General features: G+C 45.7%; 3 protein-coding genes and 2 pseudogenes across 9 annotated transcripts in view; 2 read left to right on the top strand and 3 right to left on the bottom strand.

Annotated features, from left to right (window-relative positions):
* Positions 1-4,501: 4,501 nt before the first annotated feature.
* Positions 4,502-8,872, top strand: LOC130401816 (ubiquitin-conjugating enzyme E2 J2-like; annotated as a pseudogene).
* A 4,462-nt stretch (positions 8,873-13,334) lies between these two features.
* LOC130402425 (homeodomain-interacting protein kinase 1-like) lies at positions 13,335-20,673 on the bottom strand (annotated as a pseudogene).
* Positions 20,674-21,426: 753 nt separating this feature from the next.
* On the top strand, positions 21,427-32,572 carry LOC130402426 (homeodomain-interacting protein kinase 1-like; the record flags this gene model as incomplete). The annotated part of the gene is made up of 12 exons (XM_056606580.1): positions 21,427-21,525; positions 21,670-21,854; positions 22,232-22,385; positions 22,802-22,988; positions 23,163-23,281; positions 24,151-24,285; positions 25,429-25,589; positions 25,674-25,745; positions 26,402-26,560; positions 26,905-27,131; positions 27,662-27,774; positions 28,236-32,572. Coding segments are annotated over 12 exons (2,106 nt in total), but the record flags the coding sequence as incomplete, so codon positions are not given.
* On the bottom strand, positions 32,076-37,648 carry LOC130401640 (ubiquitin-conjugating enzyme E2 J2-like). The gene is made up of 7 exons (XM_056605544.1): positions 37,194-37,648; positions 35,666-35,796; positions 35,329-35,369; positions 34,958-35,060; positions 34,718-34,856; positions 34,542-34,622; positions 32,076-34,417 (listed from the first exon to the last, which is right to left on the bottom strand). Exons 2-7 carry the CDS (start codon positions 35,794-35,796, stop codon positions 34,127-34,129), a joined length of 786 nt encoding a protein of 261 aa, XP_056461519.1. The 5' UTR covers positions 37,194-37,648; the 3' UTR covers positions 32,076-34,126.
* An 8,310-nt stretch (positions 37,649-45,958) lies between these two features.
* Positions 45,959-71,558, bottom strand: part of LOC130401483 (arf-GAP with coiled-coil, ANK repeat and PH domain-containing protein 3-like) — a 58,839-nt gene continuing 33,239 nt past the window's right edge. The window contains exons 7-26 of one of the 7 annotated variants that reach the window (XM_056605286.1): positions 70,808-70,852; positions 70,542-70,637; positions 70,351-70,425; positions 69,135-69,146; positions 62,881-62,993; positions 62,462-62,513; positions 62,273-62,373; positions 61,831-61,942; positions 61,054-61,295; positions 59,284-59,353; positions 59,026-59,120; positions 57,919-58,139; positions 56,917-57,022; positions 56,383-56,480; positions 55,502-55,725; positions 54,464-54,573; positions 53,912-54,022; positions 52,904-52,965; positions 49,329-49,378; positions 45,959-48,851 (exon numbers count right to left, since the gene is read on the bottom strand). In XM_056605286.1, coding sequence (XP_056461261.1) covers positions 48,720-48,851; positions 49,329-49,378; positions 52,904-52,965; positions 53,912-54,022; positions 54,464-54,573; positions 55,502-55,725; positions 56,383-56,480; positions 56,917-57,022; positions 57,919-58,139; positions 59,026-59,120; positions 59,284-59,353; positions 61,054-61,295; positions 61,831-61,942; positions 62,273-62,373; positions 62,462-62,513; positions 62,881-62,993; positions 69,135-69,146; positions 70,351-70,425; positions 70,542-70,637; positions 70,808-70,852 — 2,127 coding nt within the window. In that variant the 3' untranslated portion in view covers positions 45,959-48,719. Of the gene's footprint in view, positions 48,852-49,310; positions 52,966-53,911; positions 54,023-54,463; positions 54,574-55,501; positions 55,726-56,382; positions 56,481-56,916; positions 57,023-57,918; positions 58,140-59,025; positions 59,121-59,283; positions 59,354-61,053; positions 61,296-61,830; positions 61,943-62,272; positions 62,374-62,461; positions 62,514-62,880; positions 62,994-69,134; positions 69,147-70,350; positions 70,426-70,541; positions 70,638-70,807; positions 70,853-71,558 lie in introns of those variants that run through there. The other 6 variants (XM_056605287.1, XM_056605291.1, XM_056605289.1 and 3 more) reach the window with 6 other exon arrangements.

Raw genomic sequence — 71,558 nt, forward strand, 5'->3', positions numbered from 1 at the left:
CCTGCAGTGCAGCAAATTCGGTGAACCGCTGCAAATTCGCCTGACAAAACTTGCACAGCGACAATTTATGATTTGTCGCGCGACAAAACTTGGGCGACAACGCGAATGGGCGACAAATGTGTCTTTTTGTCTTTTTCGCTGGAAATTATGGGGATAACATTTTCACGACGTCTGAAAGTACACGTGAACGACACCTGACGCTGTTATGATTCTACTTTCGTTCGGCAATTCGGGCCGAATTTTTATAACAAAGTTGCCAAGTTGGTGACGTATGGTTTACTAGTGTTGTGTTCTTGAAGAACGTAGTCCAAACCGGGTCGCTTTTAACTTGCTTTATTTGTTAAAGTATTTCGGTATGGTAACTATGAAGCAGAAGAGGGGAATTGTATTTAACAAGAGTGTGGAGCGATACATAGCAGGCCTATCTATTAGCTCGGGGCTGCCATATGTTTCTGACCTGATCTGACTCCAGCTCCGTGCTTGTATCAAGTAGGCGTGGAATATGTGACGCATTAGCTCCGGCTTCCTCATATGTGATAAAGATGCAGCCTTCTGTGGTTGGAGTAGTTATTACAGCTTGTATGTTTGGTCCTGCTCCCCTAGTGGCTATGTTTAGTTATCACAGCTTATATGTTTGATCCTGCTCCCTTGTGGCTATGTGGGGGTAATGCAGCTTATGTGCTTAAATTGCATAACACTAGGGACACGCATAATCATGGCGAACATGAACGTTTTACTCCATATAAAATAATCAACCATCAAATCACATACTTTACTAATGATTGACGTTGTAACCATCGGTTGGCATCGACTTTGCTCAGTTGTAAACGTTGTGTAGTGGTAAACCAGCTCTAGATAAGGGGAAGAGTGGCCTTTCATACTGTGGCAGTAGAATAAAAGCAAAAGGATAGTAGGTGACAGGCATCAAGGAAATAAAAGGCATGCAAACTTGAAACTGAGTTTCTGTTTAGATCTGACTTTTTTATTGGATAAAAAAACCCTGTTGTGAAGAACTTTTTGATTTCCAACGCAGCGCACATGAACGTTCGCTGTCGGGAACACGTGTGAGCGTCATCCCTGGAGAGCCTTGTCGATATCGGCAGGAAGATGAACGCGCCTTAAAAACCACACGGCGGCTTCCGTTGATCTGATTGGTTGATTTGTCCCGTCTATCACCAACATAGGTGGTGAATTGTGATAGACAGATGTTTTTTCCAATCAGTTAACCAGTATTTTCGCCCCGTCTATCACCAACATAGGTGGTGATAGACAGATGTTTTTTCCAATCAGTTAACCCGTATTTTCGCCCTTTCCAAAAGTTTGATGCAGCCTTAGATAGTGTTCTAAGTAGTTTAGAACGCAAGTTCTAAACTACTATTTTTGAAAAAATAGCAACTTTCGGCATTAAACTCTTTCATTACCCAGAAGGATGTCTTTGCCCTGCTAACAACAGGCTTCGATTATCTATGAGCTACGTACAGACTCATATGATAGACATTCGTAATGCCCAATAAATATAATAATATATAATATATAATAAACGGCTCCGGGCAATCGTAAACCACGCCTCAAATACGAGAAAATGAATGTGTGGTTCCCAGACCTCATCTCAATGTAGATTGAGATGAGGTCTGGCGTTAGCCAGGCTAACACGCGCCCGCATTCATTCATTCTTTTTAACTAGGGGTGGGAAAAATAATCGATTCTTCGATGCATCGCGATTCTCGCTAGAACGATTCTGTCTCTATGCAGATAAATTAATAATGTGAATTAAAAAATAAAAAAATTATTATTATTATTTATTTTTTTTGCCTGCTGCAACATTCTGTTCGCCAGAGAGGGATAATTTTTGTCATTTTAAAATCATTTAATTTATCTTCAGTGTGTATTGGCCATCTGATTTGTCTTGACACGATTGCGATTCAGCCTACGCATAGCATGCGTGCAAACTCACAGCCAGACACAAGAACTCCTTCTAATTCAAGAGCAGCTTTTCCTTTAATGACATGGAAAAGAAAGATTAGAAAGAAAATAAATCTGAAACCTATTTTTTGCATGCTTCCATATTGTGTTATAATGCAAGCTGCATTGATTATTGCATTGTTCATAGAAAGTCATATTTGTGACAAAGCTTTCTCTCTTATGGACTATTCGATAAGTTAATTCATCTGTTGATGTCTTTAATGATCATCACAAAAGTAGGAAGTGATTAGCAAACTCTGAGTAGCAAACCCAGATGTAGATATTTTTTTGAAAATCACGCATGGAAATGTACATAAAAAAAATTGTTGCATCGAGATGCATCGATAATCGCTTCAGAATCGAATCGTTGACCTCATAATCGGAATCGAATCGTGAGGTGCCAAGAGATTCCCACCCCTATTTTTAACGCGGTAAAACAATGTTTTCTCACGATCAAATACTCATCAATGATTCATTACTGTGTTGTACGGAAACTATGTTTAGTGTTTGACGTTTAGATTATCTGCAGGCCTGCAACGCAAATATTATTATTTATTTGATTGCTATTTCATTATTTCTTAAATTGCCCAATGGAACTGCAGCTTAATTGAGTAACAATAAAAGTACTTTTCTGGACAAAAAGGGTGGGACATAATATATTCTAATGTTTTCTCAGTTTCACCTCATTGACCGCATCACTTAGCTGCCCTGCACTAATTCCCAGTTAGTGCTCTAGTTACATTTGGCGTATACGTACAGGACGTATCCTTGTGCATTATTCACCGTGATTTTTTTTTCTTTTCTCTAGACTTCTCATTAACTTCAGTGTGTGAGTGAGCATAGCTCAGGGAAGTAAATATGGCGGAGAAGGAAGAAATGGATGAGTTGCGTAGGCAATTTGAAGCGCTTCATGGGAAGTTTACTGAACAGTCGGCCCATATGAAGGAGCAAGCAGCACTGCTCGAACAGGCTAGGAAAGATCAAAGAGAGGCAACAGCTATGGCAAAAATTGTCCTTGAGCACAAAAACCAAGCGCCTGTTTACATACAGAGGGACGGAAAGCGTTCTGTTTTCACTGGCAGTACAACTAGCGATGATCAGTGTAGCCTACTGAAGAGTGGGTGGCTTCAATGAAGTCATACTTAAAAGTTTGTAAAATCCAAGAAGAATACCAAGTTGAGCTTCTTAAACAGCACTTGAAAGGAGAAGCCAAGCTTACGGTACGGCTCATGCTAGACGATGCTAAGGACGCTGTGTCGGTTTTTTTGTCGGTTGTTTATGGAGACAGAGCCCCAGTGGCCACAAGATTAAGAGAGTTCTATGATCGCAAACAGACTGCAGGTGAAAAGATTAGAGCTTTTGCCTATGACCTTCAGGAAAAGCTTCGCAGGCTGAAGCGGCGTGACCCAGATCGTTTCAGTGATCCAGATACAGCGCTAAGGGAACAGTTTGTGTTGGGCTTGTATGATAACTCTACGCAGAGAGATAAAACGACAAGCAAAGACATTGCCTACCCAAACATGTAATGCTCTAATGCAGGCCGCGATTGATTGGTCAGAGGAAGAAGAAATTCTCTCAGTGGCCCGAGGTAAGGATCCCAGCCAGGGTGCGGCCACAGCGGAGAATGCTCCTGCTGTACTGTCATTACAGTCGCTGCATGAATCTATACAGAAACTTGCAGCAAGACAGGATGAGCTGTTTGTTGCTTTGCAAAGGACAGAGTGGCGGGTCGGCCCACAGGGCGAGGCTATAAGGCCCCCGTTATCACAGTAGGACATCCCCAAGCTCAGGATAGGTCCAAACGTAATTGTCTTCGTTCCGCATGCGAATTAACCGTTGCCTGTGACTGTGTTCGAACAACCGCCACCTGTTCAAGGAGATATGGACTAAATATCATGGTTCAATTTGATTTGTTTTATGGAGATATCTGCGGCTACTGTTGATTCATTACTGTGTTGTATGGAAACTATGGTTAGTGTTTGACGTTTAGATTATCTGCAGACCTGAAACGCAAATAAAATAAATATTATTTATTTGATTGCTATTTCATTATTTCTTAAATTGCCCAATGGAACTGCAGCTTAATTGAGTAACAATAAATGTATTGTGTTTCTTTAGGATATTCAGTCAGTTTTTCTGGACAAAAAGGGTGGGATATATTCTAATGTTACCTCACAGTTTCACTACATTGACTGCATCACTTAGTTGCCCCGCAGTAATTCCCATTTAGTGCTCGCGTTACACATGCGCCCTTAAAATAGCATCTGAACAACATGCAACTGACTTTAAACAGGTATTTCCTGGTTTGTGTCGGAATTGTTTTCTGAAACTGCTAAATAGCACCAGGGAACGTTTGCGCCAGCACACGTCTCCTCCTTTCGCTGAACCGCCCCTTGGGGCGCAAGATCATTCCCTAATTTAGCTACGCGTAAATTGTAAACTAGCAACGACACGTGCATCGGTGTAGAAATGCAAGATAGGATGCGCTGGATGCAAGATAGGGCCCTGTGTCATTTGACGTATCATTCGACGTCACGAAATGAAAGCCACCAGCGTGCGCAGCAGAGTCGAACGTTCCAGTGTTTTTGGGGGACTGGCCAGAACATAGGATATTACCTATTTTTTCTAAATTGGGAACTTATTTCAGTAACTAGTACCATGGGATATATTACTTGTTGACTATCATATAAGACAAATAACCACGCTTAAAACAAAATAAACTGATACGAAAATATTTGGACGATTGGTTCATAATTATGGATAAGTGAGCGTTATCCATACAGACCTACCTGCGATGACATGCTGTGTATAGCTTCCACGCACAGACTCTCGATTGTCTCAACTAGTCAGCTGTTCGGAGACTGAGAGGAGAACATCCGGAAGTGGCCTGCTTCCTTTTCCGGGGGACGGTGTTATTCCAGCTACGTCGTTGTTATCGGCGACGGTGTATCACTCTTCAGGATTTAACGAGAAACGGCAGCTTCACAACGGACGGCAGCATTCAATATTCTCCTAAATCGGGGTCTCTGGAGAGGTGGGTCTTTGTTGAATGTCACGAGTGGTCATCGTACCGGACACCTCCGTGGTGGTCGTTTACAGTGCTGTCGTCAACAGCTAGCTCCTCGGAGGCTAACGTAGCCGCGGCCTAGGTGGTTGATCAGCCGCTCTAGCACAGAGCCCTCAACCGCGGTCAATGCGTAGGCACTGGGCAGTGTAGAATCTTACTACCATGCTAATAAAGTAACTCGTTTTTACTATTTAAGAACCGTGTAAGCGTGTTTGTGATGTATATAAACGACCTTCCTGTTATGTTCGTTGTTATTTGGTAAGTTAGCCGCAAGCGACTATGAGGAAGTTGTTATTACGAGTAATTTAATGTCGAAGAACTCGCCTGTCAATGCGTAAGTGAGGCGGTCAATCACTTCAGAGCTCTTTGAAAAATGCAACCCATCACAGGCGTATGACCAAGCGTTCCTCATACTCGATAAAGGTGGATTTTTGTGAAACCAAAGCCATGCCGGTACAGAGAGGATGACCCTGGCCCCCTGTAGAGGTGCGATATTGGTTTAACCTTTTCACCCAGAAGTGACCCGTATCCGGGTAAAGCTACTAATACTAGTAAAGATATGTATTAACAAATTGGACCAGGGCATTGTTTCCCCTGGAATATGGAACTACTAGCACCAATCGATACATTATTTAATTTATTGAAACATACGTTCTTTCTTCTGAAACTCAAAGTTTATTCAGAGGGATGCGTTTGGCAATGCCCCCCCCCCCCTCACTTTGTATTGGAATCTTTATTGTGTGAGGCAAGGGATTGTAGGAACGCTCTCGGGCAGGCATGGGATCGAGGTGCTGTACTGCCTGCTCGTTGCATAAAGCTAACTGGAATTCAACCCTTGACCCCCCCCCTCTCAACGCTGCGCAATCCCTGAACGTATGCAGGCCGTCACAACAATCCCTGCCCACGTTAACCGCCAGATACGAATGGAATGGGAGGCATTGCCAACGCAACGTTTGGAGGGGCATGGTTTTGGGTTGGAGCGCGTCTGGTGCACCGGGTTCTTGCGTGCCCGGTCTAGCAAAGGGGTAAAAGGCCCTAATGCCATCGTAGTGGCCTGCGGGGGCTTCTTGGCTAGCTGCTTTATCAATGAGTGAATCAACGTCGACTAGTGTTGTACATAGTGTCCATCCTTAGACATACTGCCTTGCCTTACCTTTATGAGGTTGTGACTGAGCCAGCTTCCTCTAGCTATGGCCAAGAGCATCTCCGTTGGATGACATTATGTAAGCCATAGATCCACGGAAACTGCGCTTTCCGTGGATCTATCCAACATTTGTAATTGAAAAAAATATACATTTGGCCTTGCTTATATTGACAGTGAATGGAATCTTACTTGCTCTATCCATTTCTAGATGACCAGTAACGGGAACAAGAGAGCCCCAACAACAGCCACTCAGCGACTTAAACAAGATTACCTCAGAATAAAGAAAGACCCTGTGCCTTACATCTGTGCGGAACCTCTCCCCTCTAATATCCTTGAATGGTAAGACCGCTCATCAAAATCTCTAGGAAGGTTCAAGTGAAATACATTTGGTATTCATTTGCATTAGAGTCAAAAGGATGTTTAATCAAGTTGACTTGCATGGAACAGATGCATGAATGTACGGGAATGTGAGTTTGTGATTGCACAATCGTGTTTGATTTGATTTATGTGATAAGAAAATGTGCGATTATTTAATTCTGTGCCACCCACTGTGACCTCTATTCAGATTTCTCTAATTCATGCAAACATACAAATTGGGTTGATTTAATACATTTGATTTACTCCTTTTAGGCACTATCTTGTTAGAGGTCCTGAAAAAAAACCATATGAGGGTAAGTGACAATTGAGACTGGGATGAAGTATGAGCCGGACTCAACCCCATTTGAGTAATATTCATAGTACTGCAAATGCAAGGGCTTTCATCAGCGGGCCACGGGCTCACTCACTACTGTATCACCTCATTCACGATAGTGACGTCACTGACCATTTATTCAAATTAAAAACGTTGGAGTTCTTTGAGATTGCCGCCTAAACAAAAGAAATATTCTAGCTTTGTTCTATATTTCTGAGCTGACCTTTGCGATCTGTGATCCCCAGGAGGTTATTACCATGGAAAACTCATATTCCCACGGGAATTCCCATTCAAGCCTCCTAGTATCTACATGATCACACCAAATGGACGATTCAAGTGCAATACAAGGTAATGCATCAGAGGATTATGGTTGCGTGGCTGTTTTTCTCGAGGATCTGTGTTAATTTGCAACAGCGTGTCCCCAGCCTCACCGTCTCGTTCTTCTGCAGGCTATGTCTCTCCATCACAGACTTCCACCCGGACACGTGGAACCCGGCCTGGTCGGTGTCCACCATCCTCACGGGTCTGCTCAGCTCATGGTGGAGAAAGGTCCCACTCTGGGCTCCATCGGACCTCTGACTACACAGTGAGGACCCACACCCTGAGGTCATCCCGTCAAAAGCATGTGTCGAATGGGAATGAAGTTCTCATCTTGTCTTTGTTGTTTTTTGTGGTTTTTAGAAAGACAGCTGTCTGCCCAAAGTCTGACCTTCAATCTCAAGGACAAAGTCTTCTGAACTCTTTCCTGATGTAGTGGATGTAAGTTTTATAACTCAGTCATTGTCATGCTCCCCGCCTGCTCCTCTACTCTCCGACTCTTCAATGTGGCTGGTGTTTCCCTTTGCTGCTCTGACGTTCCCCTCCTCTTCCTCCTGCTGTGTAGGAGATGAAGCAGAAGCAAAGGTCCAGGAGGAGCTGAACGCCCGCACCCAGCCTCCCCTTGCCCGACGTGGTCCCCGACGGCGACCCCCAGCACGCCCACTATGGCCACCCCGCCCTCAACGGCGGGCCGGCCCCCCTAGCGGCGCTAACCCCGCCCCCGGCATGCAGCATGCCAATCGGAACCACGGACTGCTGGGCGGGCCCTGGCCAACCTGTTTGTGATCGTGGGCTTCGCGGCCTTCGCCTACACGGTCCAAGTACGTGCTGAGGAGCATAGCCCAGGAGTGAGGGCGGCGGGGGGACTCCGCGCGTCTCAGGCTAGCGTCGAAGCGGGCTAGTGGACTACAAGTGAGATAGACACACACCAAGGCCAGGTGGGAGGATCGGCCCAGGCTGACATGCTGACGGACCCCCCTACCACACCTGCCCCCCTCCCTCCTTCCTTCCTTTATACCACCTCGCCATGACGACCACTTCCACCAACAACAACAACAACAACAACGCAGACTTTGGAAGGTCGGGCCTGAAGGTGACCCCACCCCAGGACGGAGCGAAGGTTCGAAGGGGCAGTAGGACCCGGAGACTGAGAGGAGTTGATGACATTTGTGATCCACTCTTTAGTTTTCAGAAGGCCATCCCAGCAGCAGGAGAAGGGCTTGGCTCATGGGTTCATCAAGGGGTCCATATTGTAATATTTTGACTCTGCTTGGGGCTGTAATGTTTATCTTCTTCATACATGTGTTGTTTATTCCAGGAAGTACCATAACTAGCTGAGTAAATGTATCCTACCCTTGTACTTTTTCCTCTAAAAATAAAAAATTGGTTAGACCTCAACCTTAATGTAGAGTAACGCCATTGTTTGCACTTTTCTTTAAATCATTGATTTTTAATTGATTTTTAAAAAATGCTGTTCTGTATCTAAAATTTCCAATGGATAACTATTTGACAGATTATACCGTATGCTTTATGACCATAATATACACAGTCTAATCTATAAAAATAATCATACCGGACCCGCACTTCATAATCTCGATGAGGTCATGCTCTACATTTTGGCTGTAAGTCAGGGTTCTTTCTGTAGCTTTGTATTTAGGCGATACATAATTGAGGTTACTCTTATCTTCATTTAAACAAATGTACATTCATATGTTCAATATAAACCAAATGTCTTGCAACTGAGTGTGTTTGCACACAATGCAATGCTGGCCAACTTCAATACTGCTGTGTTTTAAAAAGGTAAGCTCCTTCACGACCATAGCATGTTCTGAAGGAGCCTCGTGTTTTGGGGCAAATACAACATACATCTTATACTGGAGACCAAATGTACAATATTCTCCGGATCAACGACCATCCAATCAGTATGATAGTCTCGTCTCCACTCGCCTCTCTTGATCAACCCATGAGCCACGACAGTCCCTGTCTGTCTGCACAGATGGTATTAGAAAGGAATACCTTTTTAATTGGCTTAGCTGACCGGTATAGAGACTTAGCGTCTTATCTGGGTCGAAATTAGAAGACACACATGACCCAACATGTTCTGGAGTATGTTCTGTTTAATCTTTATTTTATTTTAATTTATAAGACCTAGCTTTAGCTAGTAGTCTTGTTATTTTCTGATAACATGTCCGGTTGTTGCCGTGCCTGAACTGAATGCGGAACACAGGGACAGACCGGCGCGTAGGCTTGTGTCACTGCTTACGAATGACTGTTTTTGTGTTGCATTTAGTACAGATGGCTTTTACCGTTTATCAACTACTTTTAAAAGTTAAGAATTGTACACAAGAAGACTGGCCTTTCTATAGAATAAGACACACTGTACGTGTGTGTCTGTTTGTTTTTCTTAAACAAATTTCCATTATTCAATTAACTGTGAAAATGTAAGATTTCATAGTGACGAATAAATAACCCTGCTCGGCAGGACCCTTACAGAATTCTCTAAACTCATTTGGTGGTTCCGATGGATGCGCATTTGACTTTTGGAATGTACCGTGAACACGTTATGCGTTTCTCTCTAATTGTAGAAAATCACCTTGACAGAATCAAAAAGGTTTTCATTAAATAATTTACTTGGGGGGGTCTTCATTGACTGAATTGTGTGTAATTGTGTGTGTGCGTTAACTGAACATCACGTTGCTTGTACCTGAAGGTCTATAAATTAAAGTCATTCGTCAGGTGTTCACGGTAAGTGGTTAGGGAGATCAGCGAGTGATAGCAATCCCTTTAGGGCCCTCATAAAATGGGAACACAAGAGCTGCATGACGCAGACAATAGCTACAAGGGTAGTCCTGGTTAGATTAGATTATTGATCCCAGCAAAAAATATATATTTTCAATCCCCAATAGAATACCTGTTTGTTGTATTTTTAAGGTGCAGGTAAAAAAAACCACTTTAAATAATTTTCCTTATATTATAAAATGTCCTACCTACATCAGTTAGTGTGTAAACGCAGTGAAATAGTAAAGTAATAAGGCCAAGCAATTTGACGTTACAAAACAATCTACTATACGACTCAAACAGTTTGTAAATAAACCAAACACTGGACTTGAGGTTATTTTATTGAAAAACAGTGACGATAGTTTGAACTGAAACCTTATCCCTGAATTAGTCTACCAGATAACTTCTTAACAATGCCATGGAAGGATGGGATATAAACAGCCAAAAATACATTTAACAGCAAGACATATGAAAACAAATGGGGATGAGATCAAATCCAAAAGCCTTTCGTTTCAGGATTCCAGGAGAAACTTGCTTGACCACAGACGGAGGGAGAAAGTCTGCCACACTGTTACAAAACTTAAAGCCATGTGTACTTCCAACAGAGAGCTTATGACAAGTGTGCATCCGTAAGGTTAAGCGTACAGACAACCCATCAATAATCACGAGCGATACCATATTATGCAGGATGCAGTTGTGGTTTACATTCACCACAATACATCCGAGTAAGACTTAAAAATCCCACTTGCAAACTTTGCATGTATATTCAAATATGGTACTACTCATTGGGAATGGTTAAATAAATACAAGATTACAACAAATGAAATTAGTTTCTGATTAAAAATACTAGTTTGTGTTAGTACGTGTTCTTTGCATGTTACTTGCCGCGCTTACTGCGTCCCATTCTGGACAGTGTAAGCCAGCAGAGCATCATTTACGTATGTGTAGCACGCGAGTGGGTCGGTACAAATCAGAGATGACGCCGTTATAGCCTCTTAAACATCACGCTACAATTAAATCCATTAGTACTGTTGGATCAAAGAATGGGATATCTAGCTAAAGTATATTGATTAATATAATGAGCTAGTTTCTAAAACATGGAAAATAGTAAGAATCTAGTCATATTTTTTTATATAAATGTAATCTAGAAAATACCCAAAAAGCAATTCTCTGGCTAATGATCAGCAGGTATTTCCAGGAAGTTTTGGTAATCTCGGAGTGTCGGGTAGAGGAGGGGATACAGTAATCTTTCCCAAGTCCATTTTCGTTACATGTTAAAACTTGAGGATTCCTTTGTTCCTGAAGATGGGCACGCAATCCATCACTATACGTTTAACTTGATAAATACATTCAGCACTCACAGTTGATGAAGTTCAAATGTTTCTATTGCATAAGGTCCATATGCGCCCTTCCTAAAACACTTAGTACATTAATTGTGACACTATCACATGTGCATTTTTTTTAAATTAAAAAACAACCATCACGGTCCCATCCATGCCTTTCTCAGCAGATGGACTTCTCTCGGGTAGTGAATAAATCTTCAACGACCTCACACTGACAAAAAACATAATTTATGCATTATAAAATAAGTACTATTTGTGATGAATGTAGTGATACAGCCAAACACATGAGCCAAAACACAGGAAATATCATGGGATTAGTGCCTCACATAAAACTTACTAACTTAACTCATGGGACAGGGGCTGGCCCGAATGTCATTTTTCAGGCTTCGAATACTCGTTGATTTTTCGAGCGAATATTCGAATAACTCGTTCCAGAAAAACACCATCAAAAACAACATTAATAATACCTATATACTCCTGGAACCGATTTTGACAGTATCTGCATATTTTTTGAAGATTTAATATCTTTTGAACGTTAATTAGAAGGCCTAAGTAAGTTGGAGTTTTTAGTTTTCCCCCGTGGAAGCGAACAGCTGTTGTTCCGTTCCAAATCAGCTGTCCTCTACCATCTCAGCCCTTACGGGAGATTTTCAATTCATCCTTGAACGTGCATCTTTTCAGGACTTTGTACATTAAATCCATAACAAATACCGAATATTGATTGTCGTATGTGTCCCATATTATATCCAATATATTGACCGGGTATTGCCAAGACGCTCACGCTCTGCAGCAGCCAGTCACAGTTGATTGGCACGGCGCTGTACAGTGAACGTAAACAACCAACTAAGCTAAGGTTAGCATTTCGCTAGGCATTACTTTTCCTCCCGAGATCCCGCTGATGTTGTGTTATAAAGTAAAGGAAACAAGATATATAATCTTCCTCACCTCTCTCGCTTCTCTGCTTGGTGCCGCTTATAGTTTGCCTCCCTCGATCTGTCACGTACGTGGAAAAAAAACGAAGCTCCGAATACTGATTTAAGCTTCGAATACTAATTTTCAGAACGAGTATTCGAATATTCGAATAATTCGGGCCAGCCTTGTTTTGTTTTTTTGCCAGCGATCAACAAGCCTTTGTGCAAGGCTTCAGGGCATAGGCAAAGTGTCATGTTACAGGAAGTATTCCTCTTATCACAGAAAGCCCTATAGCTTGAACAAAACGGGTGTCAAACATATATCACAACGCCAAATCCCACTTCTGAATAAAATGGGGAGGGACAAAATAGAGAGGGTGTTAAAAACTAACACCATCCTAAATGATAATTAAACCGATACAAGGTCAAATAATGCAAAATGTTGGATAAAACATTAAAAATGAGTTTAAAGGAGCATTTAAACTAGACATGGTGAAAAGGGGTTTCTTATAGTGAACTGCAGCAGTTTAATAGTTGATATAACCCCTGTGCTTCCACCCTGACCACTGCCCTGCACTAGAGACCAGCCTTCTGGGCTCCCTTAGCGACCGAGGGAGGGAGTTAGGCCATCCTCCGAGGCCTAGGACTGGGTACTGGGAGAGCTCTGGGGGGCTAGGAGTACGAGGACAGAGGCCTCTGCCGAGGCGAGGCGGGTGACCCTCTTTATGGGTGGGCGCGCTTTGAGAACCCTTCTGTGGGTAAGGGCACAGACCTGGTGCACACAGGTAAGAAAGGGTACTCAGTGTTTCCCACAGACCAGGTAGCAATATGTGGCGGGGGGGGGGGGGGGGGGTAAGACGTGGAGTCCTAACAGCCACACATTGGTCTATGTATGGGAAACACTGTTACTGCCTGGGAGAAGCTCTCTATGTGTCAGGTACAGCCAGGGAGAACCCCTCTATAGTAGGGGTACAGCCAGGGAGAACCCCTCTATAGGTAGGGGTACAGCCAGGGAGAACCCCTCTATAGGTAGGGTACAGCCAGGGGGACCCCCTCTATAGGTAGGGGTACAGCCAGGGGGACCCCCTCTATAGTAGGGGTACAGCCAGGGGGACCCCCTCTATAGGTAGGGTACAGCCAGGGGACCCCCTCTATAGGTAGGGGTACAGCCAGGGGGACCCCCTCTATAGGTAGGGTACTGGGGCAGGCGACGGGGGCTGAGCGGTAAGCTCCGTAGGCCTCGGCGCGGGCGTCACGCTGACGTAGGGCGAGGCGGTGGCGAAGGGGTGCTGGTAGGCGGCCGGGAGCGCGTGCAGCAGGCCGGCCGCCACCTGGTCCTTGCGGGCCGCGGCGTCCCGGCGGGCCGAGGAGGCGCTGGCGTAGGAGGCCGCCGTGGCGTAGCCGGCCGGGGAGTGTCCTGGCCGCCGGCGGCGTGCACGTGGCCCAGGAGCTGCTCCATGGCCTGGGAGGCCGAGGAGAGCGCCGCCGACGCCGGGTAGGTGTAGAGGCCGGCGCCCGGGGCCGCGGTCAGGGCCGACGCGTCCGGGAAGCTGAAGTGGGTCGCGGGGAGGAAGGTCTGCTGCCGGCGGGCGGAGGAGCCGGCAGAGTGGTGGTGGTGGTGGTGGTGGTGGGACGCCCGGAGGCGCTCCTGGGAGGAGGACACCACGGGCTGCACCTGCACACACACCCAGAGAGAGACGGGGTTCAGGTGAGGCTTCACAGGCCTGGAGCCCCAAGCGGCCCAATGGAGACCTCCCGAGAACAACAAGCACAAACACATCCTGTGGCAGTGTACAGCGCTATCGTATTGGATATACAGCTCACACCGCACATCCTGCCCTGCTGGAGGTACCGTGTAGGCTGGTACAGAGGGTCTTAGAGGGTCTAGGCTGGTACAGAGGGTCTTAGAGGGTCTAGACTGGTACAGAGGGTCTTAGAGGGTCTAGGCTGGTACAGAGGGTCTTAGAGGGTCTAGGCTGGTACAGAGGGTCTTAGAGGGTCTAGGCTGGTACAGAGGGTCTTGGAGGGTCTAGACTGGTACAGAGGGTCTTAGAGGCCCTAGGCTGGTACAGAGGTCTTGGAGGCCCTAGGCTGGTACACGGAGGGGCTTTTGGCTGGGCTGGAGGGTCCTGACCTGGCTGAGGTTCAGGGGGTGTGACTGGCTGGGTGCGGGCCCCTGGCGCTCAGCATCGTCCCGGGAGCCGCAGGTCTGGCGGTTGGCAGACCTCTTGGGCTTCATGTAGTTCACTGGAGGGGAATCAGACGGGTCAGCACAACGCTGGGGCAGAGCCACGCTCACTCTTAGACACACACGCGAAGCAGGGATCAAGAGATTAGAACAACTAGTATTAATCTAACATAAACACTAAATAAGTTATTTAATTGATTCAGATTAAAAAAATTATTTGATAATCGTCGCTATAGAAACATTATATTGGCCTTACATCTGGGTTACATAAACCTGACTTGGTCTTGTGTATGTCAATGTATTGGTAGTGGATTACTGCTTAAATAACAATGGAGATCGATGCAGACACCTAAGAACACATGAGAAGACATGAAACACGAGAAGACATGAGAAGACACGAGAAGACACGAGAAGACATGAGAACACGAGAAGACACGAGAACACGAGAAGACACGAGAAGACACGAGAAGACACGAGAACACGAGAAGACATGAGAACACGAGAAGACACGAGAAGACACGAGTACACATTAGAAGACATGAGTACACATTAGAAGACATGAGTACATATGAGAACATGCTCACTCACCAGTATCGGTGCGGGAGCGGGGGCCGGCGCCCCGGTCCGACGCCGGGGCCTTGACGGAGGCGCCACCACGGCCGGACCTGGCGTGCTGGCGGGAGGACAGCACGCTGGAGGGCAGGTGGCCGCGGCCCAGCGGGGTCAGCGGGGTCAGCGGGCTGGCGTTGGACGAGTCCGAGTCGTGCACCGTCACGCAGCTGATGACGTTGGTCCTCTGGCTGAGACTCACACTGAGGCGCGCACACACACACACACACACACTCTAACTGGTTAGTGGATCTTAACAAGAGGGATAAATTGGCTCGCTGATGCTACAACTGCAAACGTTGGATGCGAGTGGTTGATATCCCCAAAACACTACCGAAACCTAAGTGTAACGCCCTTACAATGCCTACATTTAACCTTGAACCCGACTAGGTTTAAACCTACACCTTTAATCCAACGCTAATATTATTACCAACACTCACACCATTACTAACCAAAACCCTATTAGTATGTCTAGCTTTACTCGTTAACCCAACGAGCTGTATGCCTCAACATCAGGTGGGTAAACAGGGCTCGGGTTCCCACCTGGCGGGGTAAACTTGCGCTCGTCCTCCGTGTCCGTGTCACTGTGGATGGTGATGATGCTGACTGCAGGGCTGGGGGTCCGAGATGATGATGGGCTGGGACAGTACCGCGGGCGTCACCTCACTGCTGCTGAGCAGTGATGTAGTGGACAGACCCCTGGTGGAACAGAGGGAGAACCAAAAGAACCGCACTGAGCCCGTGTAGATTCTCCAGGGAAGCATGTTATGATATTTTAACAGACGATGAACCCAAAGGTTTGGCGTTTCCGCTCTAATGGCTTCTGTATTTACTATTGGTCTGATACTAAGCTCTTGGTTCCGTGCTATGACACAGATCTAAGTGAGACAGGTTATAATGGAGGGGAGAGTTGTTATTGATCTATTTGATCGAGTGGGTACTTAAGAGTACGATTCAACAGCGGTGTGAACATCAGTCACACTCTTTACGCCTGTCGGCTTGGAAGCCGCACAAATCGTGTCTATTATACAAGTCGTAAAATGCTGTTTTTGGCATGAAGTGCACACAAGGAAGGCTAACAGGTAAGGGGTAGAAGATGAGAATATTGCATGAATAAAGAAACCCTGCCAAAACTATGGAGTCTGGGTGTATACTCCCCATGGATACCACTTTAATGAGATTTGCTTTACATGCTTATTTCTAGTTACTTTTAGCTATATTTGCATCTGCCTTAAGAGTCTGTCTAACAGCTATTGTATTGGGAATGGCCTGGGGCCTGGGAATGCTGTCGTAGTTTCAGTGTGGATGGAGTGTGATGTTCGGTGTGTGAGAACCGGAACGCACGCTGCCCTTACCTGTTCCTGCTCTCTCCCCGCCGGGCCTTAACCTTCTTCCTCTCCGGCTGGGACCTGGTCTGGGCTGTGCTCCTGGGGGACAACAAACACGAGACGTGGTCACCGAGCTGCCCCTTGTCCCAGCCGAGGAGATGCTGACCTGGCCGGTCCACCCACCTCCAGCTGTGGGCCTGCTGCGAGGCACGCCCGAGTGGAGCACTCCCAGCGGCGACTCCACCACGGCCGACGGGGGGGCCGTGCCGTGGATGGCCACGCCCGGGACCTGTTGCCAAGACGAGGATGAGGATCTGCTGGGTGCCGGTGGGCCAGGCCTGCTGGGGGAGGGGAGGGGGGGATGGTGAGAGAGACAGACGGGACAACCGTAAGTCACGTGGATGGGAGTCCTGACGAGTGACCACGCGACACGAGTCATCGGAGGTCTCCCCGGCGCAGACTGAACCATGCTTGAGAGACGGGGGTGAGGGTCAGAGGCGGGGACCAAACCACCGTTTCTCCCCCTCTACGGTCAGAGCACAGAAGCAGCCTTAAAACAAAGCCATTCTTATTTAAAGCATAGCCCTGTGATACAGCGACCAGGTTCTGTCATGCAAGCAATTGACACCATGGCAACTGAATCAGCTGATCTCGGGTAAGACCTAAACGTGCAATTAACACCACCCCCACACACAAGCACACGCATAACACAACCACACACACACACACACACAGTGCCTGTTGGAGGAAAAAAAACACCCAACAATAGTGATTCGTTTGAGGTCACCGCGGTCAAACAGCAGGTTGACAGGCTGTCATGGAGGAAAAGGGCATGCCACCGGGTCCGAGGTTCCTCCGTACCACGGTAAAGTATCCCCAGGCACACGGTTGCAGGGGAGCCCTTGTTTGTGTGGGTGCAGTTCAATATTCCTGCACCCTCCTCCAGGGAGGGGGCGGGGGTGGGGGAGAGGAGTGGGGAGGACAGACAGAACAAGAAGCTGCAAGCAAAGCGAAGGCCGGGGCAGCCACTCATGCGCTCCATGCGTTCAGCAGACCTATGGGGACCAGAGGATGAGGGGAGAGAGATGGAGGAGGATGGAGGGGACACCCAACCAGCTAGCATTCCACAGCGTCGGACTGAATCGGTTAGAATGCCAGCAGCCGTTAAAAAAACTAATAAGCGCTATTCCAAGAAGGAATCCTATCCTCATTCAATCGTTTTTGAAAGGCAGTTATATTATTGGGTATCCCTATACATTGGGATTGAAGGCGGAGGAGAGAGGCAGCATGTAGACAGAAGACGTGGCTACAGATATCCAGATGCGGCACAGTATGGTAGGAAATGTGGAGGCACTGGGGAAGGGAGGAGCTGGAGGTCGATGGAGGGGAGCAGAGTGACGGCATCGTTAGTGGTGCAGGGAGGGTGTGCGTGCGGCCGCGCGTCTCCCGCGGAGGGGTCATCGGGGGGATTTACCAGCACTGTGGCTGTGTGCTCCAGCAGGGTGGGCCGGGACACCCCCGCGCCCAGCCCTAGGGGCAGAGAGTACGGGGGGCTAGGCCTGCTGACGGAGGGTGCAGGGTGGCCACCATCAGGGGGGTGCAGGAGCCCTACGGTTGGTGGAGGGTAGAGTATATGTGGGCACAGGTTTAGGGTACAGTGAAAGGCCGGGAGCCTGTTTAGGCTCCTCCACGTCGCTAGGAAGAGGATTTCCTTGAGGGCAGGGTAAGGAAGGAAAGATGGCAGTAGACTGGCTGATAACGGATAGCCACGAGCATCCAGGTCATCTGAAAGAGGGAGGCATAGATCTATCCATTCAATTCACCGCCCGACTCTGAAAGCAGTATTTGAGTCAGACAAATCAGCAACGAAACAGCGCTTGATTGGAAATGTGTGTTGCGTCATTTCTACATTTAAAATAGTAAATGAACCACTACAGATGTCCGTACAGTCTCAAATACCAACCAATCAGCTTTCAGTCCAGTCTAGGTTAGCCACCTATCAGCTATCTGCAAATTGTCTGTGAGAGGGCATCATAACTCTTATGATGAGCTTACTAATCATTCCATTGCTACTCGTATTCTCATAGTCTTTCGGTAAAACTAGCTTTGTGACGTTAAACTTAAAATGGTTTCACTATAATGAAACTCAAATATGTCTGAGGTTATTGCAAGATATCCAAACTTGCTGTGTACTCCAAACAAACCAAAAGCCATATGCCGCCGAATACACAGGTTACAAGGTTCATCAACAGTAGTAGTCTCACGATAAGGCTGGAAGTCCGTAGTTCCTGCTTTCGTGCCATACAGGATTTCATTTAACCCCACACAACAATAATGACACAACAGTGGCCATTGATGACTTGCGAAAGTTGTGGCATCTGTTGACTCGACCTCAAACCCTTCCCTGACTCTGTGCCGGGTTTGTTTGAACACACTGCTACGCTTAACATCACGAGAGACCGGTTTGTAGTACCAACCTGGGTGAGCATGCTGGGCGGGAGCTGCAGTGACTGGGCCGACTGGTTCTGAGGTACTATGGGCACAGAGTTATCCATCCTCACAGGGTAGGCGCCGCTCTTGTGGAGGACTGCAGCCCTGCAACCAAACCACAGAGCCCTCAGTGGACGAGCTACACAGTACACTGTGTTCAGAAGTTCCTCAGTGTCTGTTTGGACATTATGAGACTGTGTTCCTATGAATGTCTCTCACTTTGAAGAGACATACAACCTTGTTTTTCAAATAGATTACGGGGGACTTTCTTCCTGGTACCTTGGATGGTGGTGGGGGGGCAGACGATGAGCGTCTGCTGGAAGGGCTCCGCCTGGCTGCACAGGCCGGCAGCGCGGGTCTGCAGCGGGACGCCCTGCTGGGTCAGACCGGGAATGTTGATGGTAGCCTGCTGGTACAGAGCCGCTGGTAGTTGAGCAGTGGCACCGTCCCCGCTGCTGAAGGCACCTGTTGAGAGAGAGACAGAGAGACACAGAGAGAAAGAGAGAGACAGAGACAGGGAGAGAGACAGGGAGAGAGACAGAGACAGAGACAGAGAGACAGAGAGAGAGAGAGAGAGAAAGAGAGAGAGGAAAAGAGCGAAAGAGAAAGAGAAAGAGAGGAAGAGAAAGAGAAAGGAGAGACAGAGACAGAGACAGAGAAGAGAGAGAAAGAAGAGAGAGAGGAAAGAAGATAGAAGAGAGAGAGAAAGAAGAGAGAGAAGAGAAAGAGAGCGAGCAAGAGAGAAGAGAGGAGAGAGAGTGAGAGAAAGAGAGAGAAAGAGAAAAGAGAAAGAGAAAGAGAGAAGAATCCAGCAGATTAGCCCTGGGACGACTGCATCATGTCTGTCTGTCTGTGAGTGAGTTTGGTAGAATGCTGCGTGCCTGGTTGTGCTGGTTGAGCTGACTGCTAAAGGTGACCGTGAGGTTGCCCGCGGAGGCACTGGGAACAGTGTTGGTGGAGTACAGGGATTTGCTGTTTTCGTAGGAGGAGCTCCGTCTCTTGCAGATCTCCATGTTCTGAAAGCACGACTTCACACTTGGAGAGGAGGAACAGACACACATTAGCCAGGCAACCCAACAAGCACCTATACACCATCACCCAAGCCCCTATTATATTATTGATCCAAGTTAAAGTGATGTTTGTTGTTGATGCATGTAATATAGGAGCAGGTAGGCTTCTTGTGCAAGGAAGTCTACAGGTGGACGATGCGATACAACCTTTTCGGCTGGGGTCAAGCTACCTAACCACTGGACTATAATGCAACATTCATCTCTATTCACGAATTATAAGTATATTACATGTTAATATACCATCCCTGAGAGCTGTGGGGGTAACTAGTAGTAGTCCACGTAAATTACTCTCACGGGGTAACTACCAGCATTAGTAGTACTCCATGTTAATATACACTCACTGAGAGCTGTGGGGGTAATCCATGAGTGGCTCATCGTGACGAAGGGGTGACCCAGGGTTTTTGTGGGCGTGATCCTCTTGTCTGCGTCCAATCGGAGCATCCTTTTCAAGAGGTCTATGAATTCCCTCCGGTCGGCCTTCTCTGCCAGCATGTCTGTTCCCTCCAGGTGGGAAGACAAGTTGACCTTGGAGGGAGAGGAGGAACAAGGCAGAGTCCATGAGCGGTTACTGCTGTTGTGCATGTTTGACAAAGCATGAACGAAGGAAAAAGCATAATAGAGAGGGATACATGCTGCCCTCAGTGCCAGCCAAGAGCAGGGAAAGCCTACCTGCATCATATCATCCAGACAGTTGAAGATGTATTTCCTGGCCTCCTTTGACTTGATGCCCAGCTCCACCTCCTGCTCTGAAGGAGTCTGAAAGGAGCAAAGAACGTTACTGCTGATTTAACACACAAACAGGGCAAACATTTAGAAAAGGGCTGCAACTAACGATTATTTTAATGATCCATTAATCTGTCGATTATTTTTTCGATTAATCGATGAATCGAAAAAAAAAGAAGAAGAAACATTTGCAATTGCCGCATCTTTGTTCTAAAACTGAACATTACTTCCAGTTCGCAGTGCAGACTGAAGTGAAAAAACACCAGGTTATTGCTCCAACGTCCCGGAACTAATAAAAGCAAAATTAAATGATATAAAAATTAAAAAAACATAACTGGGATAACACAAAGAAAACATACAATGTATAATATATATATATATATATATACATATATATATATAATATATATATATATATATATATATATATATATGTATATATATGTATATATGTATATATAAATAAATAAATAAATGTATATCATACATTGTATGTTTTCTTTGTGTTATCCCAGTTATGTTTTTTTAATTTTTATATCATTTAATTTTGCTTTTATTAGTTCCGGGACGTTGGAGCAATAACCTGGTGTTTTTTCACTTCAGTCTGCACTGCGAACTGGAAGTAATGTTCAGTTTTAGAACAAAGATGCGGCAATTGCAAATGTTTCTTCTTCTTTTTTTTTCGATTCATCGATTAATCGAAAAAATAATCGACAGATTAATGGATCATTAAAATAATCGTTAGTTGCAGCCCTTTTCTAAATGTTTGCCCTGTTTGTGTGTTAAATCAGCAGTAACGTTCTTTGCTCCTTTCAGACTCCTTCAGAGCAGGAGGTGGAGCTGGGCATCAAGTCAAAGGAGGCCAGGAAATACATCTTCAACTGTCTGGATGATATGATGCAGGTAGGCTTTCCCTGCTCTTGGCTGGCACTGAGGGCAGCATGTATCCCTCTCTATTATGCTTTTTCCTTCGTTCATGCTTTGTCAAACATGCACAACAGCAGTAACCGCTCATGGACTCTGCCTTGTTCCTCCTCTCCCTCCAAGGTCAACTTGTCTTCCCACCTGGAGGGAACAGACATGCTGGCAGAGAAGGCCGACCGGAGGGAATTCATAGACCTCTTGAAAAGGATGCTCCGATTGGACGCAGACAAGAGGATCACGCCCACAAAAACCCTGGGTCACCCCTTCGTCACGATGAGCCACCTCATGGATTACCCCCACAGCTCTCAGTGAGTGTATATTAACATGGAGTACTACTAATGCTGGTAGTTACCCCGTGAGAGTAATTTACGTGGACTACTACTAGTTACCCCCACAGCTCTCAGGGATGGTATATTAACATGTAATTATACTTATAATTCGTGAATAGAGATGAATGTTGCATTATAGTCCAGTGGTTAGGTAGCTTGACCCCAGCCGAAAAGGTTGTATCGCATCGTCCACCTGTAGACTTCCTTGCACAAGAAGCCTACCTGCTCCTATATTACATGCATCAACAACAAACATCACTTTAACTTGGATCAATAATATAATAGGGGCTTGGGTGATGGTGTATAGGTGCTTGTTGGGTTGCCTGGCTAATGTGTGTCTGTTCCTCCTCTCCAAGTGTGAAGTCGTGCTTTCAGAACATGGAGATCTGCAAGAGACGGAGCTCCTCCTACGAAAACAGCAAATCCCTGTACTCCACCAACACTGTTCCCAGTGCCTCCGCGGGCAACCTCACGGTCACCTTTAGCAGTCAGCTCAACCAGCACAACCAGGCACGCAGCATTCTACCAAACTCACTCACAGACAGACAGACATGATGCAGTCGTCCCAGGGCTAATCTGCTGGATTCTTCTCTCTTTCTCTTTCTCTTTTCTCTTTCTCTCTCTTTCTCTCACTCTCTCTCCTCTCTTCTCTCTTGCTCGCTCTCTTTCTCTTTCTCTCTCTTCTTTCTCTCTCTCTTCTATCTTCTTTCTCTCTCTCTCTTCTTTCTCTCTCTTCTCTGTCTCTGTCTCTGTCTCTCCTTTCTCTTTCTCTTCCTCTCTTTCTCTTTCTCTTTCGCTCTTTTCCTCTCTCTCTTTCTCTCTCTCTCTCTCTGTCTCTCTGTCTCTGTCTCTGTCTCTCTCCCTGTCTCTCTCCCTGTCTCTGTCTCTCTCTTTCTCTCTGTGTCTCTCTGTCTCTCTCTCAACAGGTGCCTTCAGCAGCGGGGACGGTGCCACTGCTCAACTACCAGCCGGCTCTGTACCAGCAGGCTACCATCAACATTCCCGGTCTGACCCAGCAGGGCGTCCCGCTGCAGACCCGCGCTGCCGGCCTGTGCAGCCAGGCGGAGCCCTTCCAGCAGACGCTCATCGTCTGCCCCCCCACCACCATCCAAGGTACCAGGAAGAAAGTCCCCCGTAATCTATTTGAAAAACAAGGTTGTATGTCTCTTCAAAGTGAGAGACATTCATAGGAACACAGTCTCATAATGTCCAAACAGACACTGAGGAACTTCTGAACACAGTGTACTGTGTAGCTCGTCCACTGAGGGCTCTGTGGTTTGGTTGCAGGGCTGCAGTCCTCCAACAAGAGCGGCGCCTACCCTGTGAGGATGGATAACTCTGTGCCCATAGTACCTCAGAACCAGTCGGCCCAGTCACTGCAGCTCCCGCCCAGCATGCTCACCCAGGTTGGTACTACAAACCGGTCTCTCGTGATGTTAAGCGTAGCAGTGTGTTCAAACAAACCCGGCACAGAGTCAGGGAAGGGTTTGAGGTCGAGTCAACAGATGCCACAACTTTCGCAAGTCATCAATGGCCACTGTTGTGTCATTATTGTTGTGTGGGGTTAAATGAAATCCTGTATGGCACGAAAGCAGGAACTACGGACTTCCAGCCTTATCGTGAGACTACTACTGTTGATGAACCTTGTAACCTGTGTATTCGGCGGCATATGGCTTTTGGTTTGTTTGGAGTACACAGCAAGTTTGGATATCTTGCAATAACCTCAGACATATTTGAGTTTCATTATAGTGAAACCATTTTAAGTTTAACGTCACAAAGCTAGTTTTACCGAAAGACTATGAGAATACGAGTAGCAATGGAATGATTAGTAAGCTCATCATAAGAGTTATGATGCCCTCTCACAGACAATTTGCAGATAGCTGATAGGTGGCTAACCTAGACTGGACTGAAAGCTGATTGGTTGGTATTTGAGACTGTACGGACATCTGTAGTGGTTCATTTACTATTTTAAATGTAGAAATGACGCAACACACATTTCCAATCAAGCGCTGTTTCGTTGCTGATTTGTCTGACTCAAATACTGCTTTCAGAGTCGGGCGGTGAATTGAATGGATAGATCTATGCCTCCCTCTTTCAGATGACCTGGATGCTCGTGGCTATCCGTTATCAGCCAGTCTACTGCCATCTTTCCTTCCTTACCCTGCCCTCAAGGAAATCCTCTTCCTAGCGACGTGGAGGAGCCTAAACAGGCTCCCGGCCTTTCACTGTACCCTAAACCTGTGCCCACATATACTCTACCCTCCACCAACCGTAGGGCTCCTGCACCCCCCTGATGGTGGCCACCCTGCACCCTCCGTCAGCAGGCCTAGCCCCCCAGTACTCTCTGCCCCTAGGGCTGGGCGCGGGGGTGTCCCGGCCCACCCTGCTGGAGCACACAGCCACAGTGCTGGTAAATCCCCCCGATGACCCCTCCGCGGGAGACGCGCGGCCGCACGCACACCCTCCCTGCACCACTAACGATGCCGTCACTCTGCTCCCCTCCATCGACCTCCAGCTCCTCCCTTCCCCAGTGCCTCCACATTTCCTACCATACTGTGCCGCATCTGGATATCTGTAGCCACGTCTTCTGTCTACATGCTGCCTCTCTCCTCCGCCTTCAATCCCAATGTATAGGGATACCCAATAATATAACTGCCTTTCAAAAACGATTGAATGAGGGATAGGATTCCTTCTTGGAATAGCGCTTATTAGTTTTTTTAACGGCTGCTGGCATTCTAACCGATTCAGTCCGACGCTGTGGAATGCTAGCTGGTTGGGTGTCCCCTCCATCCTCCTCCATCTCTCTCCCCTCATCCTCTGGTCCCCCATAGGTCTGCTGAACGCATGGAGCGCATGAGTGGCTGCCCCGGCCTTCGCTTTGCTTGCAGCTTCTTGTTCTGTCTGTCCTCCCCACTCCTCTCCCCCACCCCCACGCCCCCTCCCTGGAGGAGGGTGCAGGAATATTGAACTGCACCCACACAAACAAGGGCTCCCCTGCAACCGTGTGCCTGGGGATACTTTACCGTGGTACGGAGGAACCTCGGACCCGGTGGCATGCCCTTTTCCTCCATGACAGCCTGTCAACCTGCTGTTTGACCGCGGTGACCTCAAACGAATCACTATTGTTGGGTGTTTTTTTTCCTCCAACAGGCACTGTGTGTGTGTGTGTGTGTGTGGTTGTGTTATGCGTGTGCTTGTGTGTGGGGGTGGTGTTAATTGCACGTTTAGGTCTTACCCGAGATCAGCTGATTCAGTTGCCATGGTGTCAATTGCTTTGCATGACAGAACCTGGTCGCTGTATCACAGGGCTATGCTTTAAATAAGAGAATGGCTTTGTTTTAAGGCTGCTTCTGTGCTCTGACCGTAGAGGGGGAGAAACGGTGGTTTGGTCCCCGCCTCTGACCCTCACCCCCGTCTCTCAAGCATGGTTCAGTCTGCGCCGGGGAGACCTCCGATGACTCGTGTCGCGTGGTCACTCGTCAGGACTCCCATCCACGTGACTTACGGTTGTCCCGTCTGTCTCTCTCACCATCCCCCCCTCCCCTCCCCCCAGCAGGCCTGGCCCACCGGCACCCAGCAGATCCTCATCCCGTCGTCTTGGCAACAGGTCCCGGGCGTGGCCATCCACGGCACGGCCCCCCCGTCGGCCGTGGTGGAGTCGCCGCTGGGAGTGCTCCACTCGGGCGTGGCCTCGCAGCAGGCCCACAGCTGGAGGTGGGTGGACCGGCCAGGTCAGCATCTCCTCGGCTGGGACAAGGGGCAGCTCGGTGACCACGTCTCGTGTTTGTTGTCCCCCAGGAGCACAGCCCAGACCAGGTCCCAGCCGGAGAGGAAGAAGGTTAAGGCCCGGCGGGGAGAGAGCAGGAACAGGTAAGGGCAGCGTGCGTTCCGGTTCTCACACACCGAACATCACACTCCATCCACACTGAAACTACGACAGCATTCCCAGGCCCCAGGCCATTCCCAATACAATAGCTGTTAGACAGACTCTTAAGGCAGATGCAAATATAGCTAAAAGTAACTAGAAATAAGCATGTAAAGCAAATCTCATTAAAGTGGTATCCATGGGGAGTATACACCCAGACTCCATAGTTTTGGCAGGGTTTCTTTATTCATGCAATATTCTCATCTTCTACCCCTTACCTGTTAGCCTTCCTTGTGTGCACTTCATGCCAAAAACAGCATTTTACGACTTGTATAATAGACACGATTTGTGCGGCTTCCAAGCCGACAGGCGTAAAGAGTGTGACTGATGTTCACACCGCTGTTGAATCGTACTCTTAAGTACCCACTCGATCAAATAGATCAATAACAACTCTCCCCTCCATTATAACCTGTCTCACTTAGATCTGTGTCATAGCACGGAACCAAGAGCTTAGTATCAGACCAATAGTAAATACAGAAGCCATTAGAGCGGAAACGCCAAACCTTTGGGTTCATCGTCTGTTAAAATATCATAACATGCTTCCCTGGAGAATCTACACGGGCTCAGTGCGGTTCTTTTGGTTCTCCCTCTGTTCCACCAGGGGTCTGTCCACTACATCACTGCTCAGCAGCAGTGAGGTGACGCCCGCGGTACTGTCCCAGCCCATCATCATCTCGGACACGCCCAGCCCTGCAGTCAGCATCATCACCATCCACAGTGACACGGACACGGAGGACGAGCGCAAGTTTCACCCCGCCAGGTGGGAACCCGAGCCCTGTTTACCCACCTGATGTTGAGGCATACAGCTCGTTGGGTTAACGAGTAAAGCTAGACATACTAATAGGGTTTTGGTTAGTAATGGTGTGAGTGTTGGTAATAATATTAGCGTTGGATTAAAGGTGTAGGTTTAAACCTAGTCGGGTTCAAGGTTAAATGTAGGCATTGTAAGGGCGTTACACTTAGGTTTCGGTAGTGTTTTGGGGATATCAACCACTCGCATCCAACGTTTGCAGTTGTAGCATCAGCGAGCCAATTTATCCCTCTTGTTAAGATCCACTAACCAGTTAGAGTGTGTGTGTGTGTGTGTGTGTGTGCGCGCCTCAGTGTGAGTCTCAGCCAGAGGACCAACGTCATCAGCTGCGTGACGGTGCACGACTCGGACTCGTCCAACGCCAGCCCGCTGACCCCGCTGACCCCGCTGGGCCGCGGCCACCTGCCCTCCAGCGTGCTGTCCTCCCGCCAGCACGCCAGGTCCCTGGCCGTGGTGGCGCCCTCCGTCAAGGCCCCGGCGTCGGACCGGGGCGCCGGCCCCCGCTCCCGCACCGATACTGGTGAGTGAGCATGTTCTCATATGTACTCATGTCTTCTAATGTGTACTCATGTCTTCTAATGTGTACTCGTGTCTTCTCGTGTCTTCTCGTGTTCTCATGTCTTCTCGTGTTCTCGTGTCTTCTCGTGTCTTCTCGTGTCTTCTCGTGTTCTCGTGTCTTCTCGTGTTCTCATGTCTTCTCGTGTCTTCTCGTGTCTTCTCATGTCTTCTCGTGTTTTCATGTCTTCTCATGTGTTCTTAGGTGTCTGCATCGATCTCCATTGTTATTTAAGCAGTAATCCACTACCAATACATTGACATACACAAGACCAAGTCAGGTTTATGTAACCCAGATGTAAGGCCAATATAATGTTTCTATAGCGACGATTATCAAATAATTTTTTTAATCTGAATCAATTAAATAACTTATTTAGTGTTTATGTTAGATTAATACTAGTTGTTCTAATCTCTTGATCCCTGCTTCGCGTGTGTGTCTAAGAGTGAGCGTGGCTCTGCCCCAGCGTTGTGCTGACCCGTCTGATTCCCCTCCAGTGAACTACATGAAGCCCAAGAGGTCTGCCAACCGCCAGACCTGCGGCTCCCGGGACGATGCTGAGCGCCAGGGGCCCGCACCCAGCCAGTCACACCCCCTGAACCTCAGCCAGGTCAGGACCCTCCAGCCCAGCCAAAAGCCCCTCCGTGTACCAGCCTAGGGCCTCCAAGACCCTCTGTACCAGCCTAGGGCCTCTAAGACCCTCTGTACCAGTCTAGACCCTCCAAGACCCTCTGTACCAGCCTAGACCCTCTAAGACCCTCTGTACCAGCCTAGACCCTCTAAGACCCTCTGTACCAGCCTAGACCCTCTAAGACCCTCTGTACCAGTCTAGACCCTCTAAGACCCTCTGTACCAGCCTAGACCCTCTAAGACCCTCTGTACCAGCCTACACGGTACCTTCCAGCAGGGCAGGATGTGCGGTGTGAGCTGTATATCCAATACGATAGCGCTGTACACTGCCACAGGATGTGTTTGTGCTTGTTGTTCTCGGGAGGTCTCCATTGGGCCGCTTGGGGCTCCAGGCCTGTGAAGCCTCACCTGAACCCCGTCTCTCTCTGGGTGTGTGTGCAGGTGCAGCCCGTGGTGTCCTCCTCCCAGGAGCGCCTCCGGGCGTCCCACCACCACCACCACCACCACCACTCTGCCGGCTCCTCCGCCCGCCGGCAGCAGACCTTCCTCCCCGCGACCCACTTCAGCTTCCCGGACGCGTCGGCCCTGACCGCGGCCCCGGGCGCCGGCCTCTACACCTACCCGGCGTCGGCGGCGCTCTCCTCGGCCTCCCAGGCCATGGAGCAGCTCCTGGGCCACGTGCACGCCGCCGGCGGCCACGGACACTCCCCGGCCGGCTACGCCACGGCGGCCTCCTACGCCAGCGCCTCCTCGGCCCGCCGGGACGCCGCGGCCCGCAAGGACCAGGTGGCGGCCGGCCTGCTGCACGCGCTCCCGGCCGCCTACCAGCACCCCTTCGCCACCGCCTCGCCCTACGTCAGCGTGACGCCCCGCGCCGAGGCCTACGGAGCTTACCAGCTCAGCCCCCGTCGCCTGCCCCAGTACCCCTACCTATAGAGGGGGTCCCCCTGGCTGTACCCCTACCTATAGAGGGGGTCCCCCTGGCTGTACCCCTACCTATAGAGGGGGTCCCCCTGGCTGTACCCCTACCTATAGAGGGGGTCCCCCTGGCTGTACCCCTACCTATAGAGGGGGTCCCCCTGGCTGTACCCCTACCTATAGAGGGGTTCTCCCTGGCTGTACCCCTACCTATAGAGGGGTTCTCCCTGGCTGTACCCCTACCTATAGAGGGGTTCTCCCTGGCTGTACCCTGACACATAGAGAGCTTCTCCCAGGCAGTAACAGTGTTTCCCATACATAGACCAATGTGTGGCTGTTAGGACTCCACGTCTTACCCCCCCCCCCCCCCCCCCGCCACATATTGCTACCTGGTCTGTGGGAAACACTGAGTACCCTTTCTTACCTGTGTGCACCAGGTCTGTGCCCTTACCCACAGAAGGGTTCTCAAAGCGCGCCCACCCATAAAGAGGGTCACCCGCCTCGCCTCGGCAGAGGCCTCTGTCCTCGTACTCCTAGCCCCCCAGAGCTCTCCCAGTACCCAGTCCTAGGCCTCGGAGGATGGGCCTAACTCCCTCCCTCGGTCGCTAAGGGAGCCCAGAAGGCTGGTCTCTAGTGCAGGGCAGTGGTCAGGGTGGAAGCACAGGGGTTATATCAACTATTAAACTGCTGCAGTTCACTATAAGAAACCCCTTTTCACCATGTCTAGTTTAAATGCTCCTTTTAAACTCATTTTTAATGTTTTATCCAACATTTTGCATTATTTGACCTTGTATCGGTTTAATTATCATTTTAGGATGTGTGTTTAGTTTTTAACACCCTCTCTATTTTGTCCCTCCCCATTTTATTCAGAAGTGGGATTTGGCGTTGTGATATATGTTTGACACCCGTTTTGTTCAAGCTATAGGGCTTTCTGTGATAAGAGGAATACTTCCTGTAACATGACACTTTGCCTATGCCCTGAAGCCTTGCACAAAAGGCTTGTTGATCGCTGGCAAAAAAACAAAACAAGGCTGGCCCGAATTATTCGAATATTCGAATACTCGTTCTGAAAATTAGTATTCGAAGCTTAAATCAGTATTCGGAGCTTCGTTTTTTTTTCCACGTACGTGACAGATCGAGGGAGGCAAACTATAAGCGGCACCAAGCAGAGAAGCGAGAGAGGTGGAGGAAGATTATATATCTTGTTTCCCTTTACTTTATAACACAACATCAGCGGGATCTCGGGAGGAAAAGTAATGCCTAGCGAAATGCTAACCTTAGCTTAGTTGGTTGTTTACGTTCACTGTACAGCGCCGTGCCAATCAACTGTGACTGGCTTGCTGCAGAGCGTGAGCGTCTTGGCAATACCCGGTCAATATATTGGATATAATATGGACACATACGACAATCAATATTCGGTATTTGTTATGGATTTAATGTACAAAGTCCCTGAAAAGATGCACGTTCCAGGATGAATTGAAAAGCTCCCCTAACGGCTGAGGTGGTAGAGGACAGCTGATTTGGAACGGAACAACAGCTGTTCGCTTCCACGGGGGAAAACTAAAAACTCCAACTTACTTAGGCCTTCTAATTAACGTTCAAAAGATATTAAATCTTCAAAAAAATATGCAGATACTGTCAAAATCGGTTCCAGGGAGTATATAGGTATTATTAATGTTGTTTTTGATGGTGTGTTTTTCTGGAACGAGTATTCGAATATTCGCTCGGAAAAATCAACGAGTATTCGAAGCCTGAAAAATGACATTCGGGCCAGCCCCTGTCCCATGAGTTAAGTTAGTAAGTTTTATGTGAGGCACTAATCCCATGATATTTCCTGTGTTTTGGCTCATGTGTTTTGGCTGTATCACTACATTCATCACAAATAGTACTTATTTTATAATGCATAAATTATGTTTTTTGTCAGTGTGAGGTCGTTGAAGATTTATTCACTACCCGAGAGAAGTCCATCTGCTGAGAAAGGCATGGATGGGACCGTGATGGTTGTTTTTTAATTTAAAAAAAATGCACATGTGATAGTGTCACAATTAATGTACTAAGTGTTTTAGGAAGGGCGCATATGGACCTTATGCAATAGAAACATTTGAACTTCATCAACTGTGAGTGCTGAATGTATTTATCAAGTTAAACGTATAGTGATGGATTGCGTGCCCATCTTCAGGAACAAAGGAATCCTCAAGTTTTAACATGTAACGAAAATGGACTTGGGAAAGATTACTGTATCCCCTCCTCTACCCGACACTCCGAGATTACCAAAACTTCCTGGAAATACCTGCTGATCATTAGCCAGAGAATTGCTTTTTGTGGAGTATTTTCTAGATTACATTTATATAAAAAAATATGACTAGATTTCTTACTATTTTCCATGTTTTAGAAACTAGCTCATTATATTAATCAATATACTTTAGCTAGAATATCCCATTCTTTGATCCAACAGTACTAATGGATTTAATTGTAGCGTGATGTTTAAGAGGCTATAACGGCGTCATCTCTGATTTGTACCGACCCACTCGCGTGCTCACACATACGTAAATGATGCTCTGCTGGCTTACACTGTCCAGAATGGGACGCAGTAAGCGCGGCAAGTAACATGCAAAGAACACGTACTAACACAAACTAGTATTTTTAATCAGAAACTAATTTCATTTGTTGTAATCTTGTATTTATTTAACCATTCCCAATGAGTAGTACCATATTTGAATATACATGCAAAGTTTGCAAGTGGGATTTTTAAGTCTTACTCGGATGTATTGTGGTGAATGTAAACCACAACTGCATCCTGCATAATATGGTATCGCTCGTGATTATTGATGGGTTGTCTGTACGCTTAACCTTACGGATGCACACTTGTCATAAGCTCTCTGTTGGAAGTACACATGGCTTTAAGTTTTGTAACAGTGTGGCAGACTTTCTCCCTCCGTCTGTGGTCAAGCAAGTTTCTCCTGGAATCCTGAAACGAAAGGCTTTTGGATTTGATCTCATCCCCATTTGTTTTCATATGTCTTGCTGTTAAATGTATTTTTGGCTGTTTATATCCCATCCTTCCATGGCATTGTTAAGAAGTTATCTGGTAGACTAATTCAGGGATAAGGTTTCAGTTCAAACTATCGTCACTGTTTTTCAATAAAATAACCTCAAGTCCAGTGTTTGGTTTATTTACAAACTGTTTGAGTCGTATAGTAGATTGTTTTGTAACGTCAAATTGCTTGGCCTTATTACTTTACTATTTCACTGCGTTTACACACTAACTGATGTAGGTAGGACATTTTATAATATAAGGAAAATTATTTAAAGTGGTTTTTTTTACCTGCACCTTAAAAATACAACAAACAGGTATTCTATTGGGGATTGAAAATATATATTTTTTGCTGGGATCAATAATCTAATCTAACCAGGACTACCCTTGTAGCTATTGTCTGCGTCATGCAGCTCTTGTGTTCCCATTTTATGAGGGCCCTAAAGGGATTGCTATCACTCGCTGATCTCCCTAACCACTTACCGTGAACACCTGACGAATGACTTTAATTTATAGACCTTCAGGTACAAGCAACGTGATGTTCAGTTAACGCACACACACAATTACACACAATTCAGTCAATGAAGACCCCCCCAAGTAAATTATTTAATGAAAACCTTTTTGATTCTGTCAAGGTGATTTTCTACAATTAGAGAGAAACGCATAACGTGTTCACGGTACATTTCCAAAAGTCAAATGCGCATCCATCGGAACCACCAAATGAGTTTAGAGAATTCTGTAAGGGTCCTGCCGAGCAGGGTTATTTATTCGTCACTATGAAATCTTACATTTTCACAGTTAATTGAATAATGGAAATTTGTTTAAGAAAAACAAACAGACACACACGTACAGTGTGTCTTATTCTATAGAAAGGCCAGTCTTCTTGTGTACAATTCTTAACTTTTAAAAGTAGTTGATAAACGGTAAAAGCCATCTGTACTAAATGCAACACAAAAACAGTCATTCGTAAGCAGTGACACAAGCCTACGCGCCGGTCTGTCCCTGTGTTCCGCATTCAGTTCAGGCACGGCAACAACCGGACATGTTATCAGAAAATAACAAGACTACTAGCTAAAGCTAGGTCTTATAAATTAAAATAAAATAAAGATTAAACAGAACATACTCCAGAACATGTTGGGTCATGTGTGTCTTCTAATTTCGACCCAGATAAGACGCTAAGTCTCTATACCGGTCAGCTAAGCCAATTAAAAAGGTATTCCTTTCTAATACCATCTGTGCAGACAGACAGGGACTGTCGTGGCTCATGGGTTGATCAAGAGAGGCGAGTGGAGACGAGACTATCATACTGATTGGATGGTCGTTGATCCGGAGAATATTGTACATTTGGTCTCCAGTATAAGATGTATGTTGTATTTGCCCCAAAACACGAGGCTCCTTCAGAACATGCTATGGTCGTGAAGGAGCTTACCTTTTTAAAACACAGCAGTATTGAAGTTGGCCAGCATTGCATTGTGTGCAAACACACATCAGTTGCAAGACATTTGGTTTATATTGAACATATGAATGTACATTTTGTTTAAATGAAGATAAGAGTAACCTCAATTATGTATCGCCTAAATACAAAGCTACAGAAAGAACCCTGACTTACAGCCAAAATGTAGAGCATGACCTCATCGAGATTATGAAGTGCGGGTCCGGTATGATTATTTTTATAGATTAGACTGTGTATATTATGGTCATAAAGCATACGGTATAATCTGTCAAATAGTTATCCATTGGAAATTTTAGATACAGAACAGCATTTTTTTAAAAATCAATTAAAAATCAATGATTTAAAGAAAAGTGCAAACAATGGCGTTACTCTACATTAAGGTTGAGGTCTAACCAATTTTTTATTTTTAGAGGAAAAAGTACAAGGGTAGGATACATTTACTCAGCTAGTTATGGTACTTCCTGGAATAAACAACACATGTATGAAGAAGATAAACATTACAGCCCCAAGCAGAGTCAAAATATTACAATATGGACCCCTTGATGAACCCATGAGCCAAGCCCTTCTCCTGCTGCTGGGATGGCCTTCTGAAAACTAAAGAGTGGATCACAAATGTCATCAACTCCTCTCAGTCTCCGGGTCCTACTGCCCCTTCGAACCTTCGCTCCGTCCTGGGGTGGGGTCACCTTCAGGCCCGACCTTCCAAAGTCTGCGTTGTTGTTGTTGTTGTTGTTGGTGGAAGTGGTCGTCATGGCGAGGTGGTATAAAGGAAGGAAGGAGGGAGGGGGGCAGGTGTGGTAGGGGGGTCCGTCAGCATGTCAGCCTGGGCCGATCCTCCCACCTGGCCTTGGTGTGTGTCTATCTCACTTGTAGTCCACTAGCCCGCTTCGACGCTAGCCTGAGACGCGCGGAGTCCCCCCGCCGCCCTCACTCCTGGGCTATGCTCCTCAGCACGTACTTGACCGTGTAGGCGAAGGCCGCGAAGCCCACGATCACAAACAGGTTGGCCAGGGCCCCGCCCAGCAGTCCGTGGTTCCGATTGGCATGCTGCATGCCGGGGGCGGGGTTAGCGCCGCCTAGGGGGGCCGGCCCGCCGTTGAGGGCGGGGTGGCCATAGTGGGCGTGCTGGGGGTCGCCGTCGGGGACCACGTCGGGCAAGGGGAGGGGCTGGGTGCGGGCGTTCAGCTCCTCCTGGACCTTTTGCTTCTGCTTCATCTCCTACACAGCAGGAGGAAGAGGAGGGGAACGTCAGAGCAGCAAAGGGAAACACCAGCCACATTGAAGAGTCGGAGAGTAGAGGAGCAGGCGGGGAGCATGACAATGACTGAGTTATAAAACTTACATCCACTACATCAGGAAAGAGTTCACAGAAGACTTTGTCCTTGAGATTGAAGGTCAGACTTTGGGCAGACAGCTGTCTTTTCTAAAAACCACAAAAAACAACAAAGACAAGATGAGAACTTCATTCCCATTCGACACATGCTTTTGACGGGATGACCTCAGGGTGTGGGTCCTCACTGTGTAGTCAGAGGTCTCGATGGAGCCCAGAGTGGGACCTTTCTCCACCATGAAGCTGAGCAGACCCGTGAGGATGGTGGACACCGACCAGGCCGGGTTCCACGTGTCCGGGTGGAAGTCTGTGATGGAGAGACATAGCCTGCAGAAGAACGAGACGGTGAGGCTGGGGACACGCTGTTGCAAATTAACACAGATCCTCGAGAAAAACAGCCACGCAACCATAATCCTCTGATGCATTACCTTGTATTGCACTTGAATCGTCCATTTGGTGTGATCATGTAGATACTAGGAGGCTTGAATGGGAATTCCCGTGGGAATATGAGTTTTCCATGGTAATAACCTCCTGGGGATCACAGATCGCAAAGGTCAGCTCAGAAATATAGAACAAAGCTAGAAATATATTTCTTTTGTTTAGGCGGCAATCTCAAAGAACTCCAACGTTTTTAATTTGAATAAATGGTCAGTGACGTCACTATCGTGAATGAGGTGATACAGTAGTGAGTGAGCCCGTGGCCCGCTGATGAAAGCCCTTGCATTTGCAGTACTATGAATATTACTCAAATGGGGTTGAGTCCGGCTCATACTTCATCCCAGTCTCAATTGTCACTTACCCTCATATGGTGTTTTTTCAGGACCTCTAACAAGATAGTGCCTAAAAGGAGTAAATCAAATGTATTAAATCAACCCAATTTGTATGTTTTGCATTGAATTAGAGAAATCTGAATAGAGGTCACAGTGGGTGGCACAGAATTAAATAATCGCACATTTTCTTATCACATAAATCAAAATCAAACACGATTGTGCAATCACAAACTCACATTCCCGTACATTCATGCATCTGTTCCATGCAAGTCAACTTGATTAAACATCCTTTTGACTCTAATGCAAATGAATACCAAATGTATTTCACTTGAACCTTCCTAGAGAGTTATTGATGAGCGGTCTTACCATTCAAGGATATTAGAGGGGAGAGGTTCCGCACAGATGTAAGGCACAGGGTCTTTCTTTATTCTGAGGTAATCTTGTTTAAGTCGCTGAGTGGCTGTTGTTGGGGCTCTCTTGTTCCCGTTACTGGTCATCTAGAAATGGATAGAGCAAGTAAGATTCCATTCACTGTCAACATATAAGCAAGGCCAAATGTATATTTTTTTCAATTACAAATGTTGGATAGATCCACGGAAAGCGCAGTTTCCGTGGATCTATGGCTTACATAATTGTCATCCAACCGGAGATGCTCTTTGGCCATAGCTAGAGGAAGCTGGCTCAGTCACAACCTCATAAAGGTAAGGCAAGGCAGTATGTCTTAAGGATGGACACTATGGTACAACACTAGTCTGACGTTGATTCACTCATTGATAAAGCAGCTAGCCAAGAAGCCCCCGCAGGCCACTACGATGGCATTAGGGCCTTTTACCCCTTTGCTAGACCGGGCACGCAAGAACCCGGTGCACCAGACGCGCTCCAACCCAAAACCATGCCCCTCCAAACGTTGCGTTTGGCAATGCCTCCCATTCCCTTCGTATCTGGCGTGTTAACGTTGGGCAGGGGATTGTGTGACGGCCTGCATACGTTCAGGGGATTGCGCAGCGTTGAGAGGGGGGGGGTCAAGGGTTGAATTCCAGTTAGCTTTATGCAACGAGCAGGCAGTACAGCACCTCGATCCCCTGCCTGCCCGAGAGCGTTCCTACAATCCCTTGCCTCACACAATAAAGATTCCAATACAAAGTGAGGGGGGGGGGGGCATTGCCAAACGCATCCCTCTGAATAAACTTTGAGTTTCAGAAGAAAGAACGTATGTTTCAATAAATTAAATAATGTATCGATTGGTGCTAGTAGTTCCATATTCCAGGGGAAACAATGCCCTGGTCCAATTTGTTAATACATATCTTTACTAGTATTAGTAGCTTTACCCGGATACGGGTCACTTCTGGGTGAAAAGGTTAAACCAATATCGCACCTCTACAGGGGGCCAGGGTCATCCTCTCTGTACCGGCATGGCTTTGGTTTCACAAAAATCCACCTTTATCGAGTATGAGGAACGCTTGGTCATACGCCTGTGATGGGTTGCATTTTTCAAAGAGCTCTGAAGTGATTGACCGCCTCACTTACGCATTGACAGGCGAGTTCTTCGACATTAAATTACTCGTAATAACAACTTCCTCATAGTCGCTTGCGGCTAACTTACCAAATAACAACGAACATAACAGGAAGGTCGTTTATATACATCACAAACACGCTTACACGGTTCTTAAATAGTAAAAACGAGTTACTTTATTAGCATGGTAGTAAGATTCTACACTGCCCAGTGCCTACGCATTGACCGCGGTTGAGGGCTCTGTGCTAGAGCGGCTGATCAACCACCTAGGCCGCGGCTACGTTAGCCTCCGAGGAGCTAGCTGTTGACGACAGCACTGTAAACGACCACCACGGAGGTGTCCGGTACGATGACCACTCGTGACATTCAACAAAGACCCACCTCTCCAGAGACCCCGATTTAGGAGAATATTGAATGCTGCCGTCCGTTGTGAAGCTGCCGTTTCTCGTTAAATCCTGAAGAGTGATACACCGTCGCCGATAACAACGACGTAGCTGGAATAACACCGTCCCCCGGAAAAGGAAGCAGGCCACTTCCGGATGTTCTCCTCTCAGTCTCCGAACAGCTGACTAGTTGAGACAATCGAGAGTCTGTGCGTGGAAGCTATACACAGCATGTCATCGCAGGTAGGTCTGTATGGATAACGCTCACTTATCCATAATTATGAACCAATCGTCCAAATATTTTCGTATCAGTTTATTTTGTTTTAAGCGTGGTTATTTGTCTTATATGATAGTCAACAAGTAATATATCCCATGGTACTAGTTACTGAAATAAGTTCCCAATTTAGAAAAAATAGGTAATATCCTATGTTCTGGCCAGTCCCCCAAAAACACTGGAACGTTCGACTCTGCTGCGCACGCTGGTGGCTTTCATTTCGTGACGTCGAATGATACGTCAAATGACACAGGGCCCTATCTTGCATCCAGCGCATCCTATCTTGCATTTCTACACCGATGCACGTGTCGTTGCTAGTTTACAATTTACGCGTAGCTAAATTAGGGAATGATCTTGCGCCCCAAGGGGCGGTTCAGCGAAAGGAGGAGACGTGTGCTGGCGCAAACGTTCCCTGGTGCTATTTAGCAGTTTCAGAAAACAATTCCGACACAAACCAGGAAATACCTGTTTAAAGTCAGTTGCATGTTGTTCAGATGCTATTTTAAGGGCGCATGTGTAACGCGAGCACTAAATGGGAATTACTGCGGGGCAACTAAGTGATGCAGTCAATGTAGTGAAACTGTGAGGTAACATTAGAATATATCCCACCCTTTTTGTCCAGAAAAACTGACTGAATATCCTAAAGAAACACAATACATTTATTGTTACTCAATTAAGCTGCAGTTCCATTGGGCAATTTAAGAAATAATGAAATAGCAATCAAATAAATAATATTTATTTTATTTGCGTTTCAGGTCTGCAGATAATCTAAACGTCAAACACTAACCATAGTTTCCATACAACACAGTAATGAATCAACAGTAGCCGCAGATATCTCCATAAAACAAATCAAATTGAACCATGATATTTAGTCCATATCTCCTTGAACAGGTGGCGGTTGTTCGAACACAGTCACAGGCAACGGTTAATTCGCATGCGGAACGAAGACAATTACGTTTGGACCTATCCTGAGCTTGGGGATGTCCTACTGTGATAACGGGGGCCTTTTAGCCTCGCCCTGTGGGCCGACCCGCCACTCTGTCCTTTGCAAAGCAACAAACAGCTCATCCTGTCTTGCTGCAAGTTTCTGTATAGATTCATGCAGCGACTGTAATGACAGTACAGCAGGAGCATTCTCCGCTGTGGCCGCACCCTGGCTGGGATCCTTACCTCGGGCCACTGAGAGAATTTCTTCTTCCTCTGACCAATCAATCGCGGCCTGCATTAGAGCATTACATGTTTGGGTAGGCAATGTCTTTGCTTGTCGTTTTATCTCTCTGCGTAGAGTTATCATACAAGCCCAACACAAACTGTTCCCTTAGCGCTGTATCTGGATCACTGAAACGATCTGGGTCACGCCGCTTCAGCCTGCGAAGCTTTTCCTGAAGGTCATAGGCAAAAGCTCTAATCTTTTCACCTGCAGTCTGTTTGCGATCATAGAACTCTCTTAATCTTGTGGCCACTGGGGCTCTGTCTCCATAAACAACCGACAAAAAAACCGACACAGCGTCCTTAGCATCGTCTAGCATGAGCCGTACCGTAAGCTTGGCTTCTCCTTTCAAGTGCTGTTTAAGAAGCTCAACTTGGTATTCTTCTTGGATTTTACAAACTTTTAAGTATGACTTCATTGAAGCCACCCACTCTTCAGTAGGCTACACTGATCATCGCTAGTTGTACTGCCAGTGAAAACAGAACGCTTTCCGTCCCTCTGTATGTAAACAGGCGCTTGGTTTTTGTGCTCAAGGACAATTTTTGCCATAGCTGTTGCCTCTCTTTGATCTTTCCTAGCCTGTTCGAGCAGTGCTGCTTGCTCCTTCATATGGGCCGACTGTTCAGTAAACTTCCCATGAAGCGCTTCAAATTGCCTACGCAACTCATCCATTTCTTCCTTCTCCGCCATATTTACTTCCCTGAGCTATGCTCACTCACACACTGAAGTTAATGAGAAGTCTAGAGAAAAGAAAAAAAAATCACGGTGAATAATGCACAAGGATACGTCCTGTACGTATACGCCAAATGTAACTAGAGCACTAACTGGGAATTAGTGCAGGGCAGCTAAGTGATGCGGTCAATGAGGTGAAACTGAGAAAACATTAGAATATATTATGTCCCACCCTTTTTGTCCAGAAAAGTACTTTTATTGTTACTCAATTAAGCTGCAGTTCCATTGGGCAATTTAAGAAATAATGAAATAGCAATCAAATAAATAATAATATTTGCGTTGCAGGCCTGCAGATAATCTAAACGTCAAACACTAAACATAGTTTCCGTACAACACAGTAATGAATCATTGATGAGTATTTGATCGTGAGAAAACATTGTTTTACCGCGTTAAAAATAGGGGTGGGAATCTCTTGGCACCTCACGATTCGATTCCGATTATGAGGTCAACGATTCGATTCTGAAGCGATTATCGATGCATCTCGATGCAACAATTTTTTTTATGTACATTTCCATGCGTGATTTTCAAAAAAATATCTACATCTGGGTTTGCTACTCAGAGTTTGCTAATCACTTCCTACTTTTGTGATGATCATTAAAGACATCAACAGATGAATTAACTTATCGAATAGTCCATAAGAGAGAAAGCTTTGTCACAAATATGACTTTCTATGAACAATGCAATAATCAATGCAGCTTGCATTATAACACAATATGGAAGCATGCAAAAAATAGGTTTCAGATTTATTTTCTTTCTAATCTTTCTTTTCCATGTCATTAAAGGAAAAGCTGCTCTTGAATTAGAAGGAGTTCTTGTGTCTGGCTGTGAGTTTGCACGCATGCTATGCGTAGGCTGAATCGCAATCGTGTCAAGACAAATCAGATGGCCAATACACACTGAAGATAAATTAAATGATTTTAAAATGACAAAAATTATCCCTCTCTGGCGAACAGAATGTTGCAGCAGGCAAAAAATAAAAATAAAATATTTTGTTTTTTCTAATTTTTAATTCACATTATTAATTTATCTGCATAGAGACAGAATCGTTCTAGCGAGAATCGCGATGCATCGAAGAATCGATTATTTTTCCCACCCCTAGTTAAAAAGAATGAATGAATGCGGGCGCGTGTTAGCCTGGCTAACGCCAGACCTCATCTCAATCTACATTGAGATGAGGTCTGGGAACCACACATTCATTTTCTCGTATTTGAGGCGTGGTTTACGATTGCCCGGAGCCGTTTATTATATATTATATATTATTATATTTATTGGGCATTACGAATGTCTATCATATGAGTCTGTACGTAGCTCATAGATAATCGAAGCCTGTTGTTAGCAGGGCAAAGACATCCTTCTGGGTAATGAAAGAGTTTAATGCCGAAAGTTGCTATTTTTTCAAAAATAGTAGTTTAGAACTTGCGTTCTAAACTACTTAGAACACTATCTAAGGCTGCATCAAACTTTTGGAAAGGGCGAAAATACGGGTTAACTGATTGGAAAAAACATCTGTCTATCACCACCTATGTTGGTGATAGACGGGGCGAAAATACTGGTTAACTGATTGGAAAAAACATCTGTCTATCACAATTCACCACCTATGTTGGTGATAGACGGGACAAATCAACCAATCAGATCAACGGAAGCCGCCGTGTGGTTTTTAAGGCGCGTTCATCTTCCTGCCGATATCGACAAGGCTCTCCAGGGATGACGCTCACACGTGTTCCCGACAGCGAACGTTCATGTGCGCTGCGTTGGAAATCAAAAAGTTCTTCACAACAGGGTTTTTTTATCCAATAAAAAAGTCAGATCTAAACAGAAACTCAGTTTCAAGTTTGCATGCCTTTTATTTCCTTGATGCCTGTCACCTACTATCCTTTTGCTTTTATTCTACTGCCACAGTATGAAAGGCCACTCTTCCCCTTATCTAGAGCTGGTTTACCACTACACAACGTTTACAACTGAGCAAAGTCGATGCCAACCGATGGTTACAACGTCAATCATTAGTAAAGTATGTGATTTGATGGTTGATTATTTTATATGGAGTAAAACGTTCATGTTCGCCATGATTATGCGTGTCCCTAGTGTTATGCAATTTAAGCACATAAGCTGCATTACCCCCACATAGCCACAAGGGAGCAGGATCAAACATATAAGCTGTGATAACTAAACATAGCCACTAGGGGAGCAGGACCAAACATACAAGCTGTAATAACTACTCCAACCACAGAAGGCTGCATCTTTATCACATATGAGGAAGCCGGAGCTAATGCGTCACATATTCCACGCCTACTTGATACAAGCACGGAGCTGGAGTCAGATCAGGTCAGAAACATATGGCAGCCCCGAGCTAATAGATAGGCCTGCTATGTATCGCTCCACACTCTTGTTAAATACAATTCCCCTCCTTCTGCTTCATAGTTACCATACCGAAATACTTTAACAAATAAAGCAAGTTAAAAGCGACCCGGTTTGGACTACGTTCTTCAAGAACACAACACTAGTAAACCATACGTCACCAACTTGGCAACTTTGTTATAAAAATTCGGCCCGAATTGCCGAACGAAAGTAGAATCATAACAGCGTCAGGTGTCGTTCACGTGTACTTTCAGACGTCGTGAAAATGTTATCCCCATAATTTCCAGCGAAAAAGACAAAAAGACACATTTGTCGCCCATTCGCGTTGTCGCCCAAGTTTTGTCGCGCGACAAATCATAAATTGTCGCTGTGCAAGTTTTGTCAGGCGAATTTGCAGCGGTTCACCGAATTTGCTGCACTGCAGGGAACGGTTGGCCGGTTGAACGCTGATTGGCTGTTACGTTACACACGTCACTCAGTGGCCACCTTGTTCAACGCTGATTGACTTTCATCAGGCGAATGTCGCGGCAAAGTTGAAATATTTCACCTCGAAAGTGTGGCGCGACAAATCATAACTTGTCGCCGGTTTTCTCTAGCGAATAATTCGCCCGATTTGCGTCCCTACGTTCACTATGTATGGGATCGTGTCGCTCCTTCGCGTTTGGTGTGAACGCACCTTTAGGGCCCTTACATAGTCGACGCATCGCTACGCTTACGCGTCCAAAAGGCTACGCGACGTGACGCTTCGGCCGCCATTAAGCGTCGAAGCGTAGCAAAACGCGTCCTCCAAATTTTTGATACGCGACGCGCCGATCCATGCAATACCATGCGTTGTCGGTGGGGGCGATACTGCAAATATCTTACATTATTCCCACTATAGGTTATATTTACAGAAGAACATATGAGAGGATGCGGGAACGTAATAAGAATTACTTGACGTCTCTTTTACTAATTATCTGTGCCAATTTATGCGAACCCTTCCACAGGGGCAAAGTGCTATTTTGATGCGCGACATCAAACAGCTGATGCGGGATTGTGAGACATTTTAATGATCTTCTTGTCACCCGATATTCGTTCTATTACTGACCTTATTTGTTTTAGTGTTAGCCTATTTGAATCAATTACGTAATGTTTTGTGTTCACGTTCTATGTGAAACATAAGCGTTCATGTTCTGTGTGAAACATAAGTTCAGTAGCCTCTTTGAGTGTATGAAATTTGAAAGCGTGAGTGTGTAGTGAATGAAAAATGTGTGCGTGTATGGTGGGACTATTTTCTGTAGAGCTATTTGATCAATAAACCCTTTTTCTCTAATAATGTTGCCTACCATATCATTTCTGTGGACATTATGCGCTATATCTTTGGCTATAGGCCTACACTTAAATAATTCATTCATCTGTCAAGGCAATAGCTTGTTGTATAAACATTTTATATGGATATGAATTAATGAGTTTGACGTAAACCAAATTAGGTAACTTGTGTAACATGATAACTAATAAATCAAAAGTCATGTTTCCAAGTGACCAATGTATATACATTTATTGGTCAGTGCGCATACCCAATCGTAGCACATTGTACTGGTGGGGAAACACGCCAGCATCTGACAATAATCTGCCAGCTGCTCCCTCACAAGGGCCGGTTTTGGTGAGAGTCGGGAAGATATCGGATGACTCGCGAAAGGAGATCATCAAACTTTGGCGCCGACATCCGAAAATACTGGAAATGCCTCTCCTCGTCCATGCTTCGCATTGGAAGCACCAGAGAAACAAATTCCCCATCCAGATCTCGTGTGGTATTTAAAGGGCGCACATACCATTACCACCGCCTATCTCTGCGCTTCATCACTCTTCTTCCGTAGCCACTATGATCGGAACGTCACCTGGAACGTCACCCGCGACAACACCGGTGACTCTGCTGCCACCCATGGCGTGAGTGGTGTATTGCATGTCATGCATTGCCCGCGACGTTCGCGTATGCTGTGTACAGGCGCGGCCTTCCCTACAGGCGGGTCAGGCGGCCGCCTAGAGCGCCATCTAGAGGGGGGGCGCAAAATATAAAATGCGAGAGAAAAAAAAAAAAATAAAAAATCACTTATTGGCCACGTCTCCCCGCCAAAAACAATTCCCCCCCCCCCCCCCCGTCAACAATCGCTTCATACACCCCCCCCCTCGCCTAGAGCGCCAAATGTGCTGGGGCCGCCCCTGGCTGTGTAGACTATGAAAGGAAGCGCGTCGCTCGCGACACTCGCGTCGTTTACGCGCGTTGCTCGCGTCGACTATGTAACGGCCCTTTACGCCCCGTGCCCACTACCTCCTTCAGTCAACGGAGGTGGGAAGGCGTTGCTGACTGATGGGGGAGTAGTCTTTGCAGAGGCATCCGTCAGCCAATCAAATCGCTTCGCCGGGTTCTTCCCGCTACTTCCTGCTTGTTGCGATGCAAGATGACCCGCTTTCCCGCTTTCCAGTATCGTCAGAGCCCGAGTCGCGTCACAGTGCTTAAATTTGCAGACGCGATCTGATTGGATGACGGATCCGTCGCTGCCGAAAAAGTTGAACATTTTTCAACTTCTTGACTGAGCCGAAGGCTCCAACGGAACGGACGGATCCACAATGCATTGCGCGTCCGTCCCCATTAAAGTCAATGGGGATCACGCAACGGACGGAGGTAGTGGGCACGGGGCGTAACGCTACATGCGTCCGTCGACTGATGTGGGAAGGCGTGGCTGACTGATGGGGGAGTAGTCTTTGCAGAGGCATCCGTCAGCCAATCAAATCGGGTTCTTCCCGCTTCTTCCTGCTTGTTGCGATGCAAGATGATCCGCTTTCCATGCAGTATCGTCAGAGCCCGAGTCGCGTCACAGTGCTTAAATTTGCATACGCGATTGTTACGTCCCCCGCTAGCGGAAGGGGTGGCAACATAAAACCAGATGTCTTTGGTTAACTGGAAGTTGTTTATTTGTTTATTTAGCCCAGAGCATGGGATAAGTTCCCGTGTAGCAATTAACAAGAACCTCGATCAACCAACAAATCCATTCGAAGACCCAATGGAGTAGCGAAGTCACGCCCCTTCCGGTAGGGCTCATGGGACCTATGAGATCGAAAAATATGAATGGGTGTCAATGGAGAGAAAATAATTATTTTCTGGTCCCAGTCTTTATATGCCCTGGATTACACATATGTTGTTTGTGGATTTAAATGATAATTTTTCATGCAAAGAAAACTAAAAATGTTCGTGAAGAAGTTTGATAATTTTAGGTTTTATGTGAGGCCGCTTTGAGAACTACAGCTCTTCGCTGCTCTCGATGCATATGATATAGGTCACCACACCCGCCCTTGGAACTCGGCACAGAGATGGCGATCTCTCTGCCCCACTTCACCGCTTTTTCCAAGGGGAGGATAAAAGCATCGAAAGAGGTGAAAACCATTATAAGTAGGGGCACGTGCAGAGTTTCAGGTATGCCGATGGGAAGATTGTCGGTCTTCTCCACGCCAGTCGCAGGGAGCGTGACGTCACATACGAGCCGTGTAGTCTTTCTCGTTGTGTTTTCTCTACAGCCTTTATCTGAACAATTGCACAATAAATGGTCGAACTCTTTGCATGAAAAATTATCCTTTAAATCCACAAACAACATATGTGTAATCCAGGGCATATAAAGACCGGGACCAGAAAATAATTATTTTCTCTCCATTGACACCCATTCATATTTTTCGATCTCATAGGTCCCATGAGCCCTACCGGAAGGGGCGTGACTTCGCCACTCTATATGGCAAGCTTCATATCCAAGGCCAGTATCCGTGGATGTTGAGCTCGCCCGTGCTTTATCCTCCCGGATCCTCGGCCCTCCGATGCAGCAGCCAATCACGTCCGGGGACAGGCACATCAAAATTAACATAATGGTCAACAAATCACACGCGGGGAAAAACACATGATCATTAGCATGAGCATCAACAAACTGAGGATTTTACCCATGAGGGCGGGGTGTCAATCAGCAACCGTACAGCGATCTGATTGGATGACGGATCCGTCGCTGCCAAAAAGTTGAACATTTTTCAACTTTCTGACGGAGCCGAAGGCTCCAACGGAACGTACGGATCCGCAATGCATTGCGCGTCCGTCCCCATTAAAGTCAATGGGGATCACGCAACGGACGGAGGTAGTGGGCATGACTGAACAGTCGCTTCTTGGTGAGTCACGCCCCGTGCCCACTACCTCCTTCAGTCAACGGAGGTGGGAAGGCGTTGCTTACTGATGGGGGAGTAGTCTTTGCAGAGGCATCCGTCAGCCAATCAAATCGCTTCGCCGGGTTCTTCCCGCTACTTCCTGCTTGTTGCGATGCAAGATGACCCGCTTTCCCCCTTTCCAGTATCGTCAGAGCCCGAGTCGCGTCACAGTGCTTAAATTTGCAGACACGATCTGATTGGATGACGGATCCGTCGCTGCCGAAAAAGTTGAACATTTTTCAACTTCTTGACTGAGCCGAAGGCTCCAACGGTACGGACGGATCCACAATGCATTGCGCGTCCGTCCCCATTAAAGTCAACGGACGGAGGTAGTGGGCACGGGGCGTCACACCTAAACCTGCCTCAAAACCAACGCTGATTGGCCGGTCATTTAGTGATCGTCTCCAAACTTCCTCCATCCCAAGTTATCAGTAGCCTGGTCCTACCAGACTCTCGTACTTAATTTAATTTGTACAGAGAGTCTGGACCTACTCAATTGACAAACGTCAACTCACTTGAAGGCGGTTGCCTGTTGAAGTTTAAAACGATTGGATCTGCCCAGTGCCACTCTGGATCTGCCATAACTAATCTCTAACGTTTGGCCGGGAATCACGTTGCGCGCAGGCTGTAAACGAACCAAACACTGTGCGTGAAGATGTCCGTCAACGAGAGCTGGCTTTAACGTCATTTTTCTCAGCCACTCGCTCAGTTCGCTGATTGGAGGCAGAAAATGATGACGGAGAAAACCCACTAACATACCGCAGACCCAGACCTAGTACTGAAGGGAAATTCAAATTGAGCGGAAGTACTTAGGCGGGCGGAGCCAGGCTAGTGCTGTGTTCCAATATCCATACTATCCGTACTTACTAGCCTTAGTTTGAGTACGTAGGGCGTTCCAATTCAGATCGGGCGAAAATAAGTGTACTGAAAGGACCCGGATGGTGTACTCAAAACGGTCAAAAAGTGTGGATCGATGTACACTTTTCGTACTCAACGGCAGCCATCTTAGCTACGTAGCGGAAGAGGGCAGAGCCAGGCTGAGCCAATGTTCGCGCATTTTCCACATAGCCTGCATTAATAGTCATTTTGTAGTTTTTATAGCTTTTAATAGCTGCTTGGCGTAAAGAGTTCACCGCTCAAAGCAGGATTTTTATTGCGGGGGAGTAGCCGCAGCGGCAGTCGTGATCGTAATTTCCGGTAAGTGCACCACGGAGTATTCGATTTGGAACAACACTGACATCTGAAAATTAGCGCACTTAGTGAGTGCGGATAGTGTACTGCGTTGAAGTGTACTCATGGAAGTATGGATATTGTCAAATGCAAAGGAGATCGCGAGATCGGGATGGTCTCACGAGGCAAGTTGTGGCCTGCGGTTTCCGAGAAAAAGTTTAGCTTTTCGGACACTTTCACTTAAACTCAGCATTTAGATTTAGGATTTAGATTTATGCATAAAGATTTAGATCTCAAATGTAGATTTCAATTTATGTGTAAAGATTTAATTTTCTATCTAAGATTTAGCATTTAGATTTAAATATAAAATATAGATTTAGGATTTATTTTTAACATATTTCAAATTTTACATATGTAGAAAAAGGGAATTTGCACTTTATTTTGGAGGAGGTTCTATTTGGTAAATATGGGGAAAATTAAGCAAAGCTCGAGCTAATTGTGGAACAAGTGAAGCAGGTCTTTGCAAAATATGACCAACGGCTCCCCTGCTCTTTAGGGTACTCCATGTCTACCTGTTGCTATTTTTAGGGGAACAAGCAACCAGGACGTAACATCGATTCTGCTCTGAAAGGACGAGTCACAGAATGCAAAAATAATTTATTTTAACATTATCTAGACACACAAAATATAGAAATGGTCTTACATAATTTAGCATTTGTTCGTAAATGCATGTATTGTCAAACAAATAAGTTATTTCCAGTGTTTCGAAAATGCAAGAAGTATTTTCTAAAATGTTAAAATCTTGAATTTAGATGAAAGAGAACTGACTTCCTTGGGAAAACTATTACAGCTTTAATTGTCAAACACCTGCTTTAAAAGCTATAAACAAATAGGTCTGTCAAAATGGAGGCATTATATTTACAAATTACATTCCACCTGCTATACAAGTTCTCAATCTTGTGACCTTGACTCACACTCTCACAGAAAATAATTTGAGGCTGAAGAATCATTCCAAACGTGTCCTTCCTACCTACCTACTCATCTCACCTGGTCTTGTCTTCTTTCAGTAGTTTAGTCTGATTTAAAGATCCCATATAATTTAAAGATCCCATATCATATCTTTTTTAGGGTTAAGAATTGCCTTTGGGGATACTACTAGAATAGGGTTACATGCCTGTATGTTAGAAATACCCCTTATTATTCTTACACTGTTCATTTCTGAAAAAACAATATCAGCGTCTTTCGAAAATCATTCTCCTGTGATTGGTCAAACTCTTTGTGCATGTGTCTGTGACTTCGGCACTTCAGCAGCGCCCACTGCACCATGTTTACACTGTGTCTGACGTCACACTGTTACAGCAGTAAAGTTTGAGCGCAAACAAGCTGTTTCAAACACTTATTTAGGGGCACTCTCGGTGGATACTCCCCCTGGCTCGGACTTAGATAGTTCGAGCTTAGCAGACGTAAAACATGTTTACATACGTCATATAACAGTCTTAAGCAAAGGGAAAAGTGGAAAAAGCATGATATCACTCCTTTCATCACGTGACTAACAAGTCACTTGGTTATGGTTGGCTCGGGACGCTAGGTTGTTTCCTGGCTGCGGCTGAATTGAAGGCTCCTTCTCCGGAGCTTTTCGGGCCGTAACGACGCGAGGAGAGAAAACTGGCGAAAGACGTCAACACGGGTGATGTAACCTGTAATAGGGGAACAATAATGTCACCGCTATGATGGCGAGTGCTGTGATGGCAGAATCTTCAGGGCAGATTGGATTGTGTCTTAGGCATTTACTACAGTGTTTTTTTTAACAACTCTGGGACACATTGGAGACCCAATAAGAAAGACAGAATGATCAGATAGGAAGAGCGAAACACGCAGAAGGGGCTTTTGGAAAATTTGAAGTGAAGATCCAAATTTTGCATATGCGGTTATAGTGATGTGTACCAACATCATAACCCAGAATAGAAAATGGGAGATCCCCAGGGAAAGAGTGGTGAGCATCAAGATCATTTCTCCCTCATCATCAACAGAGCAAAGAGATGTTCTGTTCTCGCTTAGTGAATGAGGGAGTGGGAGCGAGAAAATGTGTGGAATAGACCAAGATTGTCAAAAAGAAAGAAGCCATAGCCAAAGAATGCACACTGTAGTGCGGCGGTCCCAGATGCTTCACTCACTCTCTCCCGTCCCTCCTTGTGTTTAACCCTCCTGCTGCTCGCTGCTTCCCCTGTGGCGAGACAAGCAATGATTGGTCAGTCACCCTTGTCCTCTCAGAATAGATGGAGAAAGGTTTGGATCAATAACAGTGTGTGAGAAAGAGCATGTGTACAGTAACTCAGTGGTATGGCCTGGCTTGCAGGAGCAAATGTGTTCTACAGATTTAAGTTAAGCCTCAATGATTCATTACATGTTAGTACTGTTTCGAGGGGATGCCATTTTTTTGGGCCTGCGGCTGGACAAAGCTGCTGATATTAACCACCACAAATTACGTCTTTGGAGTGATACTCATATGTTCTGCGTGTTTCAACAAGATGACGTTCTCATTCTCAGACTCTGGCTTGTTTCCAGAGACAACATCTCTGTGACTAGGTATTTGACAGTTACAAAAAAAAACTTTGGGTGAAGTTGGGAAGGTTACATAAACAGAGATGAGTAAGAAGCAGAAATGACAGCACAATCCGGAAGCTGGGTTAGTTTGCAAGAGTTTCTTTTCCTTTTATTTTCTGCTTTTAAGATTTCCCCCTTTTGAGCGTTTTCTATTGACAAGGAACAAAAGTATACAGAAATAAACTCCAACTTGCAGAGCGCTACACGACATTCCAGTAGTGTGACATGTTGTTACTTTGGAAGGAAATATATAGACCTATTTAAAACAGATCAGTCAGAATAAACAGTTGAATGCTGAGAGGCAGGGAGCTACATTTGAGGTCAAACACCCAGAAGCATTGCTATGTACAGCGTTAGTTTTTTTGTTATTTTCAAGCACCATTTACTATTCCTATGTTAAAACACACACCATGAGAAACAACATCCAACATTGAGTTAAGGGCGAGTGCCCTGAACAGTTTGGTAACATCTCATCACACTCTTAAGATTGAATCTACTCGCAGTACACTGAGCATTGGCATATTACCTGCTGATATATCCAACATGTTATGAGCCTGTACCATAACTCTATTTCTTCTAACTTTATTATTATTATTATTTTTTTTTCATATGATGAGTACATCCAGAGTGCATTATTACCTCTCTTTTCACATCACAAAGCATGGTAAAACATTGTATTTACTCAGACATTTCTTTGTATATAAAAAAAGGTGACATGTAACATCTAAGATGGACGCGTTCCCTTTAGAGTCTTTGGCAGGAGGAAACTCAAATAGAGAAAAATCAATGCCAACACAACTGGCTGACATCGGTAGTAAGAAACAGAAGATCTGGTGTGAGCATATCAAAGATAAGATCTTGGCTCACATGGAGAGTCCCATAATAGTGGAATAAAGACATCATCAGAACCAGTGTGGTTCATGTTCTAATGAACAGCATCACTTAGCAAACCATAAGAAAAACAGCACTTCATCATGCTTGGAACGCAGATTATGTTGGCATTCACAAAGATAACTTTGATAAAGCATGCGTATTTTGGTCAACCTCAGTGAGCCAACCTCAGAAAATGTATGTTACCGATGAGTAAAGTACACTGTAAATTCAAGAGAATGTAGGGTCCCTAGTTGGTCCTAGTTGGTTACATGAGTGCCATGAGGGCAGTCTGGTCCACATATGACTCTGGGGGAAGTCTGGCAGTCACATTGAGCACATACAGTAGGGCTGTGCTCTTAGACCTTAAGATAAGGGTTGGTGCTTGTTGTTCACTCTGTGTATTACCCAAGCACGGCCCCAGGTGGTTTCTGTTGCAAACAAAGGAGTTGTGGAATCAATGACATGAACCAATGATACCATTATCTATGGCTGAGAAAATTCTACAATACAGGCGTTGAGTAAGACCAGACACTGATGGCAGCATAAACACATCAGAACATGTATGGTTAATACTGTCTCAAGGACTGCTGCTGTACGGATTCCTATTGTAAGTTATGTTTGCGACCATCAGTAAAAAATAGTATTACTGATTCATTACTGACGTTGAGTGATAATTAACTTTGGAATAGTCAGGAAACAAACACATGTTTGTTCACTGATTGTCCCTAAAAATGGAATAACTAAACTTTTCTGTGTATGTACTAAAGGATATAAAGACGGTGAGTGGCATTTTATACAGCTTATCAACATGGTGTCCTTTTTTAAAGTACTGCAAAATATAAAAAAATAAGAACTTATTTACTGCATTGCACGTCCTCCGGACAGACCAACAACATAAATAGAAAATCAGACAAGAGTGACGATGGTTTCCGCTGAACAGAACTGACAGAAAACGAAACAAGCACAAACAAACAAAAACAAAAATTATAATACTGCCGTTAGATAGAAAAGTGCACATTTGTTTCGTACATAAAGGTATACATGACAACATCATAGCGTTTAACTCTGTCTCTCAGTATTCTTAGACACATGCACTCATTAACTCTCTCTCTCATTCTCACTCTTTCTCTCTCGCTCAAATCCATCACATGGTCGGTGTATGGTAAAGCAGCCATGTGTCCCCCCTCACCCATGACAATCCATTTTCATCCTCAGCTTCACAGTTTGTAACACTAGATCACCACTGGATCTCCGCTCAGTACACACAGTAAACACCAGCCCTAAACCACCTGCACCACTCCATTCTCGCTTCTTTCTCTATGAAACGCCTCAGCGTCACCTCATGCCACAGTACAGTTTCAAGACTGACCTTAGAAGTCCTAAATCTATCTATATATAAGAAACCCCTCCGATCGCTTGTGTTTTATGGATGTGTATATATAATTATATATATATCAACACACAGAGTAGAACATACAATTATTCAGAGATGACCATTGTAATTCTTGGTGAACCAAAAGTAGGAGCCTAGGGTGTCTAGGCTGATTCCCTTCCAGCCCAAAGGCTCCTGGGTTTGCATCTCTTCTGGCGCCAGCCTACCTGCCAGAGTGGGATCTATACTTACTGTGAGTAACTGAGCTTCTCCTGAATGACGCTGATGTTTAGTGCAATGGGAGGAAGCTAGTGTCCCGGAAGGGGTTAGACCTCAGTTAGAAACAACAGGTTAGAAGGCAATGCAGGTTTAGCACAACGCCAGCATGCAGAGAAGAGGTCTTAACCCCAGAGCAGCCCTCATTGAACTGTTCTGTGCATGTCTAGCGCAGTAGTTAGCAACACAGAGTTGGTAATAGCGAAGCAGAAAAGCAAGTGGTGTTAAGAGGGGGGGGAAAAAAGCAGGTGGTGACCAGAAACAGAAACAGTTAATGCCAGGAAGGAAGATCATCCCACATGGGAGTTAGAGGTTTTTCACAATAAAACCCTTCAAGTTCTTCACAAAGTTGCCTTTGAGCCACAGATCCAGAACTTGAACCAGTACCTCTCCACTGACTTTGCAGATGAGGAGGAACGAGACTGTGTACCCATGCTGAGAGGCAACTTCATCTACACTGCTTTACACCATGGCGTGTCTGGGAATAAATACAAGGGAGGGATGGGGAAGCTACTCCCTGGGATGCTCACGGCGCCCCCTAGCTCTCCTCTATGGTGAGGCAGATGAACTCCTGAATGCACTTCCTATACTGCTGCTCAGTGGGGCTGCCGCCGGGGTATTGACCTGGCTGGCCCAGCGGCGGCTCGGCCTCGCGCATCTCCTCGTTCATCCGCGCCAGACGCAACCTGGACACCACGGGAAGGGGAGACAAGACGGCGGCAGTGAGAGTGAGATCAACATGACATCATCGTCGGTGAGTCAAGTGCTGCTGCAGGCGATCAAGCTCTTATTCACTATGCCAAAAATATCAAAGAACAAGTTTTAAATTATTCATTCATTTCCAGACCCTCACGCATAAACACATGCACAAAGAGAAACGTCTGCCCTAAATAAACCCCACGCACACTACCACAACAGACTATTTAACTACTTATTTTTCTGTAATTTGCACAAAATCTTTGCACTATAGTATCAACTGGCTGGTACCACTACCACTTGAACACTTTACACTGACACTTTACACTTTACAACACCTCATTACTTATTACTTATTGACCACTGTTTAGTTTCTCTACTCATTATTACTTACTTTATTTGATTGTATTATTATTTATTATTGTGATCTATTGATGCTGCTTCTCATTTTTACTTATTTTTATTTTTACTAATCTCAATTAGTTTATCTTGTATTGTTCCTGCTATGTGACCGTTGAGGAACCAAGCCTAAGAATTGTACTCTTGTGTTAGCCTGGCTATTACCAGACCAAGCTCAATCGTAGATTGCACGTTGGTCTGGGGAAGCTGATGTCATTTTCTTCAGCTCAAGAGGCGTGACCATCGGGCCTAGTTCAACTGACTCGGTACACAATTGGCTGCTTGCCTCCGCTTCCCTGTCATCATTGTGTTAAACCAGCCAATAGCGTGCCAGGGGTGGGAGAAGCCAGCCTGGTGATTGGCTCCCGCAAAAACGTATCGGAAGCAGACAGAAATGTATTGCTCTTCTCGGAGGAATTCAAATCGCCGGGAGAATGGGCGGGGCTACCCAGTCTACTCTTGTGTACTTGTACATTAAAATGTAATAAAAGTAACTCTGAATCTGATTCTGAAATAAAGGGTATGAGGTGGACTCACAAGGTGACGATATCTGCGTTGGCAGCCTGGACAGCGATATTCAAAGGGTCGTGACCTTGCTCGTCCACCTCTGACTGCGATGCCCCTCTCTTCAGGAACAAGCACACCTGCCTGTGAGGAGTAGACGGATTGTGGAGAGGTAGAAAGATAGAGAGGTCACAGTCAACAAGTGAAGTCAGCATTCAACTTTCACATGCATATGCAACTGTGTAGGATGTATAGGATGTATAGTGTGTAGATCAGTAAATAGGCCTAGATTTACTATTACTGTCACCAGTGGTGCATGGACGTGCTAAAAGAGAGGCGTTCATTGATTCCTCCATTAACAACCTTCAGATAGGAACAAATTAATCTTCTCCTTCGTCTTATCACATGTGACATTATTTGAAATGACAATTTCCTGTCGACAAATGTTCTGCATGAAATATGTGCAAAGTAAATTAATCCAACAATGAATTCTTTCCTAAATAGATGAAGTCCATGTCCCTTATCCTGAGGTAGACGGTGAACCTCCAGGGTGCAGACCACAGGGTCAGACAGGGTGTTACGTACCCGGTGTGGCCCAGGTTGGTGGCGTGGTGTAGCGGGCCCCGCCCCCGCATGTCCCTCTGGTTCACGTCAGCCCCGTTCTGGAGCAGGAACTCACACGCTATCAAAGAGCCCTGGGGGAGAGACAGAGAGAGAAAGAGAGAGAGAGAGAGAGAGAGAGAGAGACACAGGGAGACAGAGAGACACAGAGAGAGAGACACAGGGAGACAGAGAGAGTGACAGATAGAGACACAGAGACAGATAGAGACACAGAGACAGACAGAGACACAGACAGAGAGAGACAAAGAGAGACACAGAGAAGAAGGGAGTTAAAATCAATCAATCCTCTGAATCAAGTATATCCTCTCGAATAGCTTCTCATTGGAATATTTTACCATCCTCATAGTTAAGTCTCATAATTCTCTAGGGTCTCGCAAAAAGAACGCCGTCAAAAAGAACGTCCCCATTATTCTGGACGTACTAGCCCACACCGGCGCCGACTAGACGCGCAGCGCACTGCGCCCGACAAGGCTTCATGTTCTATTCCCTAGCCCCTGAAAAACTGCTCTTTTAAAGCTGTTTGGTACATCCCGGCTTGATACAAGGTCCTATACGTATGGAGATTGTTGATGCACGAGATGAACGATTCCACAATGCAAAAAGAATAAGCAATGAAAGTAAATAAAGTGTGTAAAGTGACTAAACCGTAAACAAAGTGCCCGACATTACATAAAGTAACTATGAATTAATGTGACTATCATTGTAAGCACAAACAGATTATCATGGGCACCAGGGCCATGTATGTAGTCATAAAACAACTGGTAGGACATTATGGTAGCCTATACCGAATTAGTTTGTTGATCTTCTTCTTTCTAAACATATCACAACGGTGCTGCAGCGCGCTGCTTCCTGTTGGTGCTAGGGGCGTGAAATGCGCCCCGCTGGGCTTCGGTGTGTGGTCGGCTTCCTGCTACTTAATGACATGCATCTGACTTCAGTGCATGTTGCTTTTTCCTCGCCCTGTTACTCTCCCCCCCCCCCCCCCCCCCCCCCGGAACTCACCCCCACCACGGCCTCGATGAGCGGCGTCCTGCCGTGCTCCTGCTCGCCGGGGGCGTGCAGGTCAGCGCCGTGCGCCAGCGCCTCGGCCATGAGCGGCAGGTTGTGGAGGCGGGAGGCTCGGTGGAGCAGGGCCCCGGGGTGCAGCTCCCGGGGGTCCTCTGGGTCGGAGGCCACCTCCTGCTCGATCTCCACGTCCCCGCTGGACGACTCCTCCGACTCCTCCTCTGAGAGGGGGGAGGGGGGGCGGGGTGGAGGAGGAGGAGGAGGAGGAGGAAGAGGAGGGAGGGGAGGGGAGGAGGAGGAGGAGGAGGAGGAGGAGGAGGTAAAGGAGGGCGGGTAGGGGAGGGGAGGAGGAGGAAGAGGAGGGCGGGCAGGGGAGGGGAGGAGGAGGAGGAAGAGGAGGGCGGGCAGGGGAGGGGGAGGAGGAAGAGGAGGGCGGGTAGGGTAAACAAGGGGGAGAGAGAGAGAGAGAGTTGAGAGGAACACTAGAGTTTGTAGCATGCATAATAAAACGCTGTGATACCATAAGGGAAAACTCCTCCTTTTCATCTCCACTGGGAGGGTGTGGCCTCAACACGGCCAGGGCGAGGGGTTAGGGTCCTTATGCTAAGAATTGCGTGCCCTCATGGTATTGTAATGACACAGTATAATTATAATAATTAATTATAACGATACATTATCATGAACACATATTATACTGCATATTATATAAATTAATATCATTAAGCCCAAAGCGCATCATGTCGCGAAAAACGCGAAATACTGTGTCGAAAATAGACTTAGTACAAATATGAACTGAAAACTCACTCTGTGCTTTCGGCTATAAATCTCATATTCACACACACACACACACACACACACACACACACACACAAACTCACCCTCCTCCGTGACGCTGTCCACCACGGCGCCGAAGACGATGTCAGTGCTGCCGTCAGTGCTTCCTCCCAGGCCGCTGTCGCTGCTCAGGCCTGCCGGGCCAAGGAAAGCCCAAACCACGGACACATTAATCTCTGCAACACAGGCACGCTGACACATGCATGACAACCATACAACCATGAGGGGGGTACCTCCCTACTAATGCTGATGTACGTCACCCACCAACTCAACGACCACAACGTAGATGTAATTCTACTAGATGAAGCTCACTGAAGAGAAGTAGGACTATTTCATCCAAATAATTTTGGGGATAAAAGCCCTGGAGTGAGGATGGGATATCCTGACCATTGGAATCTGAAATGAACTTTTTGCAATTAACTTAACGAGGCTAACCTTACTCTGTTTTATTAATCCTGAATGTTTGGCTTCACTTCTCACCATACAATTCTTTTTCATGTAATTGCAGGAGAAGTATTGGATGGATCATTTTAATGACTAACACAATGTAACAGTACATATATGGCGGAGGGAGCTTACTGCGAGGCCCGGAGCCGGTGTCGAAGTAGGAGAACAGGGAGTCCAGCTCATCGGGACAGAACAGAGAGTCCCGACGGAACTTGGCCGCCGCGGCCGCCGCTGCTGCTGGGGGACACAGGGTCAAAGGTCAGGGTGGGATTAAAGGTCAGGAGGGGTCTTAGTGATCTGTAAATACTGAATTTAGTACCACACTTTAGATTATCATATAACATCATTCAATATGTATTGTACAGCATAAAAATAACTCAAAATCAATCATAAAATCATGGACTTGTTAATTGTATTATTTGAATATTGTCACACCTTAAAGGCACCCAGTGCAACTTTATGTAAACATTTAATGAAAAATAAACATTCAATTTCTAGTCTTTTTTACACGGAGTAAGTTTCAATAACTCCATACCATTACATATCGACATTCAAGGAGCAAAGATGAGACGTCGCTGTGTGGTGAGAACTGATAGAAAATCGTAAACAACAACAATCGCTGGTGGGGAGAAGCCATTTTTCCATTGACTGGAAGCCTGCTTTATTTATTGTAGGTTACAAAAAATAAAGAAAATGGCGGCATTGTTGTTGTTATCGATTTTCTATCAGTTCTCACCACACAACGACGTCTCATCTTTGCTGCTTGAACGTCGGTATGTAATGGTATGGAGTTATTGAAACTTACTACGTGTAAAAAAGACTAGAAATTGAATGTTTATTTTTAAGCCTCGAAAGTTGCACTGGGTGCCTTTAAGTAGAGCCACATATTGATGTGGGTATCCCCAATATTTTCTAATCTTACTTACATAAACGCATAGTATTAGTGTTTATGTAATGGCAATAGTTTCGTTAAATGCTTGCAGAGCCAACTTCTATTCAAACCAAAGGCCAGCTGTAATGTTTTACTGGTGTAAAGCTCTAAACCATTATATAGAAATACATACATACATACATACATACATAAGTATGTATATGTATATACTGTATGTGTGTATACTAAGCCGGTCACCCACCTGCAGAGAGGTTGGCGGGGGCCGGGCCGCTGGGGTCGTAGCGGTGGTACTTCCTGCGGGCCTTGTGGGGCGCCCGCAGGGAGCTGCGGTGCTGCGGGCACTTCTTCACCGTCCAGGGGCGGGACTTCCTCTCCCCCTCCACCAATGCCTCGCTGCCGCTCATCTTCTTCAGGTAGCGCCGCTCCACGTACTTGGCCTTGATCCAGGCCTCCTTCTCCTGCCTGATGACGGAGAGGATGGGTCACGAGCAGTGTTATTATTATAATTATAGTATATTATATTGTATCATTAGATTACTATGATGGGAGTTTATTCATCGCAGAGTGGAAATTATGTTGTAACAGCAGATCCCGATAACGCAAAATGGTTATGTAACTAAATAGAAATTAATAGAAATAATAAATAAAGAAATAAAGAACACAAAAAAACAAAATGAAAAGTTAAATGAACAATATTACTTAAACTAGTAATTACAAACACAAATATTCTGAGACAGTTGCCCAAAGCTCGGGCCTGCAGTAAAGTCAATTGCCAACATCTGTATCATTCATCTTATATCATTTATGTTTTTTCAAATGTATTAAATGATTTAGTTCTAAAAGATGATCAGTTCCATTCTAAGGCCCTAGGAGAGCCTATGGTTCTCATCACGTGTCTCTATGTACATACATACTCTCTTATACATACAGCAAGAGCCAGGAAAATCAGGCAGGACGCCTCTCACCCAGATGCTGGCCTCTTCACCATGCTGCAGTCAGGCAGACGCCTATGCTGCCTTAAAGCTCGGACTGAGAGACTGAGGAGGAGCTTCTCTCTGCAGGCAGTTACACTGCCTAACTCCGGGGGACTATATAACTGGCACTCTTGCACTTTCTGCACCACAAGGACTGTTTTTATAGCATCACCTCATTAAGGGATGTCTGTTTTTAAATTACTATCATCTATTATTTATTCAGGTTCCAGTAATTTGCACAATGAATGACAGAGTGGTGACCCCCTTTTTAATTTCACTGTATGTAAAACGTTATTCTTTATTTGCGTTATTCTAACTTTGAACTTCAACTTCAACTCTGGCTACGCTCTGTGGGTGAGGCTCTGGAGGCGGACCTTGAACTGGTGGGTCCTGGCTTCCTGGCGCCCAGAGCCTCGCAGGTGCCCTCGTAGATGTGGTTGATCACAGTGTTGCCCAGCTCACACATCAACTACAGCAGGGGAGCAGGTTGAGCCACGGGGAACATGGTGGAACATGGGCAGAGAGAGTTAACAAGAACGTGAGCATATATGTGTGACCCATGACAAAATGATTCGGAACAATTTGGACAAAAATGTAAGAGAGCGCCATGGTAGCAGCGAGGGCCGACTGACCTTGAGTAGCTCTGGCTCCCAGGAGTCCAGCGTGAGGGAGCGCACCTTGGAGCAGTGGACGCCCAGGCTCCTGCAGGACAGAGGGCACAGTGAGAGCCTCTTCAGGAGGATCTCTTTTGCTATGAGCCATTCATCAGACATTATTTGCTCTTGAGATAGTTCCAACGCACCACCACAGCCTTGTTCAGCACACATTAGGGATGACGATATTTATATAATCTAATACAAAAACATTTATATGATGAAATATATTATAGGTGTATATGTAAGGGATAATGTGTAGAACGCCGGTCATTATCTGTAAAATAAGCTCAGACAGGGCGAACAGGACACCGACGCGAAGCAGAGGAGTCTTGCTTCGCTTATTTTCGATAATGACCGGCAACGTTCTATACATTATCCTGCTTATTACACGGCTACTTGCCAAAACGAAAAAATAACTTCACACGGTGTGGCTTTTTACAATTTATTCGTTGCCAGCATTCGTAGTGTTGATCAGCGGAAAAATTGTCTGCCAAAGACGTTGACGTCGCTTAGCAACCGAGTACGCTGGGGTTGATAAATTACCGGACTACTTGCGGATTGATACGAAAGACGGCAAAAAATCCACTTTCCTTGACAGCGGTCATTACATGCTTAGTAACGGTGAATTATCAAATATAATTCACCGCCGGAAGTTGTGAAGGGCCTATACAAGTGAACGGATCGTTCCACGGCATTGAGAAGAGCCGTGTAATAAAAAAATATACATACACATTTTCATACTGGACATATTTTTTATGCACCTTCCGATATTGAGACACAACATACAGTCCGTAGAGACCAGGGGGCCTGTGTCTTCCTCAATCTAATACCAGATCAGCTTGCTGTGGCTCTTTCCCACAGAATGCGCTGCTTTACAACCGTGCAAACTGCCATCTGGTGTAAACACATCTTACACACCAGGGTTATCAAAGAGGAGCACCAGTTGGGCCAAGTGACATTTAAACTACATCCACCCCCAGCAGAGGGCTGTCCTCTCGCTCACCTCTAGATTACCATCAGCCATTTCACACTGGCTGGGATCCTAATTGCCGCAGGTGTGTTACAATGTGCACCTGTCCATCCCAACCTGGGCTCAACATCTGCTGTTTCGCCCTCTCTCCCTCCCTCTCCCTCCCTCTCCCACTCTCTCTCTTTCTCCCTCTCCCCCTCTCTCTCTCTCTCTCTCTCTCTGTCTCTCTCTCCCTCTCTCTCTCTCTCTCTCTCTCTCTCTCTCTCTCGCTCTCTCTCCCTATGCGTCTCTGTGTCTCTCTCTCTGTCTCTCTCTCTCTCTCTGACTCTCTCTCTCTCTCTCTCTCTCTCTCTCTCTCTCTCTCTCTCTCTCTCTCTCTCTCTCTCTCTCTCTCTCTCTCTCTCTCACTCTCTCACTCTCTCTCTCTATGCGTCTCTGTGTCTCTCTCTCTGTGTGTCAATGTATCTCCTGCCCAGAGGCACACTCAGCGACGCAGAATGCAATATAAATGGTGGCAGTGAAACAGCCATGATAAGGTGTCAAAAACATGTTGACATTCTGGATGGATCACCTGCTGCCTCCCACCCAGCAGTTAACCCTTTATCTCTCGTCTGCCACCCGTAGTGATGGTTATCCACTGAATATATAACACAATACAAGATAACCTCAAGTCCATCTTATCCCATCTTAACACTGCTAACGATGCCATAATGCAAGAGCATCACAGAACCAGAACCCATGACTCCATCCCAACAGAGTGGGCTCCCCAGCCTCACCGGTGGATCCCGGAGCACTCGATGCACAGCAGCACCCCCAGGTTGATGGAGGCCCAGCAGGGGGCCGTCTGGCTGCAGTCCGAGCACAGGTCGTTGCCGGGCAGGCTCTGCACCCTCTGGAGGAGGCTCTCCCCTCCCCCCCGCACCCCCCTGTCCCCCGCCCGCTCCCCCCCCCGGCCCTCCCGGGGCTCGCTGGCCGAGTCGATGCTGCTGGTGGAGGGCGAGGCGGTGCGGTCCAGGCGCTGTCACAGGACGGGAGGGGAGGGTCAGACTCAGAGGACACACTACTAGGGTCCACCACTACATTTACACAGAAGTATGTTCACTCAATAGAGTAACCTTCATTACACCCCCAATTCAAACTGCTGTAGGTCATATTTAAGGGCTATTATTACAGTCTCATTTCACGTTGACTGAGCCTGCTTCTGAAAGTGCCATTGTTGTGTTCAGATAACTAACGAGTTGTTTCTGATATATCAGGGTATATCTTCCCTGGTTGGGTCTGAGAGTTCATCTTGCCTTTCAATAACCGGTGCATGAAATGCAATTTGTTTTGGGGCTGTTTAGTATTTCAGTAAAGCTCTCAAATCTTACATACAGCATCTTTTAAATCAGTTCTCAACAAATAAATGTGTTACTTTCTCCAAAATCAATTACGACTCAACAATAAAAGGTCTCAACCCATTCCATCTGAATGTATTTTCCAGGGCCATTGACCACTTCATTACAGACGGGAGGTTACACTTCTTCACTGTGTGTGTGTCTGTGTGTGTGTACCTCTATGTAGTAGTTGTCGGTGATCTCTCTGTATGCAGAGGCTATGCTAGCCTGCACCGCCTGAATCCATGCCTGACGCAGCTTCTCAGACTCGGCCTGCAGCATACAGCTCCTAGACGTGGGTGTAAGATCCAACGATGTATTACCCATAACAACACAATCACTGCCAGCACGCTAACACTGCTAGATGTCTCAAATGGTACAAGCTAACAGTTAGCAAAATAATTCAAACAATGTACACAAATATGTTATTTATAAGATGCAGGACATGTGTGTGGCGCTGAAGGAACAGGAGAGTCATAAAAATAAAGCTAAACTATACAAAAATATATACGTGTTAAAAGTGTATATCTGCAAAGCGTGTCAGGAAAGTGTATGGGGGGACCGGGGAAGTCCTGTGTACTCCTGTGTAAGATCTACATCGGTCCTACTATGAACTTACTTTGTAGGTGAGACCACCTCGAAGCAGAACCTCCGCTCGTTGTCCTCGCTTGGCTTGACAGAACATAACCTCAGGTCCTCCACCACAACGGTCAGAGAGTCCTGAACACAAGAGGAGTTAACCCTGTTCTGTAGTTAGTGAAGTGCAATGTAGTGAGTCAGGTCCAACTGCTAACGCAGCTAACTATACCTTGAGTTTCTTTTGGTAAACCAGTTGGCTGTTTTGAATGGAAAACCATCGCCTTAAAAGGAAGGAGGAAAAGAGTTGAGTAAAAGAGGGAAATATTGACTTGGAATAAGGAAGTGATGATTATTAAAAGTGTTATTCCGGAAATACAATAATCGCTATCGAAATGCTTTACGTTGTCGGGAATTAAAACGTGATTGGACCGACAAAACATAATTTAATTATTATCCGTTTCTGCATTTAATTAATTATTGTATCTGGGCAGTTGTTGTATGAGCTTTTACCTGCTACCGTTTCCTTACAGCATCAAAAAATAAAAATGATTCTAGCCATGAGTGTGATTTAAAATGAAATGGAGCAGGGGTTTGGAGTCCCTTCGATCTTTATAATGGCATTTCATGGTGATCCTGTCTCTGTCTCACCTGTTCCAGGTCTTGAAGGCATTGCTGGCCCTCTTGAACAGGTATCCTTCCATGACCACGCCATTAGGAGCGTCAACGTTGAACTCCACCTTAGTGTCATCATAGGAGAAGTCCTGGGAGACACACACACACACACACACACACACTTTAGTTTGGAACGTAGAACTAGCTTTACTGAGTGTTGTATAATTGTCAACACAATGAGTCATCCCCAGACACACATAACCCTAACCCAAACACATATACATTCAATCATGCATTTACCAAGGACTACGTACCATTTGTTTTTACCAATATTACCAATAACCTTTTTAAAACGACATGTTCGTATTTCAATTTGGACTTATAAGTCTAAGTGATGTCATTAATAATTCCATAGCCTCTAACGCTGGTCCAATCAAAATACATTTGTTGCAAAACTTTTTAGTTTACAGGTACTATACATATAGTAAGCTGTCATTGCCTATTGTTCATGGCCCCTGACCTAAAGTGTATTTAGCACAAACAAGCCTCTACGCCTGTGTTCTCCTTCTGACCATTTGCTTAATGACTACAAGCCCAGCATGATGCCTCAAACCTCTACCTGAGAGCATATAAGAGTCTGTTTCCTTAACACTTTTGTGCTCAAATGGAATGTGGTATTGATAGTGAATGGACAAACACCACCTGTCCAGTGGAAAATAAATACAAAAAGGCCTAGATTGAATTGTCAGCTAAGGCTTATGTTTCACTCTCCCATTTTCCGAGAAAGACCGTAGTCTACCATATGGTCAACCACAAACATAGACGTGCGCGCACAAATACGCACGCGCACGCACATACGCACGCACGCACACACACAGACACACACACACACACACACACACACACGCACACACACACGCACGCACGCGCGCGCGCGTACTGGAAATACGAAATGTAGAAATTCACCATTATAGATATCCTTACAAACAAGCTACAAAAACTGGTTCGAGAGCATTGTTTTATAACTGAACGCCGGTCATTTACACACACGATTATACACATAGGCGACTATAGAAAGCGTATTATTAATGCAGTCGTAATTATTTTTGTGAAGAGCGCAATCTAACCGATGTTTGCAAAACTGCTCAAAATACAATTGAGACCAAACCTGTTATTGGGTAGCCTACGTTAAATAACAATCCAAGCAAAAATAGACCAAAGGGTCAATGACAGCGGGTCTGCTCCCCCGCCGCTCTCCCGTCTCGCGACACAGCAGGTGACCCGAGGTCTGGACTCAACATCAACACGGTAACGTAAACATTGTACCGTAACATACCAGGAACAAACCAGCATAGTCAGACCAAGACGTTTCTCTGAACCGATCTCTTAAATCGATCGAAGTTATGCTGTTTTTTTTCTTTTTACTTTAGGCCTATTTATTTTATTACATGGCAAAAAGATAATCGGAGAGAAAATGTACAGTTGTTGCAATGTTTAGATCCGGGATAGGGCTACTGAAGGTCCATTCACGGCTCACGTAACACCCGCATATTGCACAGTAACACACCTAGATCAATAACTCGCATCATTTGACTTTCCATTATTTTCAATGATTCTCACCAGTTTACAATGAAGTCTTTCGAACATCCTCATCTTCACGAACGCGGAATCCAGAAGCATATTGACCACAAAAATGATTTGGTTTGACTTGCAAACTAAAATAAAAAAGTAAATCGCCTAACGTGACATAAAACAAATAAATAATTGAACCGCCACGTTTCTTAAAGTTTCTGAAGATTCCGCAGAGATCCTTCTGCACTGCGCGAGTGCATAGTTTCACCGAGTGCTCCTGTCACCCGCAGCACGCGGACGCTTTCTCTGTCGAGCTCGCGCCTTCTGTGTGGCACGTGCCGGTACTCAGCGACGCGCGGGAGCTCATTATCATACAGCTGTCGACTAACATACCCCGTTCACTTCGTTGTGTTCCCCGATGAACAAACATCCACCTTCCACCAACCGGGTGGCTTAAACGCTGCTGTACAACTACTTTCAAGGCTTTACAAAACCCCACACCACCATGAGCCCCACTCTGCCCCCAGCTACCCGGGCTATTCAGCCCCAAAGGCGAGGTACCATCCACCCATTTGGAAGAGACAGCTTTCCATCTGTCTGCGGCCTCCACTAGCCTTTCTTGTTTAATGAAGCTGACATTATTGCTCCCTTAACGCACCAAAATCCCCCTCATCCACCTTAAATCACCACAAACTTGAATTATTTAAGTGACAGAAACTAGGCTATAGTTTCAGACACTGTTATATTTTTACCTTCTCAACTTCTACTTAGTTCACATCCAGGCTATATCCTTCTATTCAACTTGACTTCAATCACATTGGATGGCAAAGATAAACAGTGTAAACTACAAGTTGGAGACTTCTTCTGGGATCTAAGCCGTACAAAAAGTTAGACTTTCTTGGTTGAGTATTTTCCACCAACCACCAGCAACACTTCCCTCCCCCCTTGAGGTTTCAACAAACAAGGTTATTCTATCTGTCTGATCTTTTCTTTTTCTGACCAACTCCCCTGTCAGTAAAGAGGCCCTGTCCACAGAATCACATGCCACAACAGCAGAGGAGGAGACAATGGTGGAGGAGAGGGGGGAGGAGAGGAGGAGATGAGGGAGGAGGGAGGAGGAGGGGAGAGGGGGGGGAAGAGGAGGGAGGAGGAGAGGGGAGAGAAGGAGAGGGGAGGGGAGGGAGGAGTAGAGAGGGAAAAGTAAAAGCAACCATCCCCAAGGGAGCCACAATGAAGTTCGAGACACAAAAAAGACTGCCTTAGAAGAATAGAGAGTGAGGAGATACAGCAGCAGCAGCAAGGGCGTGAGAATGAGACAGATGCGAGAGAGGAAGAGCAAGAGACGTAGGGCGAGAAGATAAGGCAGAGGGAAGTTAAATTAGTTATATGCTACTGGAAATTATTCTAACTGAGCAAAAGGTTTTGCTGGCCATCTTTGATGACTGGAAAGCAGGTTTCCAACCACTTCTGCCACCTCAGCAAAGATCACACGCCACTCCTGAAGTGTGGCGCTTTAGCAGAAGCACAAGGGAGTAATTCTTCGTTGCCTAATGCAACATGTATTCTTTTCTACGGTTGTTCCCCATCCCAACCTTTATCAAGGAACTAATCCCACAGCGCATGCTCTATCATTAGGGGGAACGCTCCAAGAGAATGAAGAATGTATGATTCATAATCACACTGTCTGGCTCTCACCACAACATGTGCATACTAAATAAGGGGTTTGCATTTCAAAGAGTTTAGACACAATCTGTGCTAACTCAAATCCGTAAAATAAATCCTCATGGCAACAATGTCTCTAGATTATTTTTATATTTTTGCCTCGTATCTTTTCTGTACAGCTTTTGGAGCAAAGGTTTCACTTAGTTTTTCGGAAAACATTTCAGAGAAATGTGTTCATGTGTCTTTATGACCACATGAATCCCCATCACCCCTTTTCCTTTCCCCTCCTCATATCCATCTCCTGTATGTTTCTCATGTGTTAACTTATTTAACCTTGTATAATAGAATGTTACACACATGGCTGTATTTCCTTATTTTCCTGTGTGTCCCTCCCTTTTCCTCCTGTACTGTCCTCTGACCGTGAGCCATAATGCCATCTGTTGACCTAACTGTTGCTTCAAACACGGCCAGAACTCCTGAACCCTCTTGACCTGTTCTTGTTTAACTCACCTAGGAACACCTTGTTCCACACACTGACCAGGAGAACTAGACCAATGTCCCCATGGTGAGATGCTACGGTGGATGATTATCCACTGGGCGTTCTGTCTAGATTCACATTTGTTCACTGTTTTTCTGCTCTGCTAGCTTGTCGAGCCACAAAATGGACGAGGTTTAGTTCGTCTGGCTGTTTTTGAAAAACTGAATGGATCAATTTTGCCAGCAACAAAACAAAAAATAGTAAGAGACACTCAACATACAGGATCAGACCAGGACCAAAAAATAAATAAAACACAACCCCCCCCCCCCAGGATTTGAAACGCTGTAATCCTGCAAAGACTTTTGAAAGATCATGTGGGAAGTCAAGTGGGATGTTACAAAGATGTTGAGTTTAAAGAGGAAAGAGATTGGGGAAAAGGGAAGTAAACTGGAATGCTTGTGATTGATTGAATATCAAGGGAAGTAAAGTGCTTGTGTTTATGTGTTTATGTGTTTATGTGTGTGTGTGTGTGTGTGTGTGTGTGTGTGTGTGTGTGTGTGTGTGTGTGTGTGTGTGTGTGTGTGTGTGTGTGTGTGTGTGTCTGTTTCTGTGTGTGTCTGTGTGTGTGTGTGTGTGTGTGTGTGTGTGTGTGTGTGTGTGTGTGTGTGTGTGTGTGTGTGTGTGTGTGTGTGTGTGTGTGTGTGCGCGTGCGTGCGTGTGTGTGTGCAAAAGAAGCCATGTGTGACTTACTGCCTCCATGCTTTTGTTGACAATCCTTACATCAATCCATGAATAAAGAGAAGTATGGAGGAGAAGTTGGAAACCATAAAGGGAACACACCCAAGCAGAATGAAGAACTAGTGACGTGTTGCGGTTTTCATACCAGCCTGTCTGAACACAGTATAAAGATAACTGTGATGATGGTCCAACACACCCTAGGTCACAGGTTGAGATAGTCAGACAATTCAGATTTGAGATTAAAACCTAAAGTCTGATGGTGAGGTGAGCGCCCCATCTGGTGAACCGGGCCTTTCAGTGTCTTTCTCTTCATGTTTGTGTAGACTAACCATGTTGCTGGAGATTTGGATCTGTAACCGTGTAATTGGCAAACAAAAACTCAGCCTGCAGTAGTAAACTAGAATAAAGTGTTTGCAAAGATTTCAAATCAAAACCGTGTAAATCTGTTGCAATCTACTTAAAATCTCATTGTGTGCATGCACTCACCCAAATAAGATTTCTTTGTTTAAATATCTCCTTTACCAAACTAGAGTCAAGGCGTCACTCCGCCTCTTGGCGTTTCTGGTTTCCGGCTCAGGCTCTGGGCCTTCCTGACCCCAGAAGCCCTGCTATACCATAGCTGGACCTCTGGATCCCATATGAGTCTCTAGACATGAGGTGTCTGTTGCTGTATATAGACACAGCCATGGACGTCCACATGTGTCAGACACCACAAGGCCCAATAATATCAAGCCAAACTCCCATTTGAACTGTGGCTTGGGAAAGGCCTACCGTTGGAGTAAGGCCGTTATGGGAGCAAAGGTGGATTGGAATGTTAGTTATTATGTTAGTTGTTTTTGGGATCATTGTTTAGTAATTAATTGTGAAATGATTCGTCACTATGGGAAGACACTGCAGTGTTTGAAACTGTCACAGCAGTTCTCATGCAAGACGTGGCAAAACAACAGTTTCATCAGTCTGGGTTATGGATTATTTACTTTGATTACTAAATCTCTTGAGTCCTCGCAATACGGCATAGTATCAGCAACAAACACACCATGATGCATTCTGATGTACCATTTCTATAAACAATGGAAAACCAGACACAGCACAAACAAAAGACAAACACTTTGAGACAAGGCTCGAGACAACCTATAGATCGCTGCAGCAGCTGAAGTCGGCCAGACAATGCGAACGCCATAAAACTATTCACTTCAGATGGGACCATAACTCACTCTGATCCACCACACCAACCATACACTTCTCCACACACAGAAAAACAACCCCCCCCACACACACACACTCACACACACACACACACACACACACACACACACACACACACACACACACACACACACACACACACACACACACACACACACACACACACACACACACACACACACACACACACACACACACACACACACACTAGTGAAAGACGGAGTGTGGTAATAAGGTTTCTTTAGATGTGGAAGTGGCTGAAAGTCATCGTAACTTTGGTTTCGACAAAGTGAAACACCAACAAAGGTGACAACAATGATGACAACCAACCAGCTTTATCACCCACACAGAAAACATATGGAGGCTCAGATTGAGGCACTCAGTGTCCAGGACCAACCAGGCCTTATCCACAAAGGGTTATACACAGTTTATGTCAATGCAGGTCACTTGAGAGGAACCATTACATCCTTTACAGAATAGTATCAGACTCAGCTGTCTTTCCCTAAAACCTAACGTAATCCATTAAATGTTTCAATTTAGGCTTATAGCAGCTTGTCACATACCACAATGCTCAGTGGGTTGATATGATTACACTTGGCAAAGGAATGTCCACATTATAATACGAGGGACTTACCTGCATTAACGTCTGGAAGAGGAAGGCAGAGCAGTAAGCGGGGATGAGGGCCAGGTGGGTGTGTTGGTTAGAACAAACAAAGGTTAATCAGAGATTAATAGTGAACTAATAGCCAGAGCAGAAAATAACATATATTACAGAGCACCTCCCTAAGGAAATTAAACTGTTAATCAGGATTATTATTTATTACCGTTAGTGCTTTATAAGTGCGCTTCTAAGATACCGTGAAATGGCTTGCAACAGACTTTTCCACTTGACGTCTCTCCTTAGAGTTTTATCATCTTAAATTAATGACGTGAAATCCGTTTCCATGACTGGTTTTGTGAATCGACCAGTGATTGCCAGTTATATACCTCACTCTGTCAGTCCTATGAAGAGAAGGAACCAGGGACACCTTGGGGAATATGTCTGAGTCTGAGAGGTCCCAGCCTCATAAGAGACACAACGCACCCTGAACAAGCCCACCAAGACCAGCTCAGTAGCAGACGTCTCGGTTGGCTGGTATGAGCCAATCGAGGGAACATTGTCGCTGCGTTTGAGACTGTGCTAGTGTACGAAACAACGAAGACGGGGGCCATTGCTTTTTCTATCAAAAAATCATACGATTTATTTGGGGGAAAAGTTGTACTTCTGCATTTGATCATCAGGAGACAAGGGTGGCACATACATGAAACAGTTCTAATTATACCTCCAGCCATTATCTTTTATATTTAGCTTTTCGAGCATTCTAGACAAAGAGATGAAAAGCAGCAAGAGTCAACAGACTCACTGCACAAAAATAACTCAAAACTAAATAGCTGACACGCTGTGTGTGTATTTTTGAAAATACTATTTTGAAGGGGCGGATATTTAAAACTCCAGACACACAGAGATTGTTCTTGCTGCAGTTTATTCTATTCAATTATTTACCGTCATTATAAGTGGGAGAATTTTTGAGTTGCTACCGAGAAGGAACTCTTTGTACTAAAACAATCCACACATATTTAAACATGCCCAAAGACTGCATGCACACCGTGTCTGCAAAGTCTTCTCTACACCATCAACATATTTGTAAGACTGGAATCTCTACCTTAAAGGTTGAGGAAGAGAAGGTCACATGCACAGAGCATCACCCTTGTATAAAGTATAGTATGCATTATAGGTATACAGAATATATATATATAATTATATACACTACAAATATTCAATATTATATTGGTATGTATGGGTGTCCTACCCTCTGCTGGATAAGTGCGTGTTTGTGTTCCAGATCTCTCTTCTCCATCGCCGAGTCGATCACCAATTGGTCCAGCTGCGGAGAACAACCAAACACTCCTCAATCACTATCAAAATTATTGAACAATCTATAAATATATAAAAATGAAACAACATGCATGTGAGCATGTGCATGTGTGTTTCTCCCCTTACTTGCACAGCCAGTTTTTTCATGTAGGGGTCAATCTCATCCAGAACGTTGTACCCCTGCTGGAACAAGGTGTACTGGGCGTGCATGAAGGACAGCATCTGGACACAGAAACGCAGAGAGTTCCAGTGAGGTTCCCATTGGATTGGATACAACACCAATATTCAGTACACTCACGCCAATTCTCTTCACGTAGTAAAGTTCTACTCTTTATGGCAACTTCAACCTCGGCTTTCAAACAAATAAAAGCAGAATCTGTGTAGTGGCATACCGCATCCAGGATCTCAAACTTCTTCTTGGCCTGAAGCACGTTGATCTGATGGAATAGAAAACAATAGATTCAATACATGTTTTGTATTCTGATTGAAAGGTTAGGCGAGAAGCGTTATCTACGATTCCTTTATAAGTCCAGACTTTAACAGCTTTGTTATTTTCTTAGACACTCATGCCAAATGTAACTCCCAGGAGAGCAGGACAATACTGATGACACTGCAAACATGGCCGAGCGTGATGGAGCGATGGCCAACAAGGGGAATGGAGATAAAGAGAGTGGGTGTCTTTATTCTTTGAAGCAATACAATTATTGCACCTCCATTTAACTATACAAATGTATCAGCCCCATAGAAAATATATATTTTATTACGATATAATGTCGGTTAGTAATATAATAGTCATGTGTTTAATCGGTGCATTTAAGGATACTCAAGGTCACGTCACAGTATAAAAAAATCGAAATACATAAAATCACACGAGCACAGGAGGAAATAGAAACCACAGGACCGACATGCAAAGTGATCGTCTGTCACGGCCTTAAAATATCTCCTCAAAACCCTTTTCTTGTAATATCGGCAGGGACCTCACAATATGATATAACCATGTTTTTTGAGCGCTGTTTCTGTAAATATAGCAATGTGATATTACAAATGTGTGTGTTTTTACATTTTTGTGTGGTTTCACTTTCTGGTACGGGTTCTACAGATAATTGTTTAAATTAATGTGGCCTAACAGAACTGATGCAAAAG

The sequence above is a fragment of the Gadus chalcogrammus genome, chromosome 13 (assembly GCF_026213295.1).
Source record: "Gadus chalcogrammus isolate NIFS_2021 chromosome 13, NIFS_Gcha_1.0, whole genome shotgun sequence".
In the NCBI taxonomy this organism is placed as follows: domain Eukaryota; kingdom Metazoa; phylum Chordata; class Actinopteri; order Gadiformes; family Gadidae; genus Gadus; species Gadus chalcogrammus.

What these genes read in the sequence shown, in the direction of transcription:
- LOC130401640 (XM_056605544.1), bottom strand. Translation starts at nt 35,796, where the DNA reads ATGACCAGTAACGGGAACAAGAGAGCCCCAACAACAGCCACTCAGCGA. An exon ending in CGATTCAAGTGCAATACAAG is followed by an intron (nt 34,857 to 34,957) that starts GTAATGCATCAG and finishes GTTCTTCTGCAG; the next exon opens with GCTATGTCTCTCCATCACAG. An exon ending in TCGAGACCTCTGACTACACA is followed by an intron (nt 34,623 to 34,717) that starts GTGAGGACCCAC and finishes TGTGGTTTTTAG; the next exon opens with AAAAGACAGCTGTCTGCCCA.